General features: G+C 38.2%; 1 non-coding gene and 1 pseudogene across 1 annotated transcript; both read left to right on the top strand.

Annotated features, from left to right (window-relative positions):
* The first annotated feature begins 36,293 nt into the window (after nt 1–36,293).
* LOC120360286 (U2 spliceosomal RNA) lies at nt 36,294–36,472 on the top strand (annotated as a pseudogene).
* Nucleotides 36,473–36,871: 399 nt separating this feature from the next.
* Nucleotides 36,872–36,988, top strand: LOC120360309 (U5 spliceosomal RNA). Its single transcript, XR_005576862.1, has one exon. It is a non-coding gene; the product is annotated as a U5 spliceosomal RNA (small nuclear RNA).
* Nucleotides 36,989–72,089: the final 35,101 nt, after the last annotated feature.

Raw genomic sequence — 72,089 nt, 5'->3', positions numbered from 1 at the left:
TTGGAGCATCGAGAATACAGAAAATTTAAAAATATCGTTAATACAGAAAATTTAAAAATATCGTTAATACAGGTAGCAATGTTTAGTGTTGGCTAGGTACAGAACTACCATGCTTCTAGTTCATTCTTAGAATCTGGATTGCAGTGCAGGATTTTAAATTTTGTTAAGGCGCTGGGTGTGGGAGTCTTATCAGCTTCCCTGCAGGTGGGACTCCAGTCTGCTGTTTGTGACTACTTTACTTTCCAGGATAGGCTTAAGCCACAGAAAGGCACAACATTTGGGAAACAAAGGCAGACTGGGTTCTGGGGAAAAGTTTCGTTAAGATTTCAGGACAAGCAATGGGTCAAAGAGGAGTCAAGAACTGTCAATCAAGAGTACATTAATTGAGACAAGAGCAACTCCATTCCAGTTCCAAGAAGGCCTTCATATCCAGGAAAGTATCTTAGCTCAGAGAGTAGAAGAGCCTTCGCTTTCACCCCTTTAAGCCCTCTAAGTCCATGAAACTCTTACACGCCACTCAAATCAGTCAGTTAGGCAAGTACAGCACATCTCAGAGTTGTCTGCAACAATCACCCAGGCTCATTTGTAGGCTGTCTGCTCTTCCTCTGAACTTGCAACTGCCAAATGGTAAGCTCCTGATTCTATATGTTAACCTTGACTCTGCCTTTGCCCTTTGTACCTGGTGTCTGTACCCAGCATTTGATTTGAACTTTCTTTAAAGGGCCTCAGTGTTGGCTGGCACCCTGGGTTTCCACATTTAACCCACAGTTTCCCTCCTCTCCTCATAGGCTGTTCGGCAGTACCGTATCTCCACCTCCACTCACCTTATGACATACAGTTATTGAGAAGGGAAGTGGACATGCCAGGGTAAGATCTCAAGACTTTTGAATAGGAACAGAACACAGGTATCCAGAGAAATCTATCTAATATGCATTGAGGAAGACTTTAGTTAGGCCCAGTCTAGAAAAGCAATGCGGACAGCGCCCAAATATCCAGCTAGGTAAGAGAGAAGTCCTTCTCTACCAGGAATGGCAGTTATCAAACAGAAAAACCAAGTATCCTGCCAACCCGGACTAGAGGTGGACAGATAGTCAGATAGGGGTCTTATGAAGAATGGAATGAAGCAGCCATTCTTCATTACTGCCACTGAAAAACAAAGGAATCCGTTCATCATCCTCCCAAGGCCCACAGATAGAACACTGTAGAATGTAATCCCGTTAGTTAATATTTCTTGATTACTTGCTATACGCAAGGAGCTTAAACTTTTCCAAACTTTTTCAGATGAAGAAGGTAAGGATGAAAGAGGATGTGATCTGCTTGGGGTGCAATATATATAGTGTGGGCTGAGACCCTTTGAGAGTGAAAGCAGAGCTATCGATTATGCTAGCCAAATAGAAAATGACTGGAGAAAACCAGGAATATGACCATCCTGCATATAAAACAAGTACGGGATCTGGAATTCAAACCAGGCAAATCCTCTTCAGCCACTCTGCTTAGTGAGGCACGGGTGTTAATGTTATGTCCAGCTAGAGCCATAGGTAGAATGTGTCGGAGGAGAATGTGGCCAGCAGCCAACAGGAAGCAGAGTGTTACTTCATGATGAGACCTGAGCCAGAGATTGACAGTTTGAGCACGGTGAATTGCAAAAGAATTTTTTACATTTGCAGTATCCCAATAACATATGCCAAGATGTTTAATAAGAATTTATTTCTTATAATTACAGGAGCTGAAACAAAAACAGAGGTTGCAAGGAATTAGACAAAAGTCAGGCAGTTCAATGACTAGAATAGTTACACATACACTGAGGAGTTGCAGAATTGTTACACCCTGGCATCAAATTCGCTATCTACACACCTGACATATTTTTGCCTCAAAACACATAATTAAAATATACCTAGATAACATCTTTATTGTTATAGTGTGTTAAGACCCAATGACCCAATTAATCCAAGCAATAAAAATAGTGATAATGCCTTAGATTTATATGACATCTACTTTTTTTTTTCCCCAGTCAAAGCTCAAATTGCTTACCTGGTAATTATTCTCTCATGTATGTACATAGTCATGGAATGATCTGTAGAAAGAAAGGTAGGATATAACTCTTCCTAGTTTTTTGCCTGCTCCCTCTATTTTATAGATGGAGAAACGTGATTCTAGCATGCACAAATGGCTTTTCTGTGATTCAGGAGGGAAGAGAAAGAGAAATCTCATTATGTGCATCTGTTGATGATACAACCTCATGTCATGAGTCAATAATGGAGTAATCGGCCCCACTTGGAAATTCAGTGAGAGCCAGGACAGAAGGGGTTGCATAATGGTGCCTAGCTCCAATTCTACCACTGTTCTAAAAATTCCCTGATCGTTATTTCTGCTTCCATGGAATGGGGAACAAGGTATCTGTCTCTTTTTAAATGATAAATGAAATAAGGTACTTTACACAACTCTTAAGTGTTATAAATATATAACCAGACATCTTAAGAGTGTCTGGGTAACAAGAAGAGAAATAAAGCCCTTTCAGGACAACACTCCTGGACCAAGGAGTTGACATGTCATAAAGAAAAGAAGGAATACACCCTCTGAGGACTTCTTGCCCTCATTCTCGAATTAACATTTTCACAGCCCTTCAGAAAAAGTTTCCTCGCTGGATTTCAGACCCTGCTGTTCTCCTCTCCAGTTTTTGCATAGCTCCTTGTTACATCTCTCCTAATGCTGGTCTTCAAGGACTGTCTGCATGATTTCTAGTTCTTCTTCCCTTTGGAAATGAATGAAACATTCTATTCAAAAGGGCCCCATGGCCACAAAACAAACAAATGAAAAATCACAGGGCACTGGTACACTTCATGTTTTGAGCCAGTTATCTTCAGATGCCCCCAGGATTTTTCTTTTTTCTCATCAAGTAATGGGGATTGTTAAGTGTTTTTAGAATTGCAGTTCAGAAGATGCTGTGGTCCAATCTCACAAAGGGCCTGAGGTCTCTTCCAGGAAGCAGTGAATGCAGATCTCACAGAGTTCCTCTCTGCAGAAGTGCTGCTCCCTTGTGTTTCTGTCATTGTTGGTGTGTGAAAGTCAAGAGGGCTAGAGTTTTGTGCATAAAAGCCTAAAACCCTTATGCCAACTCTCCACAGTGATGGGATGCCTGGGACTTGTGCCTGTTTTGCTACCATATTAGTTGCATGCATTCCAAATCTGTGCTTATTTCCGGAAAAAAAGAGATACAGAAATTGTAAACAATCTTACGGTACCCCTGTTAGCCTCTCTGCTGAATTTTCTACCCTTATTTCGCTTTATGATGCAATTTCTACGAAGCCAAAATTAAGAAGGATTGTTTTTAGTCCATAAACTCTCCCAACCTTCTATTTAGTATTCCCAGATCCTGAACATACGCCCAGGAGAGGTTAATTTTACCAAAATATGGACAACCATTCTGAAAAACTGAGAACCCATCAATTATTTACACATGCTAGACATTATCTAAAACTATAATATTTTGCATTTTCAAAAGAGTTGAATATATTTTGATTGATGAGAAGTATTACCTGGATGCTCTCACTGTAAGAAATGACCTCATGAGTATAGACCCTACATGTTACAAATACAAATATTCTAGAAACATTGGCACAAGCTGACTGTCACATAGATTTGCCGATATTCAAGTCAATTCAAGAAACATTGGTTAAACATGTACTACATGCCAGCCTGGTTACTACTGCACGTTAGTATTACCACAGAAATGAAGAAAAGGGGAAAGGATTAATATTTTCTTGAGCATCTATTTTATGTCAAGCACCACGCTTTGTATTTTCCATACTTTAATTAACATAATCATTGTGATAAACATGAATGGTTAATTTTCTCTGCTTTATAGATGGGAAAACTGAAGCTCCAGTGGATTCAGCAACTTTGGTCTTACAACTACAAAATGACTGGACAGAGCTTCAAAGCCAGGTCTAATCCAAACTGAATGCCTCTTTCCACCTTTTCTGAAAAGCCTTCCTTGACCCTCCATATTCTGGGACAGACATTCCTCCTCTGTACTCCTACTGCATCCCAGTCTTCTCCTGCCCATGTACGTGTCGTATTTCACTACAATTGCTTAGTTTATGCCCACCTGATAAATTTTTCTATAGGGAAAGATCTGGGGAGTCTTGTTTGCCTTTGATATTAGTACGGTGACTGGCACACAGTAAGGCCTTAATAACGAACATTGACTGAATATATCACATTTCCTCAAAATAATAATTGAACAAGTCATACAGTTCTCTTTTTGACATGTAAGGAGAAAGCTCTACAGCGTCCTCTGCCTCCTGTGGGTCGAAATGATCCTACTGAATTGAGGTAAACGAGGCCCCCTACGCAGCAGCGTCATGGTGGCATCATCCTGTTGGCATCTGGTCTTGTCCATTCTAACTGACTACCACCTCTATACTACCTTTAGTCTGGCGTAAATGCTTTGAATGTAACCATTTAAGAACAGTTTGTTTACGACTTTGATTCTATCAGACACTATCCTAGGACAAAGGGTCCCTCGTATAAGAATCTGAGCCTACCGGACAGGCACATTAACTCAGGCCTGTAATCTCAGCACTTTGGAGGCCAAGGCAGGCAGATCACTTGAGGTCAGGAGTACAAGACCTGCCTGGCCAACATGGACAAACCTTGTGTCTACTAAAAATATAAAATTAGCCAGGCATGGTGGTGCATGCCTGTAATCCCAGCTATTGGAGAGGCTGAGGCAGGTCACTTGAACCCAGGAGGCAGAGGTTGCAGCGAGCCAAGATCACGCTGCTGCACTCCAGCCTGGGCGACAAGAGTGAGACTCCTCAAAAAAAAAAAAAAAAAAAAAAAAAAAAAAAAGAGAGAGAGAGAGAATTTGAGCCCCTCGTAGTCCAACCCAGGGGGATAAAGAGCCTTTGGTCAAAGAGGTTCTTGGAACATGTGATGTCATCTGGGTGATATTTGTGAGAATGCTCAGTGATTAGTAAGTTGGATTAACAGATAAAAATTGCTGGGGGACAACTACAGCATCTGTAAGTAAAGTCTTCATACTTCAAATGTGAAGATGGACCAGAATGTTGTTGAATTCCATTTGACTAATATTCTAAATTTTGGTCCTGAGCTGGCTAGCCACAGAGGGATAATTCCATAATCATCTAGCAAATTAAAACAACTGTTCATTTGTAGAATGAAAGTAATACCTACACAGAACGTTGAGTTTAAATTAGAGCTGAGATTTTCCACTTTTTGTGGTCATACCACCTAGGTTCACAATAGGAAGGTACATAAACTGGAGATTGCAATTGAATTCACTGAGAGAGGAATAACTATTTCTATCCAAGGTAAAGTCATCTGAAAAGGCAAATTAAAACTTTAGGGTATAATCTTAGCTGATGTTTCTCTATAACTACTACCAGGAAGATCACAAGAGAAATCTCCTATGGTAAGTACGTTATGAAATAGCACCAAGATCTCAAGATACAATCGAAAGGAAAAGAACTCAACTAGAGAGAACATGTTTTTCAGAGCTCTGTGTTGGGGTTAAATGCTGAGATACTTATACAAATGAATTAGCAAAACTGGTATTGAAACCTTCTAGAATACAAAGCTGATAGATACAGGAACTCATTCTTGAAGGCTGTGAATATAACAAACTCTCTCCTAAGTTGTTTGGTTCTTAGAGAAATACCCTTGCATTCTCAGGCCCACATAAAAGTCTTCCTTCTGTAACATCAAGAGAAATTCAACCTTGAAAAAGGATACTGGAACCTCACAGAACACTTCACAACTTAAAAAAAAAAAAAAAGCCAGATGAGGAATTTGGGGCTTCCAGATTTGCAGCTTTTCTCGTGGTGACTTTTCCATATGCAAAAGTCCTCCCATGGCACAGAGAGTGGTGATGGAGCTAATTACATTCAACCAGAGCAGTAGGTGATTTTGTGATGTTTGGGAAACAAACAAAATTTTAGAGCTAAAACATCTCTTAAAGATCTTGTAGTATACCTTTCTAATTTTAGAGTCAAACATTAAAGCCAAGTTTGATTAAATAGCTGGTTCAAGATCAAATTCAGTGGCAGAATTAAGAATAGGACCCAGATCTGCTAATTTCCCACTATTTTACATCACTATTCCTATTTTTCCTACTTCACACACACCACACACACACACACACACACACACACACGCACACACACGCACACACACTTTAAAAAAATGAGAGAGCACATTTATCCTACCTACCTCTCTTTTGAAAATGTCACATTTTTACCCTTTTGTCCACTCCTTCCCCATCCCTTGCCTTCTCTTTCCTTCACCCCTAAGCTATTTATGTAGTTAGAAAAAAATGTCTGAAAGCCTCAAGGAAACCAATATTTCTTGCGACATTCAAGCCCTCTCCTGTTCTGATGGCCAGGAATTCCACAGTCAGCATTTTTCTGCTGTTTCTGTTGAACCAGAAAGTAAGTGTAGGAAAAAGTTATCTGAAAATTTAAGAGCAGAAAGAAAAATAAAAAAGTTTAGTTCAAATTTCATTTTGGAAATGATGAACTTTTCTATAACAGGAGGTCTTTCATTACAGTAGCGATAGGCAGCAGCAAGCTGAGCTCACCAGACTGACTGTTGAACAGACAACTATTAATCAACATCACTCAACAATAAGGCTATCACCTCACTGTGCCATGTGGAGGTTAGCCACCTATCCACTCTACTGGTCAGCTTCCAGTCTGAGGAGAGCATTACTGTTCTATTTCCTAGAGCTCTGTAAAGCCATAAAAGCCCGCTATGCCCTGGAGAAGGGATCTATGTAAATATCAGTCAGCGTCTTGATGATTATACTTTGGATTTATACAACTTCCCTACTCCAAGGAGCCATGCATCCACAGAATCACTTATCTTGACAGGCTCTCTGCAGACAGAGATGGCAGGTACCATAAACTCCATTTCACAGACAGGAAAGGTGAGATTGAATATCTACCTTGCTGAGATCACCCAACCAACTTATGAGTCATAAATGATGGTGACACTTTTTAAAAACCAAGTGTTTTAGGCATTTTAAAACACAAAGAATGATTTTTATTTAACATGGGTTTGTCCATAGGAGTCATTGATTTTAATTTGTCATCATTGATTCCTTAGAGACTTTAATATTTTATTTTTCTGGCACCTTCTGGCACTAAAGCTGAGTATAAATATTGTGTACTTGACTTTGGTGTTGAATTTTTCATTTACTTCAGGGGGTGAAATAAGCTAAGAATCTCAACGAAACATTTTCAAGTTTCTTGCATTGGATGGTAAATTATGTCTGATACATCGGATGCATAATAGATTAGAAAGCACATAGAATTTGGAGCCAGAGAATTTTGGTTCAAGTTCTGGCTATGGCCATTATAGGTTATAGATTTATTGTTTATCTCATAAAATTTTATTTTTAAATTTATGAGAAATATATGTGAAAACATTTGGTAAATAGTAAGATAATTCAAATATTTGTCAGTTATTATAATTTAGATGCCATCATTTAAAAAATATATACTATACAGACAAACCACTAACCTGTCGTTTGAACAGTGCAATAGAAAATCAAAACCACCACACGAAAAAAGAGGTCCTACCGGCCACCTTGTAAAGGTTCCATGGAGAATTACTGAGGGAAAAAAACACCCTGGTTTGTGTGACAGGAAATTCCAAAGTTACAAAATTGGAAAGTTCAGGTTGAGATTAGTCTCAAACACTTCACAACTTTTTCAGTGTTAGAAGGTAAATTGAGTAGTTTTCTTATATTATGTGTTACAGCGTCGTCAGAAAGTCATGTGTTCTTGAGCAAGTGACTTACTCCAAATCACAGTCTTAGTAAAAGGGCCCAAATGCAGTACATTATCTCTCTCATATAGGCACTTAAAATGTTTTTCCAGGATTTTTTTTTACACTTTCTATAAGTATACAAGAGAAGTTTCCAAGCTATTCTATTCAAAGATTTACCATATTTCCAAAATATGATGGTAGCTATGAATTCCCTTCCTTGCGTCTCTGTCCCATTGTTTGTTTCTTCCAATAATTTGCTTTTTATCATTAGAAACTGATCCTTCTTTTGAAAATATTTTACTCTATGTGTAGTGACAACACTGCTTTTTATCTTTGACCACAAAGCAGATAACAATCATGAACATCATACAGACTACTAAACACAATCAAATAATTCTAAACCAAGTAATTCTCCAGTCTGGTGTCTTTCTAAATAGCATACCCTAATTATATTAATAGGTACATTCCTAAAAATTTCTGATTTTTTATATCTGTTAGTTGCCCCCCATCACGTGGCAGTAATTCATTTTAGTATCCTTTTACAATGCCCATAGGGCCTAGATTTTTCAACAGACACATGAAATCTCTATTATTTTATGTATGGTATTTACATTTAATATTTGGTGAATTAGAATAGCCACATGTCCACCAATAAGGAGCATGGAATCTGAGTACCAATCCCATTTTAAAGATAGGAAGATGCATGCAATATTGCTCAGGAAATTATATTTTGGCTACCCAGCTAAAGTCAGATGAACCAATTGGTTTTATGCCACGTGTCATTTCGTAGTGAGTGGAGTCAGCACAGTGTAAAGAAGTATTTTGTGGTCAGTTGCTGCGAAAGGATTGGAGAACAGGGTCTGTCATGGCTTAGAAATGAGATGGGGTTGGGGGGCGGGGCGGGGTGGGTAGTACACACCCTTGAAGAATTCTTGCCAAACTAAACTGGAACAAGTGGTAGATGTCACTGTTGGTTCATAAATTAGAGACTGTGTGAAAGTCACTTAAAAATTTAAAGTCAACCCTGGAAGCTTGTATGGATTTCTTATTATGGGCTGCCTCACTGCGTAATACTGAAACAATCCTTTTCTAAGGAGTTCAAATAAATTGCATTTTCCTTGGCCTGACTTTCAGCACTTTTCACTGTCTGACCCAAACTTGCCTTTTCAGTATTATCTTTAACAACTCACTTTATCAAAACTCCAGTAGAATAAGTGATTTATTCATTAGCATCCAAATGCACTTTACATTTTCTTGATTCAAAATCTCCCTCATACCTCTCTAAAGGCTTTTTCCCTTTCCTTTTTATATATTCAGATTATACATTCTTGCAGAGGTGGCCAAAATTTCTTCCTTCCTTATTTAGAGTTTTTTCTCCCACATCTACAGACTTATAGCATTTGTGGTATTCCTCACTTGGCAATTAATCTGGTGCTCATATTTTTAGTGTATATTTTATTGGCTTGTTTATATCTGGCATTATTATTTAACTTGGCATTTTATTTGACATTCAGCATTAACTAATGTGGACTTTCCTTGACACAGAAAGAAAGAGTATCATATTTTTCTTTGCATCTCAATGAAAAAATAATTTTGTTATGTGCTCTTCAAAGCTCTAGATTTTAGAAGGAAAAAAAAAAGGTGGGGTGGGGAGGCACAGTGAGCAGTACTCCAGGCCTCCATTCCAAATCCAGAGAGGTCAATGCCAAGTTCACTTAATCCGTATTTTGGGGTTCGTACTCCTTGAATGTCTTAAACAACACTGTATACTTCTTTCTGCCATAGCACTGATCTAGTGCTTTTTAAGCAAAAACAGAGGTAGCAGAGTAATACAAGAAATAGACCTGAAGTAAGCATAATGAGACATGAAATCTTGACCCAAATTCTAGCAATAAACACTTGCGTAATTATGTACATGTAACTCAGCCTCTCAGAGCCTCAGATTGCTTATTTGGGAAATAATGGATTTGGGTTAAATTACCCTGAGGATATCTGCCCTTTCTTCTCTCCTCACACTCATCTCCCCGAGCCACTCTAGCCCTTGAATACCCAGAATACAGAAAGTGCTCAGTAAATGTCAAAAGATAAATCCTGCTAACCTTGGCACAGTTGTCCAACTTAAAAAAAAAAAAAAGCATATGTACACACACACACACACACACCATACACACACACACACATATATGTATATGATTTTTGTACTTTGATTTTTCTACTTGGAGTCTAGTTTATGTTTAAAATCATTTATTTTAATAAATTCAAGATACACCAGTCAGACCAAGAAATGAAGAAAACAAAGTATTCGAAGTGCTCATCACCAATTTTTCATAAATCATAGCTAGTTATCAAGGGAAGGGGCAATGGCACCGCTAAAATTCTTCCCATCTGGGCTGAGCCAGGAGGAATGCCAACCAGATCAGTAATAACAGCCTCCTGAGTGGGGAAAAATGAAGGCTGTTCAATTTTGTATTCTGCTCATTTCTATTTTAGAAGAAAACAGTTGACACTGTCTCATTGAAAAGAAAATGCACTCAGATTTCATCATCAAATAGTATTTATTATTAATCCCCAGAGGGCGTATGGGGCTGTGCTAAGCATGCCAATTTGCCTGCCACCTGCTAGTGGCATTTTTGTGTGTCAGAACCTGGTCTCCTTGCTGTTGATGCTAAAGGTGAGAAAAGGCAGTGACAAAAAGATTTAAGGGATGAAAAATAGACTTTGGAGGAAAGGTCACAAGAATTGCAAAAGGTTAGTCAGAGAGGAGAAGGCAAGGGGTTGCTTGGTTACTGTTCTGCAGCTAGGGATGGTTTTCAGATGGTGCATTATCTATGAACAGGTAGCCTCTAACACTGCAGAATATCAAGCAAGAGGGAATGCATTAGATTAAGCGAGGGAAATGTTGATTTACCAAAAAAAATGGACCATTCAGAGAGACTGTAGAAGTTCTATCCCTGGAGATGTTTAAGAGAGAATGTCGATTCACATCTCTTGAGGAAGGGACCCAGTCTGTCTGAAGGCAGGACTGAGAGCTCTTAGGTCATGGTGTTGCAGTTATTCTAAAGTGATTGCCTTGATTTCTAGGTTCAGGGATCTCCGTGGTGTGGAGCCATCACTCTGGCAATACAAAATCAAGAAAGATTTCACAGTGAAATAAACGTCGGAACTGAGCCCAAGATGTGAGAAGTGGAAATACAGAGAAAGGCAATTCCAAACAAACGAATAAAGGCATGGAGACATTGTGTATATGGGATAAGTAACACTATGCCTTATAAGCAATGATAACTTGTAAGTTAAGAAATTTATTATTTGCATCTTAGCTCTACTGTGTATTAGCCTAGGATAAGTCCTTAGTTTCTAAACCTCAACTTACTCATCTGTATAACAGAAAAAATAAACTTACTTTTACAAAGCTATTGTCAGGATTAAATGAAAAGTGTAAAGAAGGCGTAGCACAGTGCCTGGAACTCAGCAGCTGCCTAATAGATGGTATAGTGATAACACTAATGGCAGTTGTTATTACTATAAAAATGAAAGCAGTTCAAGTGGGAAACTGAATGTATGCAAAAGGATAATGGAAAAATAAGGCTAATACTGGCCTTTATGCACCTCTGTATGTTGCATGTGCCTTACAATGTAATTCTCCTATTTCTTCATATCAATCAAAAAGAAATTCCATGAATCCCCCATATGAAGTTAGTTGCTTCATCCTCTGCAGCCAGAGCATGGTGAACATGCCTCTGTTAAAGAGCTTAACAGAGACTGTCATGTTTTTGCATGACTGTCAGCTACATGAGGACAGGCATGAGTCTTATTGAGACTCGTATCTTAGCACAATGCTCAGAAAATGTTTGTTACGTGAATGACCTTGCTCTTCACTTCCAACTTCCTTTAGTGCTTCCTTCATGTAAGAAGGCAAAAGAAGTGGTCATCTTCTGACTTTCTGCAGCACCACCCGGGAGGCCTGGGAGGAAGAAGGTCATCCACTGGGCTGGACTGGCTTGTGCTAGCCGTGAACTCTTATGCTTCTGGTGTCCTTGGTGTTCATAGTGACCTTGGGCTTACAGAGTTCAACGGGATGCTAACTCTGGCACTGTATCTGCTTAGTAAACAATTGAGTTACATTTAATGAATTTTAACTGGAAAAGGGACCCCTGGAATGAAGTGACCCGTTTCTATCTTTTCACTACCTGTGCATTATCCAGCATGGGCTAGTGCCAAATGCCATTGCTACTTGAGAGCACTACATAGTGAGCCACGTGGATTGTCTGCTCTAGTAACATGGAAGACCCGACCTCAGCATAAAAAGGTTTTCTATCATTTTAGAAATTTGATTCAAAGTATATCTATAATATACCTGCAGAAAGAACCCTATACCTGCATCTGAATATGGCTTTGTCTAATGTTAGTTCTTTGGCCATTCGAAGCCATTCATCTCTCAGATTGTCCTTAGCAGTCAAAGAATAATCATGCCTACCTTACAGGACTATCAGAAAGATAAAGACTTCTGTTTATCTGTGTTTTTTGTTTATTGGTTCATTCACTTTCTATCTGATTCATGAAGAAAAAGTAGCAATGCTTTTGTGATAGTTTGAAAATTATAAGATGCATATGTAAGACAGTCTGTTCAAGAGTCTTAAATGTCTTTCTATAAAGGTAATCATCTATTTTTATTAATAAAGCCTGAAGCAAGTGAGACTGTTAAAAAATCCAGTGCTCAATAAGTAACCAGCCTACTGAATCACAATGATAGGGTGTAATTCCCTGTCCTCACACAATTTAAAAGTGAACTACATCTTAAAAGAATAAAAATGTAAATCACTGTATCTATTATGATCTTATCCGCTTTCAATACTATGAAGGATTTTGCACTGTTGTGGGCTTTTTTTTCTATACAGTAGTCAATAACAGTACTTGACTGAGAGCAGTGGCAGCCTTCATATGATGATTTCTTAACCACCTAAATATTATCCAGAAATAAAATGAAAGAAAAAAATCCGAAAAAAAAAAAAGATTTTGAAAGGCAGATACAAATCAATCAGCAAACTGGAATGTGAATATCGGCAAAACTTGAGAGCAGCAATTTTCAACCATTGGTGTTTTAATAGTAATCAATCCTACTATTTCGTGATATACCTGAAGACTTCTTTATATACACACACTGCACAGTGCAGCATAATTTAGTGAAAAGGTAAGAGCATGTGGAGTAAGGTTAAAAAAAATCAATTCCCCCTTTTTTATTTGTGGGCCAAATTATTTAAGTCACTTAATTCTGACAGTTTCCTGTAAACTCTAAAATGAAGACACAATACTCATCTTGCCTACCCAGGTTATTGTGAAAATCAAATGAATATATGTAAAAATACTGGAATATTTTCATTTCTATATCTTTACAATAGCTATTTAAACATTCAAATTTAGATGATATGAAACTATGGGTTTGTTTTTTGTTTCGTTTTTTGTGGTTTTTTTTGGTTTTGGTTTTGGTTTTTTGAGACAGCTTCAGTCTTTTGCCCAGGCTGGAGTGAAGTGGCACGACCTCAGCTCACTTCAACCTCTATCCCACCCTGGGTCCAAGAGATTCTCCTGCCTCAGCTTCCTGAGTAGCTGGGATTATAAATGCCCACCACCATGCTAGGCTAATTTTTGTATTTTGAGTAGAAATAGAGTTTTGCCATGTTGGTCAGGCTGGTCTCAAACTCCTGACCTCAGGTGATCCACCCACCTCGGCCTCTCAAAGTGCTAGGTATACAGGTGTGAGCCACCGTGCACGGCTGGAAACTGTGTTTTGAAGTCACTAATAGACAGTATTAGCAGAACGACATTTTTGATCTACGTGGGAAAAGTGCAAATGAGAAAATGCATGATTAAGCAACAGTAACAACTTATGCAATAATTTCTAGAATCTTGACACTGACCATCAGACTTCTTCCCATCTTCCAGGTAAAGACTTGCTTTGGACCTTTTCGTATAGATGGCTCTTCTATTTATCATAGTAATTAAGCTAAGATTTCAACAAAATTAAAGCTAGAAGTCACCTCTCTGAGATATTTGAGTATTAATCTCCGTCATTCCATCTAGTGCAGTTTGCCATACTTGATTAAACATGGTTATTAGAAGGCCCTGCTAATTTTTTGCTTTTGTTTTAATTTGTATGACTTGAATAATAAAAATATCATATCCAAAATGATATGTATTTACATACTTTATATATGCACACCTATATATACACACATATAAAATACATGTATTTCCCCTCTAAGCTTATACAATCTCACATTGTTGCTTGAAGAGTACCTACATTTACCACAACACAAGCTTGGTACCTTTATGGCCTGTGTTCTCAGAGACTACTAGGAGTTACGGCAGCAGGTGTTCTGTGATATACATCAAATGTACAACGCTGGGACCTAAGTTTGTCCTATAAAATTGCACAGCAAAGCCATCACTTGTGGAGGGATGGGAAGGAACAGGAACAACAGATGGGCGGAAAATAACAAATCAGGGTTAGAGAGCAGACCCTTGAGCTAAAACCTCAGGATCTCCTGGCGCCCCTACTATTTTCTTGTGGTGGCTTTGGCAGGTCTCCTTCCTTCCTTCCTTCCAGGTTGAGGAGGGAGGACAGCAGAGAGTTCTGCATTGAAGGTGGGGGATTTGGGAGTCATTCACTGCTGCACTCAGATTAATTTTCCTCCAACTCTGTGCCTCTTAGGCGGCAGAACCAGGACATTGAAAGTTGCCTGCTGTTACTGGATTCTCTACCAAATGCAAAAACAAAAACCCCTCTGTTATCAAGAACTCCCTTTTCTCAATAGTATTTCTCTAATGATCACATATTGTTTCTCAGAAAGTGCTCCTAAATTATTTAAGAGGAACAGCCTGTCACCCCATGCATTAAGATTTGCCAATGCAGATACAATTCCTAAGGTATATGCGATCTCATCCCTTTGGCTTTGGGAGGGAAACCGACAACAAAGGGATTTTTTTTTTTTTTTTGGTCTGTTTGTTTGGAAGGGTTGCTTTTATTTTTGCACGAAGAGAAAATGATGAGGATTGTTTCCTAAGGTGAAATTATAAATTAGAGAAATCGCCTATTTCCTCTAGCCTAGACTTGAGCTATTATCACAATATAATCAGCACTAAGCAAACACAGGAATAAAGAAAACATTTCATAATCATTAGTTGTGGACATTTTTAAAAGTGAAATAATGCTCTGGCCTTTAATCAGGGCAATCGCCTGCGGGTGAATAAAAAGAACAGCAAAAAAAAAAAAAAAAAAAAAAAAAAAAAAAAAAAAAAAAATAGAATAGGGTGACATTTCAGAGAGCCAGAATAGTGAAGAGGGGAACGAAGTGCAGGGAAAGATCATGAGACAAGAATATGGGGGGAAACAGAAGATAGAATGGAATAGAAGGGAGGGGAAAAGGAAAATATGGGAGGTGCGGGAGGGGGTAAGGAGAGAGGCAAACAGGGAAGAGATTGCAGGTAAAAATAAAACAGAAAAAGCCCAGGTGGAATTCATGCAAACTGTTCTCATCAACACTGCTACTCCCTCCTGTCACTGGAACTGTCAAACAGGCTCCGCTCGTAATGAAAGGAAAAATATTTTATTCAGATTTATTAATTTGAAAATGAAGCCCGCCTGTCGAGAGGGGGACAGTTCTTCTCAATCTGTCATCGTTGAACCACACGCTCCTGACACTGGGATTCATTTGTCTTGTCGGCTCTGACAGTTGGATTCTCCCAGAGCTCTTCCTAGTGGATCGCCCTGGGATTTTAAACCGGATGAAACACATTCCGACAAGGAACAGCCTCTTTATTAATGCAAATTACATGAGGAGGAGAGAAAAAAAGAGAGAAAGAAGAGAGACGCCCGCAGCCGCGGTGGTGTTCTTATCCCTGTATCAGTCATTTGTTATTTACATTTATACACATTTTTCAGTTTTAATAAAAGGAGACTCGGATTTTCAGTGACATTTATGGACAGTTTGTTTCAAAAAAAATGATGCCATCACTATAATTGTATGCAAAAAAAAAAAAAAAAAAAAAAACCCTGCGCCGCGTTCCCCTCTGTTGTGTGCGCCGCGTCCGGGGAGCCGAGCCGGGGCCGCGCCTCCGTCTCCCAGCCACCCGCAGCCCGCGGGGCCGCCCAGCCGCCCGGGGATCGCGGAGCCCGGCCGCTCCCCTGCACGCCCCCGCCCCCAGCTCGCGGCCTCCGCAGGCACCCGGGCTGCTCCACCCGAGAACCGCGTCGGGCGGCGGCCTGGCGGTGGCGGCTGCCCCCAGAATCGGACCCAAAGGCCCTAGTCCTCAGTGCAAATCCCGGAGCTGAATCGCCCAGCGCCCGGGGCCCACTCACCCATGACGCACCGGTGGCCCCGCGCCTGGGACCTTGGGTACCTGGAGGAGCCCACGAAAACGTTTCCGTTTTAATTTACGTTAAAATCAGAAGACATAATAGTGGATATATAATCACGGAGCCAGCCTGGATTATGTGTGTGTTTCTGCCAACGCAGTCATAAAAGATCCTATTTATTACTTTGTTTTTATTTTTGAGATGGAGTCTCAACTGTCGCCCAGGCTGTGGTGCGGCGGCGCAATCTCAGCTCACTGCAACTGCGGCCTCCCCGGATCATGCAATTCTCCTGCCTCCGTTTCCCAAGTGGCTAGGACTGCAGGCACACACCACCCGTGACGCCTGGCTAACATGTTTGTTAATTTTTTTTTTTTTTTTTTTTTTTTTTTGAGATGGAGTCTTGCTCTGTCGCCTGGACTGGAGTGCGATGTGGAGACAGTGGCACGATCTCGGCTCACTGCAACCTCGATCTCCCAGGTTCAAGCAGTTCTCTGCCTCAGCCTCCCGAGTAGCTGGGATTACAGGTGTGCACCACCACACCTGTCTAATTTTTGTATTTTGAGTGGAGACTGGGTTTCACCATCTTGGCCAGGCTGGTCTTGAACTCCTGACCTCGTGATCCATCCGCCTCAGCCTCCCATGAAGGAAGGGGTCCACGAAGACAAAAGGCCCAAAAAGGCCATGAGGCAGCCTGGAAAGCTCCTTTATACTCTCTAGGTTTTGAAACGTAGATCTAGGCTATGGATCTGCTTGATGTCTTCCTTGAAAGTGGGCGATAATGGTCACCATTTTGTCAGTTGGTCCCAACATCTTCTACAAGAGGCTGACCATGGTTGCCTCAACTAGTGAGATGAAGGGTAGAGAAAGCCCACTCTGGGATTCTGGAGAGCTGGATTTTGATTCCATGTCAGTCACTGGATAGTGACGCAGCCCTGAACATGTCACATCTGAAGCTTGGTTATTGCCATGCAAGAGAGCAGTAAGACTGGGGGATACCTTAGATCCCCTCCCACTCTTCCACTGGTTCTCAGATTCCTCGGTAGAATGACTAAACCTGATAGAATAGCATGGTTAATGATCTTCCTGTAACATCTCTAAAATTCTCCACAGCGAAGTAGAAAAAGCATGGTGTAGGGCCCAGAGATGTACATTACAGTGGAGGATTAGCTGTTAGCTAAAGGGTAACCTTAGGCAAATTGCAGTAACTTCTCCAAGTCTGTTTCCTGATCTGTACAACGTGAGGGTTGGACTGGATCTGTGATTCTCATACTGGTCCCAAACCAGCAGCATCTGCACCACCTGGAAACTTGTTAGAAATACAGATTCTCGAGCCTCCACCCAGTCCTACTAAATCAGAAACTCTAGGGGTGGGGGGTGACAAACTGCACCTTAACAAAGATGTTTCGATGTCGCTAAAGTTTGAGAGCCACTGTACTAAATGCCAAGGCCCTTTGTAGTTCCGTGACTATGATTCCAAATGTGGGGCAGTTGTCCCTTCGCATCTATGGTATTTAAATTACATTCCTATTTTAGGAATAAACTGAATAGATAAGCTTTGCTAGTTTCTGTGGGTTAGAATTTTTTTCTTCCTTAAAATTTAGAATCTTTATTGAAGAGTCTTGAGGAGAAGTTGGAAAGAGGTATTAAACTGGCAAAGGTCACCCAGTGCTCGAATTTCTCTAAATACCCTGCGTGTAGCACTAGTTCTTTAAATCTAGATCACTAACTAAACATGAAACGTTTTTATCCACGCATGACAGCCTTAAAACAGGTAACTCCCTTCATTCTCCCTAAAAAATGTCTTTCCAATTAAATGAAAGGCAAAGACAAGACAAATAACCAAAAAGGCAACGAGAATTTCAGCGATGTGTAAGGTTACAATTAATGGAAGTAGGGAGAAAATTGTCTTCTGCCTGGTAAAGCAACACAAAAGACTACACCTAGCCAACAACCATGTGTAAAACAAATGCTGGGACCAGTGCACATTCAGCATCAGGGTGTATATGTTTGTTTAATGATGTCTCCACGGTCTACAGAATTAATATTTAATAGCACTTGTCAGCAAGATTCTATACAAGGGTTTGTCTGCCTTTTTTTTTTTTTTTTTTACTGCTTGTTAGTGATTGTGTCTTTCTGGGTTGTTGTTCTTTAATATTAGAATTACTCTTTGCATTGGCAGCGTTGTTATTCTACTTTCAGTTTTGCATTATTTGGCAGGGTGAGGGAGATAAGGCATAGATAAGAGGATTTAAAAGACCTTTAGTGCCGCTTCTCTTCTCAGTCATAATACACTGGGTGAAAGCAAGGTTTTTTATTTGTTGTTTTCACTAGTAGCACAAGACCTATTATATAGTGTGCACTCAAAAATGGGTGTTGTGTTATTACTACTATTATCACAGCTATCAATATTAGCAAAGAATTAGACTTGTAATAGTAGGCAGATGGTCGAGTCACATATATCACAAAGATACGATTTTGGTTTGACTTCCCATCTCAAAGTTATTTGTCCTAATTCTAAATGGAGTATCATACTGTGATGTTAAAGAAAACACAATTAGAAAATTGTAGAGTCTAAATCCCATGTTGATGATTGGGAATACTTTGAGATTTTGTTTGTTCCAGGATATCTCAAAGTGGAAAGTACCCAGGACTAGAAGTCAGCAATTCTGGCTTTACGATAGGAAAACTGGAGCAAGTCATTTTAATGCCCTGTCCTCTCAGCCTCCTTCAGTTTTGTCATAGCATATTTTACTATCAGAAATTATAGATGCTCACTTGCTCATCCTTGTGCATATTTGCTTGGTTACTTGCTTGTCTGCCTTCCCACTGGAATATGAGCTCCATTAAGGGAAGAACTTCATGTTGTCCAATAGGTGCACCACGTCTCTCCCTCCCTCTCTTTGCAAGTATATGTTAAACTCTTACAGATATTAGATGAATAACGGAATGAATGAATATACATATATATACATATATGTGTACATATATATATGTATATTTCCTGTGCCATTAGCACACATGAGCATACACACACACACACACACACACACACACAGGTGTATTCATATTCATATGTATATGTATGTGTGTGTGTACGTGTGTGTGTGTGTGTGTGTGTGTGTGTGTGTGTGTATGTAGGTATATTCATGTGTGCTAGTACCACAGACACAGGAAAAAATATGAGGGCTTTGGATCCAGGCCAACCTGGTATGGAACTTGATTTCCTCAATAAACAGCTATATAATCTTGGACAGGGTGACACAGGCAACACCACCTACCAAGGAGGGGGTTGTAAAGACCAGAGACAGGGGTTAAAAGTGTTTATCATTGTGCCTGACCCATAGTAGGCACAATGTTAACTCTTGTTTTATTTATGGTTTCAAATAAGCTGTACACTTAATTACACAGTCAGGTCTTCTACCTCTTTATGTATTTTAGAGTCTCTGGCACATCGAAGGACAAATAGTAGCAGCTTAAACACATGTTTGACTGTTGATTGATAAATTCAAGCTCTAAGCACAATGAAAAAAGTTTGTTATATTAAAACCCAAATCCACAAATATTTACCAAGTAAAGAGTATGATCAAGGAATTGTGCTATGGTTTTGTTAGTCAGACATTGGTAAAGAATTAAAAACAAAAAATCCCTAAAACTCTAGGAAATGAAAACCCTGCTTGTTGAGTCCATCTTCAATATTGAAAGCTTGGCTCCTGGGTATACAGTTTCTATAATTCAAGTTCAGGCTCATACTCAGGAACTTAACAAAACACTGGTAGTCTTAGCAACTGTCAGAAAATAAATGTGTCTTCTGCTCCATTTCTACGTGTAATTTGCACGTACTGATTATTTATCTGCTCAAGACTGCCTGTGTTGTGTCTTTTCATCCGTCCAGCACCACACTCCCTTCCACCCCATTCTAGACCTTTTCTATCTTTACAGGCTTAATTGTGTTCTGTTTTAAGAAAAGAAAATAAATTAGTTTCCCAGGAAATCTACATGAGCATTTTCTCCAGAGAGGGTACCCCACTGAGAGCTACACAAGCCATAGCCATTGTTTTGTTAAATAGTAATAATAACTTAAAATGTGATGACAGCAGCTGATGCCTAACTGCAGGGTAAAAACCAGTCTGGTTAGCGTTGCCTGGCAACCTATGGGTGACATCTTGGAGAATGTGAAGGGGTCCAGGGAGTAGGGAGGGGTCGTGGCATCAGAATCGAGGGAATGGAAGGGTCACTGAGGATCCACAATGGTCTCAACTGATCTTACTTTAATTGTTTCAAATGGACCTGATCCTCATCTGTCAGATGCAACTGAAGGATCTGTAGGTCCATACATTTCTAAGTGCTCTTCTCACCTTTTTACGTTTATTTTTAAGTCTAAGAGATAGAAGTACTTTGAAGAATACACAGACAATGTGAAGAACTGGTCAGGGAAGAGTTTTAGACGTGACGAAACCAAACAAACAAAAATCCCAAAATAAATTAATCCACCTTAATACTGAGGTTCAAACATTGAAATATCAGTGTGCTAGTCAAAATGTAGTTTGGCTTAGCCTAATCAGCCTGTTTTATTCATTTGTGCAACATGAATAAAATACTAAAATTTGTTAAAATTCTACTAACTATATTGGATAACTGTAATGTGCCATACACTATATTGCAGGCTGGAGATAGATGGAGGGGCATTATCTCTGCTCTCAAAGGGTTGTTACAGTTCTAAGGGGGAGTAAGAGACAAATATATATTTGCATGCATTTGCAATTACCATCCCAAATCAAAGTATATCATCTGACAAGGTTTCTGGCCATGGCATTGTCAATGAATACACCAACTATCCACCTGAAACTTTAACATTGTCTTTGTCCTTCTCTCTCTTTCTCCTCATAGCTAGACACTCACAGATCCTCTTGTATCTCAGCCTTGTCTATTCCTGCCCATCTCCTCTACTAACTTTTCAGATCAGTCTATACCACCTCTTAGACTTGAGGGATAGCGTTCCCGCTGGCTTGTTTCTCTTCTTACTATGCTTTCAAAACAGCAGAGAAAGGCAATCTTAAGTGGAAAGAACAAAACTGGAGGCATCACCTTACCCAACTTCAAACTGTACTACATGTGTACAGTAACCAAAACAACATAGTACTGGCGCAAAAACAGACACATAGATTAATGGAACAGAGTAGCCAGCTCAGAAATAAAACCACACACCTACTACCATCTGATATTTGACAAAGTTGACAAAAACAAGCAATGGGGAAGGGACTCCCTATTCAATAAATGGTCCTGGAATAACTGACTAGCCATATGAAGAAGGCTAAAGTTGCAACCTTTCCTTATACCATATACAAAAATCAACTCAAGGTGGATTAAAGACTTGAATGGAAAACTGTAATAACCCTGGAAGATAACCAAGGAAATACCATTCTGGACATAGGAACTAGCAATAACCTCATGATGAAAATGCCAAAAGCAATTGCAACAAAAACAAAAATTGGCCAGTGGGGCCTAACTAACCTGGAGAGCTTCTGCATGGCAAAAGATATTATCAACAGAGTAAAAGGACAATCTATGGAATGGGAGAAAATATTTGCAAACTATGCATTTGACAAAGGTCTAATATTCTGTAACTATAAAGAACTTCAACAAATTTACAAGAAAACAAACAAACCCATTAAAAAGTAGGTGAAGGACATGAACAGACACTTTTCGAAAAAAGACATACATGCAGCCAACAAGCACATGAAAAAATGCTCAACATCACTAATCATTAGAGAAATGCAAATCCAAACCACAGCGAGATACCATCTCACACCAGTCAGAATGGCTATTACTAAAAAGTCAAAAAATAACAGATGCTGGTAAGGTTGAGGAGGAAAGAAAATGTTTATATCCTAATGGGAGGTAAATTAGCCATTGTGGAAAGCAATGTGGCAATTTTTCAAAGAACTTAAAACAGAAGTACCATTTGACCCAGCAATCTCATTAGTGGGTAAATACCCAAAGGAATATAAATCATTCTACCATAAAGACACTTGCATAAATATATTTATCACAGCACTATTCAGAATAACAAATACTTGGAATCCACTCAAATGTCTATCAACAGTAGACTGGATAAAGAAAACTTGGAATATATACACCATGAAATACTACACAGCCATAAAAAAAGAATGGTATCATGATCTTTGTAGCAACCTGGATGGAGCTGGAGGCCATTATCCTAAGCAAACTAACACAGGAACAGAAAACCAAATACCACGTGTTTTCACTCGTAAATGGGAGCTAAACATTGAGTACACATGGACACGTGAGGGAACAACAGACACTGAGGCCTACTTGATGGGGAGGGTGGGAGGAGGGTGAGGATTCACCAAGTACCTATCAAGTACTAGGCTTATTACCTGGCTAATAAAAGAATCAGTACATTAAAGCCCCCCATGACTTTCAATTTACCTATATAACAGACTTGCACATGTGCCCCTGAAACGAAAATAAGAGTTAAAAATAAATAAAACAATTGAGAAGTCACACTCTGCGTTCAAATCCCAGGTTTGACTTTCCCAGCTGCACGACATTAGGTGATTAACATCTCTGTAACTTACTTTTGTCATCAGTAAAATGAGGATGATAATAATAATATCTAATAGCGTTGCTTTGTAGACTGTACTGTCCTTAGAACAACACTTGGCACATAGTAAGTACTCAATAAGAGTTAGCTATTTTTGGCCAGGCATGGTGGGTCATGCCTGTAATCCCACAACTTTGAGAGGCTGAGGTGGGTGGATCACCTGAGGTCAGGAGTTCAAGACCAGCCCAGCCAACATGGTGAAACCCCGTTTCTACTAAAAATACAAAAGTTAGCCAGCCATGGTAGCCCATGCCTGTAGTCCCAGCTACTTGGGAGGCTGAGGCAGGAAAATGGTTTGAACCCAGGAAGCAGAGGTTGCAGTGAGCCATGATCACACCATTGAACTCCAGCCTGGGAGACAAAGTGAGACTGTCTCAAAAAAATTTTAAAACAAGAACCTAAAAACCTGAAGTACATCCCATTCCTGTTATTCTATCCTGAATTTTTTTGCTTCCCCTCCAGCTTCTGCTACAGTGGAAATTAACTCTGCCACTAGGAGTTCACACACTTTCTGTAAAGGATCAGATGGCAGATATTTTAGGCCTTGTAGGCCACACAGTCTTTGTTGAACTACTCTATTTGACCCTTATAATATGAAAGCAGCTCTGTTAAAAATACAAAAATGAATGATCATTCTTACGGACACTTATGAGATTTGAATGCCATATAGTTTATGTGCATCAAAAAATAATTTTCCAGTTTTTTTAAACAATTATAAAAATGTAAAAATCACAACTAGTTCACTGGCCATACAAAACGAGGTGAATTTGGCCCTACACCAGAAAACAAGCTTCATGAGGGAAGAGATACATTTGTCATGGTCATTGTTATCTCCAGCATTCAATCCAGGGCTGGGTATATAATGGTACTTATTAATTACCTTTTTAGTGAACGAATGGCTCTCATTTCAAGTTGTCGCAATCACAGTTAGATCTACAAGCCCAAAGCATAATGAGAATTTGAACAGAAATTAGTAAAACTTAATTTTTATCCTAGGTTTTATAATTTACAAAGTATTACCATATATATTAACTCAGCTGATCTACCAAAGTCTTTGAGATAAGAAAGATGATAATTATTATAATTGTGAGTTTAAGAAACTAAATGACTTGCTAAGGTAATACAGCTAATAAATGTTGGTTTGGCTGTGTCCCCACCCACATCTCAACTTGAATTATAGTTCCTAAAATTCCCATGTGTTGTGGGAGGGACCAGGTGGGAGATAATTGAATCATGGGGGCAGTTTCCCCCATACTGTTCTCCTGGTAATGAATAAGTCCCAGGAGATCTGATGGTCTTATAAGGCAGTTTCCTGGCTATCATCTCTCCCTTGCCTGCCGCCATGTAAGACATGCCTTTTGCCTTCCACTGTGATTGTGAGGCTTCCCCAGACACATGCAACTGTGAGTCCATTAAACCTCCTTTTCTTTATAAATTACCCTATCTTGGGTATGTCTTTATCTGCATTGTGAGAACAGACTAATACAGGGTCAGAAAAAGAACCTTGTGCCATTTCTTCTAGTCAGTGGCTCTCAAAGCATAATCCCATGATCATCAATGCAAGCATCCCCTGGAGTTTATTAGAAATAAAATTTCTGGAGCCCAAACCAGAGCTACTGAATCAAAAACCACAGACATGAGGCCCAGCAATCTCAGTTTTAACAAGCCCTCCAGATGATTCTGATGAATGCTAATGTTTGTGAACCACTGCTACAGGCCAGAAACTCTCAGCACTGACTTCCTCTTAGAATTCACCTGGAGAGTTTATAAAAATCATCAATGCCTGGGCCCTGATTCAATTCATCTGGGGTTGAGTCAGGGGTATCAGTATTTTTAAAAGCTCTCCAAGTGACACTAAAGCATTTCTAGAGTCAAAAACCACTGCAGTAATGGCCACGCTTCCTCTTATAACAGGAAAGAAATGCTGCCCAAATAACTTAGGATCACTTGCCATAGATCCAAGCCAGTGTTAGGTCCTGAACTTATTCTCTTCACAGGACACCTAAAGATGGATTTTCCACAGCCTGAGACAACTTAATAGAGTTTCGCAGACACCACAGGTCCACAGACTAAGACCTGCCCCAATAATTGCTCGTGTTTCCATTTCTCTTCAGGCCTTTATTTCCATTGCCACAACTCCCTCCTTCCTTGCTTTCATCAGCTGATTGCACAGATTCCATTAGAACTAAGGGCAGGTGCAGCCTGGAATGAAGCAAGAACTCATCTGTTCCTTCACATTCTCACTCCTGATGTTTGCTAGTTTGTATGATTAATTTTATCAATTTTCCTGACCTGCTTTGCCACTGAAATAAATATGACAGCTGCTGTGCTGCCTCAATTCTTCCTCTTGCCAAGCGAGATGCTGAGATGTGTTTTCTCGTTGATCGCAGACATGGGTAAATATCAAGTAAACAGACAAAACAGGATTCATCCTGGTCATATTGACAAGGCAGGTGTGGAAACTAACATGAATGCTTCAACTGGATATAAAAAGTAGAAAGCTAATTTCCCACCTCCTACTTTTCCCAGGTACTCAGTCAAGAAAACGACATCACATCCCCCCATTTGCAAGTCTGCCTTATCCACTAGTTCTATTTTTTATTCTTTCAGAATAAACTACTTGATAGGTGACAATATGAAAATACTTAGCCTGTGACTACCGCTGATACTTACTTGTCCAGAAGGGTGAGGTGACACAGTAAAGAATATCTGGACCAGGCACAGTGGCTCATGCCTGTAATCCCAGCACTTTGGGAGGCTGAGGCAGGCAGATCACCTGAGGTCAGGAGTTTGAGACCAGCCTGGCCAATATGGTGAAACCCCATCTCTACTAAAAATACAAAAAAATTAGCTGGGCATGAGGGTGCATGCCTGTAGTCTCAGCTACTCTGGAGGCTGAGGCAGAAGAATCTCTTGAACCTAGGAGGCAGAGGTTGCAGTGAGCCGAGATCGCACCACTGCACTCCAGCCTGGACAACAGAGCAAGACTCTATCTCAAAAAAAAAAAAAAAAGAATATCTGAAAGTGTGTTGCAAAATATGACTGACGTGTCTCAGAAATACTAGCTGTTATTATCAGAAGAAGTACAATCTTATCCTTGCCCCAAAGAAGGGAAATCATTTGTATTGAGTACCTACTATTTGTCAGGTACTTTACTTCATTACCCATTACCATCAGTTTTAAGAAAGGTATATTAATCCCTATTTTACAGAGAATATTGAGGCTCAAGTGGTTGACTGCCTGTTCCTAGTTACATCACCTGTGAGTTCAAGACTAGGCTGCATCCCTGTCTTATCACACCACACCTGCTGTGAGTAGCACCTGGTCACTTTCAATCTTGATAACGAACTTAGGGCTGCACAGGTGTATTCAGAAGAGGAAGTAGACACCAGCCTGAAGTTTCATTCTGCAAATGAGGGTAACGTCAAATTTGTTTTAAAAAGAATGAAAAGATGGGCTGGGCATGCTGGCTCATGCCTGTAATCCCAGCACTCTGGGAGGCCAAGGTGGGTGGATCAACAGAGGTAAGGAGTTCGAGACCAGCCTGGACAACATGGTGAAACCCTGTCTCTACTAAAAATACAAAAATTAGCTGGGTGTGGTGGTGCACACCTGTAATTCCAGCTACTTGGGAGGCTGAGGCAGGAGAATCACTCAGGAGGCAGAGGTTGCAGTGAGCAGAGATCACACCACTGCACTTCATCCTGGGTGACAGATTGAGACTGTCTCAAAAAAAAAAAAAAAGAAAGAAAGAAAGAAAAGATGATGCAAAAATTATTTTCCTAAGTCCTTAAACTGGAAGGAGCTTTCAGATGCCATTGCCTCCAGTCTTCAGGAAGTAAATATTGCTGTTTTCTTCATATGAAACCAAAATTAGGACCAGAACACTTTGCCAGTGAGCAGATTAGAGAAGACCAGAAAGCAAGTCTCCTACGTCTATCCCTGGCAATATTAGGAAGGTTACAATGGGCTTTTCCAGCCTCTCTTCTAGTCACAAAACTTTGCCCTGGATCTGTTTCTGGAGAAAGCCATCCACCATGGCTGCAAGAACTGGAAAGGGGATGGTAATGGAAATAAGAATGAAGGGCAGCAGAGCCCTTTCAGAGGTAGTCTAGGCCAGCCTCACTATCCCTCATTCCCTTTTTTACTATTTCCTACATTTGACTTGCCCTTCAAAATAAATAAAGTCATCTAAGAATGATGACTCAAAATTGTTTGGGGATGTGATATGACATCAGCTGATTAAAGAGGCTAATGCATTTAGAGGAAGGAGTCATAGATATCCACTGCAGCTGGGTGTCCTAATGCTCTGTCTCATTGTTCTGCAGCAATGATAATGGCAATAAATCCTTATCAGCATTAGCTTAAACTTGACTTGGTGATGGTTTCTGGGAAATAAACTGCCAGCCCCTTCTCGAGTACGCTATGGTACCCTTGGCCAATGGATCACTTTCCTCCCCATATAAAACCTCCTCAGTATAGCTGTCTTGCCTCTGCCTGCTGGAGGAAGAATGGAAGTGAGTAGAATGGAAACATCTTTCGTGGTGGTCCCCTGGGCCTGTTGAATACTGAGGTATGAGACTGCTTAGCTCTTTCTCCACCATCTCATTTGTAAAACAGAAACAAGAAGGTGGAACAGAGGGAAGGATTCTCCTGTGGCTTTCTTTTGCATTGATCACTGTACACATCATCATCCCAATCACTGCAGTGGAGAGTTGGTGGAGACCCAAATCGGGGACCTGCCTTTGTGAGCAAAGGAATCAGGTATGAGACACAATGTCTAATTTCCAGCCTCCCAATTGCCTAGGTAGACTTCATCCTCTGAATTTAGCTCTTCCTAAATGAGAGGGGCAGGGAGGGGGTTCTCCTGCTGGCAGAGTGTTGAAAGCATGATCCATGACATAGGCCTGGGAGGAAGATTTTGCTGGGGAAATGTAAGAGCTTCAGGATTTTGCACACCAAGCTTGTCTTCTAATGACAGCCGTGGGAGCCAGACATTTCTAAGTACTAATTAGAGGTGTTGATTATCATGGTAGCCCTGTGGGGGCTCAACCCAAGCCCGAGAGCAAAGGCCACAGATAAAATAAAGATTGTTACAGTAGCTCCCAGTATCACACAAACATCAATACTGGATTGTCAATGCTCAGGCACGATCCAATCTGGGACTCCAGCTACTGCAATGTCGGAGTCCCAGGGTGATACACGGGGCTGTCACACTATTCACAATATGCAGTTCTGATCAAGGCACAGATACTCCATCCTAATCAATCAGGAAAAACTCACCAGGACTTGGATATAGAGATTGACTCATGACAGGACTTCACTAAAATGTGAGCAAAAGCCATGGAGATGGGACTTACAAAGAATCTCAACCTTACAGTTCTAAAACAAATGAATTGTTTAAGACACAGTGTGCTGTGTTTTCATTTCTGACCTTACACATGCACATATTTTGACATGCACACACGTGATTTCTGTCATAGAGAAGGTATTTGGGTTATTGATTTACTCTCACTTTACATCCATATCTTTTGACAGTTTATGACTATATTGGAAAGAGTATGAATCAGAAACAGAAGTCTTAAGGATGAGTCTTAATTTGGGAGGCAGGCAGGCAGTGGGTGACAACTGAGGCTCTAGAATCTGAAGAAGCCTGAAGCTTTTGAAACATCACTTTCCTTTTCTGTAAAACAGGGTTAATAACAGCTCATGAGATCATTGAGAATTAAATGAAACAGTAACTGCCAAATTGCTAGCACTGTATCCAGCACTGATGATGATCACATCTCTTAGTGCTCTTTTTTTTTGTCCCTATATTCCTTTTTCAAGATGAAACAGAAAGTAATAAAATTCTACTTTTAGAATGGTTAAGGATTAAATGGGAGGATTTTATTTATGAATTATTATGAATGTACAAATGATAGTCATGATTACATGATTATTATAAACACAACCAAAGTCATCCTCTGTTTTGAGACTGGATGTCTAGCCCAAGCTTAGATAGGGATCTTTTTCATTGAGCCTTTGACTTGCTTTGTGACCATGGATAAGTGGCAATCTCTTCTATTTTTATTTTAATCTTCAAGTTGATTTAATAAAACTGACCAGAATTCAAATGAAATAACCCACGTGGAACTTTTTGCCTCCTGTAAAGCACCATACCTGCATCTATCTTACAGGGCAGTGTGGTTTGGAATACAGCAGAACCAGATTCAAGTCCATTTTTACCATTCACTAGTTTCATAACCTAGAGTAAATTACTTACGTTAACTCTGGTTCTAAAACGACAAAAATAATAGCTGTCCCAAAAGTCACTGTATAAAATGCCTAGCACCCTAGCTGGCCCATGGAATATACTAAATGTCCATTCTCTCCCACACCTGTGCACTAGGTAATACTGATTAGGATAATGAGGATAGCTCTTTCCTCTGCAAAAAGGGAGACAAAGTCAGTTTAAACAAGTAATATGACCTCTTCTCTTAGGCCTGAGGGTGTGCAGTGAGAGGCATATGAAAGCGCAAAAAAAAAAAAAAAAAAAAAAGAAGAAGAAATCACTCTTAACCCTGCAAACAGGCAGCCCAGCTCTGGACATAGTGCTCTATCTCTGATCTAAATAGACCCAGGGGGAACATGGCAGGGATGGAGAAGGGCAGAGCCATGTAGTCATTTTTTTCTGCTGAGATATTCCCTCGCTGCTTAAACCCTCCCTTATCCCCAGAGCTTACATTTCTCAACACCAGCAATCTGTACATTGAAGTCACTTTACTCGGTTGGGAGGCATAAATCTGGCCTCCTCAGAGTCCACTGAAGCAAACTGCTAGCAACTTCTCAGACACAAAGGAGAAAATCAAGGTTGACTGCAAAATTCTTCTAGTTGCTTTGAGAAAGTCATTGTACTTGAATTCAATGGAAAGCATTCTTCAAGGTATGCTCTACAGAATGCTGGTTCTAAGAAATGCTTTTTTTTGGAAAAAGGACTACTTTATGGTCAAAAATTGGCTAAACATTACATGTTGTATCCCCCTTCTTGAGATTGACAATTAAGATAAACTTATTATTGGAGAGGGATTCTGGTAAAAATCACTACTATACTTTGATGAGTGTGTCTTAAACTGATTTGACAATAGAAACCATTTTTCTCAAAATACCTATAAAATTCTCTAAGACTGGCTTCAAGGAAAGCACTTCTGGCAACCCTGCAAATAATCTTGGTTCTCCCAAGTATCCAAAACTCTATTTTAAGTTTTAATGAACCCTTGACAGTTAGAAGATACTCAATAAGAACTTGCTAAATGAATGGATCGCATAATGATGAGCAATTTGGCAAACAATAGACAATCAGTCTATGTTGGTTAATGTGGCAACAAATACAGCAAACCAGCTAATCTATCAATCCACAAATATTTATTCAACACATATACAGTCTGCTGTGAACTGAATAATTTCATGCCAGAGAATTTGTTATTATAATGCAAAGAATCCAAAGCACTGAGCCTCAGCCTTGACTTGGTCCAACTCTGGAGAAATTTGTCAGTGTGTTTATTTCTAGGCCACTTTTCCCTGTGGCCTCATAGCAGGACAGTTAGCCTCCATTAAACATTTTTTGGAATTGTCCTGATTTTTATATATTTTCTCCCATTTGTCACATAAACCACTGAAATGTGCACAAAAATCTAATACTTCAGCACCCAAACCACATTTCTTAGATTTCTCCATTTACCTGTTATTATCACAACTATTCTTTATCACACATCATTTTCACATGTTTTTATGAGGAATTTATAAAGCACAGCCACAGTATTCACAAGCAACATGATAGAGATTTTCCATGCCAAAGGAGGCGAGAGAAATCTGATCTCTATCTCCAAGTGTGGTAACAAGGAAAGATGTAACATCTTTTGTCATTGTTTTTGTTTTTTAAAATAACATTTTGTAGGTTATATGTAGATCTCTGTGTATGAGTTTATGCATTCTGTAAAAGATGGTCTTAGTCTAAAGGGAAATGCACACCACAGGGTTCTTCTATCAATTCAAGCACCTTCTTTCCAAGGTCTTAGGAGAGCCAGCAATGGCAGTGGCTGTGACGATTTACATTCCACAGAAAGGGTTAACCTCATCTCATGGCCACTGTTGTCTCAGGACAACTTGTCAGCCCACAAGAACATCCCATAATGGATTTGAAGTGGATTGTGCAGCCCCTTGCAAGGTGGATGCTGTATTTATTGAATAGACATTAAAAAGAACATTTCTCAATTTCTCAGCACTGAACTCAGGGTCAATGGATCTTCTTGGCACTGACATGCTGAGTCAACTCCTAGCTCAAAGCTTTTAAAGGGACTGGGGTTAGATTAAAGGATTAGACTCCGTCTTGAATGTTTCCCTGGCAAAATTGTTGGGTCTTAAATCATTTATGTTGCCTTGCAGTGCTTTACTTGGCCTTTCACTGCTGGCTTTGATAGACACACCACACACACACACACACACACACACACACACACAACACAAAGAGCATAACGACTCTTTTGCAGATTTGACTAGGGATTTTTTGCCTCTGAGAGAAAACTATCCCAGGCTTATCATATAGATCCATTGTTGCGCCTTTAGCAATAATTTTAGGATATTAGGCCATACCCCTATACTCTGATTGAATCCCCACCCTCCAAATGGAAACCCAGCCTCCAACTGCTGTGCCCTCATATCCTGCCACACTGTTATCCTTAATGTAGACCCAATTGACTAATTGATTTTGGTCAAAGACAACCACATTCCCTCTCACACACCTTATGCACGCATCATTCCCATTTCAGCATTGATTGGAATACCCACCCACACAGTCAATCACTGTCACCTGTCACCTTGCTGAAAGTTTGTGTACACACAATGCCATTCACTCATTGATGACTTCTTACAAAAGAAAACAAGGCTTTATACACTTGTACAATTAAATGCAGGTCAAATAAACACACATTCCTTATGTACTTTTGTATATTCTAATGTAGAAAATACCTGGCATGGTGCTTGCGCACCCAAGAGCTCAGTACGTGGCATTTATGTGTGTGCATATATATTTACACACACACACACGCACGCACACACACACATGCACGCGCGCACACACACACACATATATGTGTGTGTGGAGATATATATATATGTATATATAAAACACCAAGACAGGTTCAAGGAATGGATATTTAGAGGGTCAGCATATATGGAGAGAATACAGGATTTAGAAAAGGCCACCTAGGTTCAAATGCCAACTTGATCTCTTATTAACTTATTGGTTGTACTACAAACCAAACAAACCCTTTTTTGTAGCACTAAAATTAAGAAATTTAAAAAATACCTTCAAGAATCAATACACCAAAATATTAGCTATTTATTGCCTAAAACCTCCTTATCCCATATAATTTCTAGTTGAAGTCAAAATGAAATAGAACAGTAACAGAAAAGTAGCTGTGACGGGATAAACATCCAACTGTAATAAAAGAGTCAAAAATAATGGTTTAAATTCAGAATATGAACTCCAAGTCTTTCTTCTGGCTTAAGCTACACTACTCCCCTACAAAAACCTTCCATGCCAGTCATAGTGGCATCTTCACTGGCATGTTAACACACCTCCACTTCCACGTTCTTTTCTGATGCCTTTCCTCCCGCTACGCATGTCCTCTCTCCTCCTCTTTACCTATCCAAATCCTACATTTCCAACTAAGTTCGGTTTCAGATATATCTCTCTGGTTAGTGCTTCTCTGAACACCACAGTCCCAGTGATCTTGACCTTCTTTTCACTTATTCAATCACAATGTTTAGTTTTTTATATGAATGTTTATTATGACTTATTTTCTCAACTAGATTTAGAGCTAAACAAAAGCTGTACCAAGTTTTATATGTATTATTTTTGCATCTTATCCCTCACCTCCCAGGTAAATTTGTGTGCGCACACACATGCACATACACACACAAATGTACATGCATATACACACATACATGCACACAAAGACACACATTTACATAGCTGATTTTTTTAGTAATTTTTTCTTTGTGTATAGTGGTACTCAACGATTATTTGTTTCCCATTTGATTATGATTCTTGTACAAACTGTTCTGAACTGTCTGGCACGTTCCACTATACATTGCTGGGAATGCCTCTGTCCAATTATACCCCAGGTCTTGGAATCTATTCTAGTCCACGTGAAGACTTAATGAACTTTAGTAAGTAATGAATTTGTATTTGAAATTATTACTTTGGTTTTGGTATCCAGAATACTGTGATTTTTGTGAAAATGTTTCTGCTTTTCAAGAACACAAGTTTGAAAAGAAAAAAAGTTTCCGCCTGTATCCAAGATTTGAACTTCCATAATTTCACTGTGATTGAAACCCTACTCCAGCATCCTATTTCCCTCATTTACTCCAAAGAAAAAACTATACCTAGCTCCCAGAAATTCTCTTCAAAAACTGAAGGCCTGCTCCTGAAGACAGAACCCAAGCTTGAGGCAATAATATCTGCTCACAAATTACTCTTCATCCACTGCCCTCAAATTCCTTAACCTTTAATCCAGCTTCTAGCAGAGCAATGGTGGAGTGACTCCTAGTCTTCCTGGATGTTAACTATAAGTTTCTCATGCTCCACTCCATTTTTCTTATTTTGCTCTTGCTGAACCTCTCCCTCAAACTCTGAACTCCCACTTCCATATCCCAAACAATATTTTTACTCTTGCTTTTAAGACCTGGTAATCTTTCTGACTTCCTCAGCACTCATACACCCATCATTCTGCATTCTCAGTCTCAGACAATGACACTCAACATCCCGTAAAGTAGTACCAGGTGCCCCTGTACTTCCAATAGGAGGGACAAGATTCAGAAATCATCTATCACTGTGCTTTTTGGACACCATAATTTACTTGTCTGCCTGTTTTTTCTGCCATTAGTAGCTGCATTCAGCTTCAAGTACTTGCCCCAAATTTTCATATCCAGGTTCTGCCCATTGAGCTCCGATAATTTCAGCCTTGGGGTATATCATGGACTAGATCTGTGGCAGCCATATTGACTTGAGCTGTTTTATTTACTGAACAAGAGAATAGTCTGTAGGCATCAGTTAATAATGTCTTGTTGTTGTTGTTGTTGTTGTTGTTTTTGCTTTGCTAAATTTTCTGGTGGGCACATAGACAAAAAGGCCAATGAATTGCTCAGATTTGCCTTAATGCTTGGTGCCACTCAGACAGTGCCTGTCAACTCAGTGAACAGGAAAAAAAAAACTGCTTAGAGTTTTTAATGCAAAGCAACAGGGTCATGAGTTTGCCATGGGGGTTATGAAAAGGAAAACAAAAAATAATTAGCCAACAGGAAGAATAAATACAAGATGGCTCCACAGTGGCAACAGCTTTCATTCTTCCACCGAGCCTTGTCTAATTCCCATTTCTCAAGGTTACCATGAGCTAGCCAAAGGGTCTTCTTGCTCACAAACCTAGACACAGAGATGACAATAATGCTAATTCTGTGTGTGCCAAACCACTCTCATATCTCACAACACAGGGAAATTACAAGTCATTATTAAAACCAAAGCACAAGTGACTCAGTAAAAGAAATTCATTGCTAGGCTGGATGCAGTGGCTCACACCTGTAAACCTAGCACTTTGGGAGGCTGATGCAGGTGGATCACCTGAGATCAAGAGTTTGAGACCAGCCTGGCCAACATAGTGAAACTTCATCTGTACTAAAAATACGAAAATTAGGCAGGTATGGTGGCACCTCGTCTCTACTAAAAATACAAAAATTAGCTGGTTGTGGTGGCAGGTGCCTGTAATCCCAGTTACTCAGGAGGCTGAGGCAAGACAATTGCTTGAACCCAGGAGTTGGAGGTTGCACTGAGCTGGTATCACACCATTGCACTCCAGCCTGGAAAATAGAGAGAAACTCCATCTCGAAATGAATGAATGAATGAATGAATGAATCCGTTGCTGCAGGCCTAGAAAGCTTCATGCTTAATATTTTATTATACAGCTCAAATAATAGCAGGCTTTGATGACCATTAAACTGAGTTTCTCCTGACCTCAGGTGATCCACCCACCTCAGCCTCCCAAAATGTTGGGATTATAGGTGTGAGCCACCACTTCAAGCCTTCACAGAGATTTTTAAAATCCTTATAAACTATTATAAGCACCTCTAAGCACACAAACTAGAAAATCTAGAAGAAATTGATAAATTCCTTGAAACATACAACCTCCCAAGATTGAACTAGGAAAAATATGGGAACCCTGAGCAGATTAATAGTGAATTCTGAAATTAAATGAGTAATAAAAAGCCTACCAACCGAAAAAAGTTCAGGACTGAACAGATGCACAGCTGAATTCTAGCAGATGTAAAAAAAAGAGCTAGTACCAATTCTACTGAAACTATTCCAAAAAATTGTGGCAGAGGGACTCCTGCCTAACTCATTCTATGAAGCTGGCATCATTCTGATACCAAAACCTTGCAAAGACACAACAAAAAAGAAAACTTCAGGTCAATATCCTTAACAAAGATACATGCTAAAAATCCTCAACAAAATACTAGCAAATCAAATCCAGCAACATATCAAAAACCCACCATGATCAAGTAAGCTTTAGCCCTGGGATGCAAGGTTGGTTCAACATATGCAAATCAATACATGTGATTCATCACATAAACAGAACTAAAGACAAAAACCACATGATTATCTCAATAGACAAAGAACAGGCTTTCAATAAAATCCAATATCCCTTCATGGTAAAAACCTTCAAAAATTAGGTTTCAAAGGAATATACTTCAAAATAATAGGAGTCATCTATGAAAAACCTACAACCAATGTCATATTGAGCAGGCAAAAGCTAAAAGCAGTTCCCTTGAAAACCAGAACAAGACAAGGATACCTCCTCTCACCACTCCCATTCAGTATAATACTGGAAGTTCTAGCAAGAATAATCAGGCAAGAAAAAGAAATTTAAAAATTCAAATAGGAAGAGAGGAATTCAAATTATCTCTATTTACAAATGATATGATTTTATACTTAGTAAACTCCACATTGTCTGCCCAAAAGCTTCTAGATCTGATAAACAACTTCAACAAAGTTGGAAGATATAAAAGCAATGTACAAAAATCAGTAGTATTTTTACACACCAATAATGTTCAAGCTTAGAGCAAAATAAAGAATACAATCTTATTCATATTAGTCACAAAAGAAAAAAAAATACCTAGAAATACAACTAACCAGGGAGATGAAAGATCTTTACAATAAGAATTACAAAACACTGCTGAAAGAAATCAGAGATAACACAAACAAATGGAAAAACATTTCATGCTCATGGATAGAAGAAGCAATATTGATAATATGGTCATAATGTTTAAGGCAACTTACAGATCCAATGCTATTTTTGTAACACTAACCAATGTTATTTTTCACAGCATTAGAAAAAAACTCTTCTAAAATATATACAGAACGTAGAAAGAGTTTAAATACTCAAAACAATCCTTAGCAGGAAAGAAAAGCCAGAAGCATTACACTATCCAACTTCAAACTATACTACATGGCTCTGTTCTTATCAGTTTAATATCTGATACGTCCTCTATCCGAGGACAATATATTAAATGGATTTTTGGAGCAGGGAGTTGGAATAGGAGCTTGCTCCGTCCACTCCACGCATCGACCTGGTATTGCAGTATACTACATGGCTATAGTAACCAAAACATCATGGTACTGGTACAAAAACAAACACATAGGCCAATGGAATAAGTCAGCACAGAAGTAAAGCTGCAGGCCTACAACCATCTGATCTTTAACAAAGTTGACAAAAACAAACAATGGGGGAAGGATTCCCTATTCAATAAATAATCCTGGAATAAGATATGCAGAAAATTAAAACTGGACCCCTTTATTTCACTATGTAAAAAAATCAACTCAAGATAGATTAAAGACTCAAATGTAAAACTTAAATCTATAAAAACCCTTGAAGAAAACATAGGAGATACCATTCTGGACATAGAACTGGCAAAGATTTCATAACAAAGACTCCAAAAGTGATTGCAACAAAAACAAAAATTTACAAGTGAGACCTAATTAAACTTACGCATGGCATAAGAAACTATTATTTTGGTTTCTCCTCAGAGTGAATAAATCTGTTGCCTTTTATTAAAGATTTCCATGAACAGGCATAGATGGAGTTAGTTAGCAAATTTTTTTGAAGTCTTACTTGAGCAGGGCCAAGTAAATAAAAATTTTAAAAAAAAACTATTAACAGAGTAAACAGACTATGTAAAGAATGGGAGAAAATATTCCCAAACTATGCATCTGACAGAGGTCTCTTATCTAGAATCTACAAGGAACTTAAACAAATCAACAACAACAAAAAATAAATAAATAAATTAATTAATTAAATTAAAAAAATAAAAAGTGGGCAAAGAACATGAGCACGAACACACACTTCTCAAAAGAAATATAAGCACAGCCAACCAGACATATGAAAAATGTTTAACATCAGCAATAATTAGAGAAATGCAAATCAAAACCACAATGAGATAACTTCTTACACCAACCAGAATGACTATTATTAAAAAGTCAAAAAGCAACAGATGCTAGCAAGCTTGCAAAGAAAATTATCTGTGTACAAAATCCCCATGACATGCAACTTACTCATGTAACAAAAATGCACATGTACCCACTGAACCTAAAATAAATGTTGGACATTAATAAATAAAACTCATTGTAAAGTTAAGAATAGAATCACATTAAGAATGTTCTAATTCTGTATTGGACACGTGTAGCTTACTTTTAACTTGTATAAAAGTTAAACAAAAATGTTAAGAAGTATAGCTACAATAATTTGTTAATGGATACATAATATAAAAAGATATAAATTATGACATTCAATGACATGAAATGTGGGGAGAAGAAAATATAAAGTGTAGAGGTTTTAAATGCAGTTGAAAATAGCTTAAAATAGACTATAATAACTATAAAATGTTTTATATAAACCCCACAGCAGCTACAAAAAGAAAACCTGTAGAAAGCACACTCAAAGAAAAAGGAATCAAAGCATGCAATTGCAAAAATAAAAAGTTAAATCACAAAAAGAGGCCAATAAGGGAAGACAGGAACAGAGAAATGGCTATCAGAAAAAAAAAGAACAAAACAGCAATAGTAATTTATCAATAATCACTTTAAATGCAAATCCATTTACATTTACATTTCAAGAAATTATTGAAAAATTACTATTGTTACTTACTGATAAATTACTATTTAATCACTTTAAATGTAACCATCAATAATTACCTTAAATGTAAATGGATTATTTTTCTAATCAAAAGGCATAAACTGGCTGAATAGGTGAAAAAGCAATATTCAACTATGTATGTTGCCTACAAGAAATACTTTAGCTTTAAGAATACACACAAGCTGGCCGGGTGCGGTGGCTCAAGCCTGTAATCCCAGCACTTTGGGAGGCCAAGGCAGGTGGATCACAAGGTCAAGAGATCGAGACCAACCTGGTCAACATGGTGAAACCCCGTCTCTACTAAAAATACAAAAAATTAGCTGGGCATGGTGGCGCATGCCTGTAATCCCAGCTACTCAGGAGGCTGAGGCAGGAGAATTGGCTGAACCCAGGAGGCGGAGGTTGTGGTGAGCCAAGATCGCGCCATTGCACTCCAGCCTGGGTAACAAGAGCAAAACTCCGTCTCAAAAAAAAAAAAAAAAAAAAAAAGAATACACACAAGCTGAAAGTGAAGGGATGGGAAAAGACATCTTATTCTAAAAGAGAGCAAGCATGTCACTATACTTAGACAAAATAGACTTTAAGTCAAAAGCATTCACTTGATACAAAGGAGGCATTATATAATGGTAAAGGAGTCACTTTTTCAAGAGGATATAACAGCTGTAAATATGTATGCACCCAACATTGTAGCACCTAAATATGTTCAGCAAATATTAGCAAAATGTAAGGGGAAAGTTGACAGCAATAATAGTAGAGAACTTCAGTACCCACTGTCAGGACCAGATAAATCATCCAAAGAAAAAAAATCATTAAGGAAACAGAAGATTTGAACAAAACTATAAACCAAATGGACCTAACAGACATATATAGAGTTTTCCTTTAAACAACAGTAGACTACACCTTTTTTTCCAGACCTTGTGTTAGGTCACAAAACAAGTATGAACAAATTTGTTAAAATGAAAATCACATCAAATACATTTTCTGACCACAATAATGTGAACTAAAAAAAATCAATGATGGAAGAAAAATTGGAACATTCACAAATCTTTGAATATTTGGAAATTAAAACAACACACTCATAAATGACCAATAATTCAAAGAAATCAAGAAGGCAATCAGAAAATATTTTGGGAAAAATAAAATTGGAAAGACAACATAAACTTTAGGGGATGCAGTAAAGGCAGTTTAAAAAGGAAAGTTTACATAAATAGTGCCTACAATAAGGGAAAAGAAAGAGTTCAAATAAGAAAACCTAAAATTACATTTCACAACATGAAAAAGAACAAAGTAAGCCTAGAGTTATTAGAAAAAATGAAAATAATGAAGATCAAACAGAAATAACTAATGGAAAAACAATAGAAATGAAACTAAGTCTTGTTTTCTTGAAAAAGTAAACAAAATTGACATTTAGCAAGATAAAGAAAAAAGATGTAAGACTCAAGTAAATAAAATTATAAATGAAAGAGAAGACATCACAACTGATGCCACCTAAATACAACAGATACAAGAGACCACTATGAACAATTACACATCACCAAATTGGATAACCTGGAGAAACAGACAGATTCCTTGAAACATACAACCCACCAAGACTGAATCATGAGAAAATATAAAATCTAAACAGATCAATAATGAGTAAGAATACTGAATCAGTAGTTAAAATCCTCCCCAAAATGAAAATTCAGAAACTGATTGTGTCACTCATGAATTCTCCCAAGCATTTAAAGAAGAATTAATGCCAATCTTTCTCAAACTCTTCCAAAAACTTAAGGCAAAGAAATTCTTCCATGCTCATTTTACAAGCCCAGCATTACCCTGATACCGAATGACACTATAATAAAAGACAATTACAGGCCAATAACTCTGATGAACATAGATCCAAAAAATGGTCAACAAAATACTACCAAACTGAAATTATCAGAACATTTAAGGGTTCATACACCATGATTGAGTGGTATTTATTCTTGAGATGTTAAGAATAGTTCAACATACACGAATCTATAAATGTGATACACCACACTAACAGAAGGAAGAATAAAAATTATATGATCATTTCTATAGATGCAGAAAAAGTATTTAACAAAATTCAACATCCTTCCATGATAAGAACTCCCAACAAATTAGGTATACCAGGAAAGCACTTTAACACAACAAAAACTGCATGTGACAAGCCCACAAACTGTGTATTACAAGCCCACAGCCGATATCTTAGTCAATGGTGAAAAGTTAAATATTTTCCCTCTAAGATCAGAAACAAGACAAGGACATACATTCTCACCACTTCTATTCAATATAGTACTGGAAATCCTAGTTGGAAGAATCAGGAAAAAAAAAAAGAAAAGAATAGAAAGGCATCCTCTTTCTTGGATGCCTTTGGGAAAGGAAGAAGTAAAATTATCTCTGTGCACAGATGACCAGATTTTATAAATAGAAAACCCCACCAAAAAAGAAAAACTGTTAAAACTTATAAACAAATTCAGTAAAGGTGCAGGATACAAAGTCAACATGCAAAAACCAGTAGTATTTTTATATGCTCACAATGAACTGTTCTAGAAATTAACCAAATAATCCATTTACAACAGCATTACAAAAAGTAAAATATTTAGATATAAAGATGATCAAGTAGGTGAAAGCTATAAGACATTGATGAAAAAAGATAACAAAGACACAAATAAATGAAAAGATCGCCCATATTCACAGACAGGAAGCATTAATTCAAATGTTCATAATACCCAAGGTGATTTAATGCAACCTCTATTAAAGTTAAAAGTGACATTTTTATAGAAATTTTAAAAAAGTAATATTCCTATGAAACCACAATAAAACTGTTATAGCCAAAGCAATCTTAAGTAAAAAGAAAACAGCTGAAGGCATCACACTACCTAATTTCAAAATATAGTACAAAGCTATCGTAAACAAAACACTATGCTGCTGACATAAAAACAGACATATATAGGCCTTCATGGAGAAACATACTGTTGGGAAAAAAAAAAAAAAAAAGACATATAGATCAATGGAACAGAATAGAGATCCCAAAATAAATCCACATATTAACAGTCAATTGACCTTCAAAAAGAGGTGCCATGATTACATAAAACAGAAAGGAAAGTCTCTTCAATAAATGTTTTTGGGAAAACTAGATATACACATATAGAAGAATGAAAGTAAACACTTAAACCATGTACAAAAATAAACTCAAAGTAGATTAAAAATTTCAATGTTTAAGACCTGAAACTATAATATTCCTAGAAAAAAAAAAACATAAAAGAAAAGCTTCTTGATATTGATCTGGGAAATTGTTTTTTAAAAATATATAACCCTAAAAGCACAGGTGACAAAAGCAAAACTCTACAAATATGATTGCATCAAATTTAGAAGTTTCTTCACAGGAAAGAAAAAAACTGATTAAAGAGACAATCTATGGAAGAGGGAAACAATATTTCAAACCATACATTTGATAAAGAGTTAATATCCAAAATATATTAGGAACTCAACCAGCTCAATAGCAAAAAGACAAATAACATAATTAAAGAATGAGCAAAGGACCTGATAGATATTTCTCAAAAGAAGACATATAAATGGTCATTTACAGGTATATGAAAAAATGTTCCATATCACTACTCAACAGGGAAATGCAAATCAAAAGTGCAATAAGGTAGCACCTTACATCTGTTAGAATGGTTATTATCAAAAAGACAAAAACTAAGTGTTGGCCGGGATGTGAACAAAGGGGAGCTTTTATACACTGTAGGTGGGAATGTATAATAAATTGGTGCAGCCATTTTGGGAAACAGTATAGAAGTTCTTCAAAAAACTAAAAATAAAACTACCCTATGGTCCACCAATCCTACTTCTGGGTATATATTCAAAGGAAATAAAATCAGTGCATTCAAGAAATAGCCACAGAATCTTGTTCATTGTAGCATTATCCACAATACCTAAGATATAGAATCAACCTGGAAGTTTTATCAATGGATGAATAAAGAAAATGTGGCAAATATACATATATAGATATATACACCACAGAATATTATTCAGCCTTAGCAAAGAAGATAATCTGTCATTTGTGATCACATGGATGAACCTGGAGGATATTGTGCTAAATGAAATAAGCCGGGGACAAAGATAAATCCTAGGTGATCATACTCCTGTATGGAACCTAAAAGAGTCAATCTCAGAAGCAAAGAATAATATGGTGGTTGCCAGGGGCTGGGAGTAGGGAAAATGTGGAGATAGTGGTCAAAGGGAACAAGGTTTCAGCTTTGCAGAATAAGTTCTAGAAATCTAATGTACAGCATGGAGATTACAGTTAATAACACCATATTACAAAATTGAAATTTCCTAGGACAGTAAATCTTAAATGCTCTCATCACAAAAATAAGTAACTATGTGAGGAGACAGATACGTTCATTAGTCTGATTGTGGCAATCCTTTCACATGTATATGTATGTCAAAACATCGTATTATAGATCTTCAATACATTAGTTGAAACTTTTTTATCGTGGTAAAATATCCATATAAAATTTATTATCTTCACTATTTATTTAAATATATACGATTTTTATTTGTCAACTATACCTCAGTAAAGCTGGATATAACTAAATAAATAAGATTTTAACCTTGTGATTTTCTTTCTCTAAGTTCTGCAGTTCAGGAAGAACCAGTCATCGCATCCACACTACTCTCTATGTACCATGACGTTCTATTAGTACGAGAACTTGGTGATTTCAAGCCTCACCTACTGCAGACACTTGACTTCAGGCAAAGGTGATACTTTAAGCAACTACTTTGTCATTGCATGACAGGGACAATCTTGACTGAAAGCTAATCAGATCAAATAACTAATTGGAGATTCCCACTTTAAATGTTCTGTTCCCTTGGGGACGCTTCTAGTACAGAAACCTGTTTCAATCAGACTTCCGTCAGAAAAACAGAAGCCATTTTATGAACCTGGGATATAAAAAGTTTAATATCAGAATTATGGGTTTGCATGGAAACCCATAATTTGGAAAAGCTACAGAAGCAAAGGTCAGGGGAGCCAGCACTGGTGATTTTAGACTCAAGCATCCATGTGGGTGACTCTTAAACCTTGCCAGGAAACTGCTAAGAAGTTTGCACTGTCAGCCTCCAGCAGTGATGAGAATGATTCTTAAGAGCTCACTGGAAAGCCACTGTGAATCTCACCTTTGCCCTTGCATCTGGCACAATTGTGTCCTGAGAATAATGGCTTCTCCTTTTTCACCTTCTAAATGACATGTGAGTTATTCTTACTGGGGGGAAGAAAAAAATCTAACTTAGAATTACAAAGAGAAAGGATTCCGGGACCTGTAATTTCTGGCTGTTTCTGCAATGCACCTAAAGCTTAGAAGGGCATGACGATGACATCTAGTTGACAACAGATAATATATAGCAATTATCAAAAGGAATAAATCATTAATGATAGTGTTTCCGACATTGGTTTGCAGATTACGAGTATCATATTTGGGGATAGAATTTCTTTAGAAATGTCTAACTTACAACATGTAGACAAATGATTATCCTGCCTAATTCAACACTTACTCTGGTTCTGCCTTATGAGAAATTAAAAAAAAAATTCTCAATGTAAATTTCTGTAGATATTCTGAGGTAGCTCTTCAATAAGTCCATATGTTTCCATCTCTACTGCAACAACTCTAAGCCAGGTAGCTGTCATCTCTCCCTCAAAAACTGTTTTACCTCCTTTCAGTTATTTGTTTCCAATCTGATTTTTGCAAAGTAAAATTAGATAATGACACTTCCCTCCTTAAAATCTTCCACCTGCTTCTGCACGCTCCCCTGATTTTCATCCATACTAAAGTAAACTTCCTTCGGTATTTTTAGTTGTGCCATATTTTCCCTTCTCAGACATCCTTTTGTTCAGTATTCCCTTTCCTCTTCCCCACTCTTTACCCAAGTTTCTTCTGTTCTTCCTCTGGACAAGTTTTAACTTAAATGCCATTGCAGGGGTAGCCTTTCCCAGTCTTCAGTATGCTCTGCTATCCTTCTTTGTTCCTTTGGCTTAAGGCTTATTCTAGAGCCTGAGCAAATGGCTGCTATTAGTCCAGCCCTTTGCATTGCTTACCTTATTTATCTCGACACTGAAAGCAGGAAATGAGCTAGAATAACAAGAAACAAACAGCCCTCCCTAATGGCTTAGGCCACACCAGCCATAGTTAACAAGGCTTCACCTGAGCTTTTGATTGGGGAGTGAGATACTTTCAAGACATCTCACTGAACATCCTCATGGGAGGAAAACCGGGAGGAGAGAGAAATTTATACTGACTAAAAAGAAGCTTGAGGACAACAGACCTTTAAAGAATTGTTCTCTTCCTCTTGATAGTGTGCCTAATTGCATGTCCACCACCCAGTAGAAACAGTGAAATCAGTATGGTATCTCACATACTGTAGGCTATCAAAGACACTTGTTGAATAAGTGAATAAGTGAGGAAATGGATGAATAATTGAATGTGAGAGGACCTTTTCCTCTTGAATTCCTGTTAGAGTTTACAATGTTCAGCCAGCAGTCTTTTGCCGAAATGATCAGTGTCTGCTGATGTCTCCTGAGATTCATACCCTGGGTGGTGTGTGTATGTGTGTGTGTCAGTCTTTGTACTTGCAGCACATCCCTGCCTCCTTTTATGGTACCTTTTCTATAACCATTTGAACACATATTTCTATTAAGCTTCTTAAGATCAGTACTTTGTCTCTAGTGCTTTACAAAGAGGTACACAGTAAGTATTCATAAAGCCTTGTTGAATAAAAGACAGTTATTATAAAAAGATGCAACATTTTTTACATATTCTCTACTAAATATGTAATTCATGTGGACATAATTATAAACCCCAGGCATTTTTACAATCTTCCAAAGAAAAGAATTAGAATTATTAGCACTATAATTTTAGGTGTATCTATTTATGAAACAGGTTTGTTTTTATAATTGTTCTTTATTACTGTAATGGGAAAGTCTGTATCAAATCAGCCTTTTTTAAAAGATGGTTTTCAAAGGTAGAGATAATGTTTATGCAGCTCCTTTTGTTTCAGAAAAGAGAGTTGCCAAATGTGATGTCTAAAGCTAGCCATAGGCCTAACGTAACATTCCTATGCCACCACAGAGAAATCCTTTACAGTGATGAGAAAGTTGATGTCTTTCATGGTGTGTTTCTCTCCTTTACACAATCCCAGGCAAATGCTGCCAATTTATGGCTCTGGGATTCTGTGCTTATGCCTTAAGTCTGGTTGCTGTCTTATGTTTTTCCAGATTGACAACAATAAAGTGGATTAGGCCTTCCCTTACCAGCTGTAATTACATTCAGGCCTGCCTCCTTTAAATGATTCCTGGGAGCTTTGATTAGAATTTGGGGCATCCCAAATGTTACCATCACATATTTTCTGACAATCTTTAGGTTTATAAGCACAGATGACTCCTCTCATTGATGATGTGTGTTTTGGATAACTAAGGGTAAATGAAATTTCCCGGCTGGCAGATTCTTGGTGAGCATGGTGCTTACAGGGTGCCACAGGCATGGACAACATCCTTTAATAGAAGCACACGCACAGCTATCATGTAGGCATGCAATCTCCATTTAGAAGATTGCAAAGGGAGAATCTCCCTGTTTACTTTTAGAATGGCAAAATGAAGGCAGATATTTTTTGGAAGTGCAGAATCTAAAGTATCAAAGCCAAAACAATGATATTTTAATATCCAAAGGATTTTGATTCTCTTTCTCAAATTAGCAGCATAGCACATAATAGCAAAACGTAATGTTTGGTGTGTTAGGCATTTCTTGTCACCCAAGATAAAGTGTCACAACAGATACAGGCTATTTGGCATTTTGGTAAAAATTGACTATAAGCAGACTACTTATCATGGCTATGATTTGCCTCAATTTTTATAACTTCTCTGAAATTCTTGATAGCCTTGAATGAGTCAGTCGGGCATGATCTGGGATCTCCCAAACAATAATTTCAGACTGTCAAGGAAGATCATATTTGGAAAGAGTTAAACACAACTCTCTGCAACATTAATTCCATTTGAGAAGTAAATGTTCCAAAGGGCACATGAGGACATGTCCTACACAGTCTGGCCTTCTGTGGTCTCACAGGGCACAGCTCTGTCTTGGCATGTGGGCCCCACACGCTCCTGCAGAAGCAGTGAGAAGCAGCCACCTCAGGGAGATCTACAGAGCAGAAGTAGTGGAATCTTTGAAGATTACAGCTGTGTGGTTTGTGACAATATTGTCTCTTAACACTAAATGTAGAAACAAACTTTGTAATTGGGAAATTGAACTTTGAAATGATTCTTCTATTAATTATTCTTCCGGATTATATGTGTGTGAGTTTTTAAGTAATCAATGGGCACTTAAGCATAGAGTCATTATTTTTAGTAAGACCATTAGTGTATTTTTTCACAAAATGGTGCTTATTGAATCTATTGCCTATGAATAAAAATGTCAGATTTTATTATGACTATTCTCTAGTAAAGTTTAATGAGTACATTGTATTCCATAGTGTGTGTAGCAATATTATTTTATAAATCATGCCAGTATTTTATAAATCATGCCAGTATTGCTCTCTCCCATTTATATATATATATATATATATTTCATATATTTTTTGTATACATGTGGTTAACACACTTTTCAAATATTTCTGATTCAATGAGTATTAAACTTATCTCAATTTATTCATACAATTTGGCCTTTCAAACCACACATTTTTACATTTAATGTTGAAAATATTAGCCTCATTATATATTAACTTTGACTTTATCCTTTTCATCTATATTCCAGTCATCTCAATTGATTTTTTTGAAAATGCACAACAAAAAGTCAGTTTTTTTTTTTTGTTTTTTGCAAGCAACTCATTACCAGATGCTGGGGGTATAGTGATGTTCTGCAAAATAGCACAAATAAAGACCAACTACAAACTACAGACACACCAAATGTGATACTAATGAATTCCAAATACGTACAGATCACTACATGTGAATGCTAATCATCTAATACAAAGCTAGTGTTATGAGAGTCCCACAAAGTACTAGGAGTGACTCAAAGAAGTTACAGGAAAGAATTTATTGGTCTACTTTACATATTTTCTCATTTCTTCCATGAAAAGGATATTATGCTATTCTTATCCCATTGGATAAAAGGCAAAACTTGAAGACAAAAGGTTTAATTAGCCTGTGACCAACTAAAAGAATTATAAGGTGAAGGAGGGAGTTTGACAGTTTCAGATTGTGTCTAAACTATGCTCACTCTGGACTTTGTGCATATCATGGTCTGCCCATAGGATTGGGTATTTCTAGAATTTGTATGCTGTGCATGAGCTCCCAAAAAATCAAAATTATTTTTTAATACATGAACTCAACCTTTTTGAGTTCTAGTTTTTTTTATCTGTACAATGATGAAATTAATACTGTTATTATTATCAGTATAATACGGGTAATATTACCAGTTATTATAATACTGTCATTACAAAAATAAGATATCTGTGTGTGTGTGTGTGAAGTGCTCAGCGCAATGCCCGTGACATTCAAAATAGTTTTCCTGTACTCTCTTTACCATATTTGGAGAGAACATGAAATGGGTTGTCAATTTTGAAATAAATGATGTAAGGAGCTACTACCGGGAGCAGTTTAGTTGTGCTGAAGGATATCAGAAAAAATAAAGACAAAATGAATAGCTTCAAAATGTTAAAAATCCAAAGGGAGCCTTCTGAAGTTTTAGGACAGGGCAAGAGAATCAAGTGAAACTCTCCAGGGACTCCTGACCTCACATGGAATATTGGCAGCAGCTGCTGTAGAAGAGCATACAGAGCCTACTGAAGCCTGAGAGCGAAGCGTTTTTTTTTGTTTGTTTGTTTCTGATTTTGTTTTTTCCCTAAAATCTCTGGGCCTTACACTGAATGTGAAGTAGCAGCCACCTGTAGCTGGAGGAAAGCCAGGAGAGCTGAAAGGGACCCCTCATCTCCCCAGAGGCACAAGTGTAATAAAGGCAGAGCAGAACAATGGAGACAAGACTTACAGGAACTCAGATTGCATTCCCTGATTCCCTGTTAAAGGAAAGATTCTGTTCCAGCCCTCAAATTCTTTTCTATCTGTGGTGAAATGAATCTAACTAAAGCCACCACAAACTGCATACTCAAGTCAACCACATACTAGAGGGACTAACTCCCACCCGACACCCACAAGTCTGACAAAGGTGCATGCCCTTTCTAAGCTTAAATGTTATTTACCTTAGTTTCTGTGGTTCTTTCACATAATGTCTGGCATTTAATCATAAATTGCTAGATATGTAAAGAAACAAGAAAATGTGGCAAATTGTCAAGAATAGAACCAGACCATAACACTGGTCAATAGAACTAGATCCAGAAATTGACCAGTGTTGAAATTATCAGACACAAATTTTAATATAGCTATGCTAAATATTTTCAAGGATCTAGTGAAAAAAGTTGCATGAACAGATGAAGAATTTCAGTAGAAAGATATCAGTTATGAAAGTAGTCCAAAAGATTCTAGAAATACACAAAATGTATTTCTAGCATAACAGTTAAAGACAAGAAAGGTAAGTACAGAATATGTTTACAAAATGGCAAAAGGGTTATGAAAGTCATACTGAGAAAACATATGCCCAAGTGAGACGGCTCTACTTAAGAGAGTTTATACTATTCACTTCTGATATTTTCCTTTTAATTTGCTCATAATAATTAATACTGTGCTGTATGGAAAGTAGGTACTAAATAAATATTTATGTTAAAAGAAACATGTGAGGGAGTGAGGGAATGAATGAATGAATGAATGAATGAATAATGAAAGCGGTTGCCAGCACGTTTTGAAGAGCTGCTAACAGTGGTGTCTCAATCTATGTGGTAACATACTCTGGGGTATCTTAAATCAGGAGTTCTAGCTACAGAAAGAGAGAGATGCAAGGAGAAATTACAAATGAAATAGGGATAGTTTAAGTCAGAACCTTAAGACATCACAACAAGAGAATTAACCAAGAGCAAAATGGCGCCTCCCTTTCCCTTGCCTTCTGAAGCAGTGACTCTGCCTCTCATCAAACATGGAAATGACTGCCCACTAGAGCCATCAACATCAAACATGACCCTGTTCTTGAATTTTTTCAACAACCATCATTTCAGACTCATGAATTTCAACATACATCAGGCATAGATCTAGGTACCACTGCATATACTTGTAAATGGGGCGAGCCTTGATTCTACCTCCAGGAAGTTTACAAAAAAGGAGATTTTAAATGCTGTGCAATGCAGACTAGAGTTTGCCTTGATTCTGAGATTGAGGGTTTCATTCTTCATTATTTTCAAGGGTTCTACTAACTAACCTTGGTTTTTAGAACCTTAACCTATATCTTTCTCCTCACTGACAAGCTATAAAGCGTATTTATCAAATAGAAAATAATTTGAATCCTAAGTGTGGGTTATACATGTAATTTTAATCATCTGATAGTCACATTTTCTAAACAAATTTTTTTTTTTACTTTTAAAGCTCATGGGTACACGTGCAGCTTTGTTACATAGGTAAACTTGTACCATGGGGGTCTGTTGTACAGATTATTTCATCATCCAAGTATTAAGCTAGTAATCATCAATTATTTTTCCTGATCCTCTCCCTTCTCCCACCCTCCACCTTCTGAAAGGCCCCAGTGTGTGTTGCTCCCATCTCTATGTCCATGTGTTGGCATCATTTAGCTTTCACATATAAGTGAGAACATGTGGTAATTGGTTTTCTGTTCCTTGTTGGTATACTAAGGATAATGGCCTCCAGCTCTGACCATCATTTCAGACTCATGAATTTCATCCTCTGTAAAGGAGATGATCTCATTCTTTTTTATAGCTGCATAGTATTCCATAGTGTATATGTACCACCTTTTCTTCATCCATTTTATCATCGATGGCATTTAGGTTGATTACATGTCTTTGCTATTATGAATAGTGCTGTGATTAACACAGGCATACATGTGTCTTTATGATAGAATGATTTCTATTCCTTTGGGTATATGCCTAGCAATGAGATTGATGGGTTGAATGGCACTTCTCTTGGTGGGAGTGTAAATTGGTTCAGCCATTGGGGAAGACACTGCAGTGATTCCTCAAAGACCTAATTATGACAGTCACATTTTAAAAAGTAAAGTGAAACAGTCCCAATTAATTTAAATAATATATTTAGCCCAGTATATCCAAAACATGATCATTTCCACATGTAATCAATATAACAATGATTGCAATATCTTATAGTTAGCCTTTGAAATCCAAGGTATTTTACATTTAATGCTCATCTCAATTCTCACTGGCCACACTTCAATACTCAGCAGCCACATGTGGCTATAGTATGGAGTCTATCCTGTTTCATGAGTAGGAATGTATGCCTTGTGACAGAGTGCGTACTACAGGAAAAAACTTTGAAAAAAGCAGAAATAAAAGTAGAAAACAAGCCCTAAAAATAAGAAAAACAATGATGGACGAAGAATTGAATCTATCCAATATCTGTAGGAAAGAAGACACCTGGAGATTTGAAACTCCAGCCGGTGAACACGGCTCAGGAACAAATATTGCCTACCACAGAATTTGGTGTTGGAGATTCTGAGTCGTGGTCCTGTTTTACCACCTTCCCATGACTGGCCCTCAAAAAAGTAATTTGCCCTGATTGTGCCTCAACTTTTTTACTTTAAAATGAGTTCACACAGGTGTCTTAACAGATGAATAAATACTGAAAAAAGAATCACATGCATAGGAACAATGCAAACCGTTCTGATTCTGAACTCCTCCTCAAATGCAAGACCTGCAGCCTTTCTATGCTGGTGTATTCCATCCCCCACAAAATATTTTTACGAGTCTCCAAGAGACACCTTTAAATGTACTTGGAAAGAAGTCCAAATTGCCGTGTGCTGGGACTTGTCTGCCAGGCAACTGCTACCTCCTGCAGGATGCTACTGCACTCAGACTGAATTTCATGGATTATTTAAAAAGGTGCACTTCTCCTTGCTGGAAAATAGAACTCAGTCAGATAAAAGGTAGTAAATTCGCTCTCAAAGCAGTAAGAAACAAATTAATGGAGTGTTTTAAGTTCTGTATAAAATAAACATATGACTAGTGATACAGCTGTGGTCACCCCAGGAACGAGTTTGCTCTTTTCCATGAAGGCCTAATATAACTGAAAATGGGTGAAACCCTGTTGGGATGAAGTCAGAGGTCAGATAGCTAAATATAAGCACATTTTTCTAAAACCTACTGTGAAAGGCAGTAGAGCAGTCTAACATGAATATGTTTTTGGCATTTTTATTTCAAGCTGTGATCTCTTCAAAAAAATGTTACTGGGATTTATTATTATTTAGATGATAAAAGCTGGTCAAGAACCCAGAATGAAGACTAAATAAGTTAGTTCAAGGTCCTGCCTTGGTTAAAAAAAATGTAACAAAATTATTCAATGCAAAAGTACCTTATCAGGGGTCACTAATGTCTAAAAATGTATATGAAAAGTCAATCCTTTGAATATAGAATTTTTTCCACCATTAAACTGCAAGTATTCTGAGCAATGTAACATCAAAACACTGTGAGATATTTATGCCTCAGGCAGAATAAATATTAAATCTTTTTTAACTTAGCATGTGTTTCCCCAAATACCAAGGCTGAGAAAAAGGCTGACACGCAGGTAATTTATTTGGGAAGTGATGCCCTGGAGAGAAAATAAGTTACAGAGGGAGAGAGAGAGTGTGAGTGAGTGAGTGAGTGAGTGAGTGTGAGAGAGAGAGAGAGAGAGAGAGAGAGAGAGAGAGAGAGAGGGAGGGAGGGAGGGAGGGAGGGGGAGGGAGGGGGAGGAAAAGCCAATACAGCAAATTAATTTGGCCATAGGTATGGGCACCTGGGATTCAATCTCATGGAACTTTCTGAAGGGTTTTATGAAGCGAGTCACAAAGCTGTACACTTTGGGTATGGTTGGGAGACAAATTCACCCATTGTCTCTTGTCCCTTTGCCAAGACTGGCCTCAGGGACAAAAATGTCAAGTCAACTTCAGCAAGTGTCCTGGGCTGTAGCATCAGCAAAACCTTAAGAAAGGAAGCAAGAGGTATTCAGTGTAGTCCCAACTGGAAGGGTTATCAGGCTTCTCCAGCGTAAAGCTAGTCAAACATTATATGGAACATGCCACTGCAGCGAAGTTTAGAATTACAGATAGAACTAAGTGGGTTTGAATGGCATGCAAAAGGTGTCTAACACAGTCCACCCCTTTTTTTGCTTTTATCTTTATTAAGTCCAAACTTTTAGTCCTATTTAGGGTTGTGAATGGCCGCAATCTCTGCATGTAATAAACGCAAGAGAATTAGTGGAACAAACAGGTCTTGAAGTAAAAATTGATGTTTATCATCTCCCACCAGCATGATCAATCCTGTATTTTCCTCACTATCAGACGGCACTTGAGGTGTTCTAGGTTGCTTTCCTAAGAGGGTAAACCAGGCTTTCCCTAATAGCATAAACAAGGATATGCATTCCTAATTGCCTTGCCCTTGTTAGGCTTTGCTTGTAACAGTTACTTGTTCAGCATTATCAGTGGATGGAGAAAAACCAATTAATGCCATAGTGACTCCTTACATTCCAGGTATGCTTCTTTCTGATCTGTTTCATCAGTTGTAACTCCTCCTGATAATCAAGATCAATTATCCCACCAATATCATGCATCTTTTCTTTGCCTATTGGTACTCTGGCATGAAGCATCTGAAAAGAACAAGTTGTAAACTGTAGCTTTAAGTTTAAAATTGTAGCTTTAAAGCGGAACTAGTATGTCCCCTGATGGGACGTGCACCCCACTACATCCTCCTCACCCCAGAAACCAAGATCTCTAATGTGGTACAACCTTAAGCTGTTGGGACAGGAGATGTAAATTCCACAAGTGAATTAGTGGAGGATGATAGGTCCTACTTTCATCTTTTGGTTCAGAGATTCATGCATTGCATCTATTGGGGGAATATATTAGTTCCCTAGAAATGGCATAACAAATCACCACAAACTGGGTGACTTAAGATAACAGGGATCTTGTTTTACAGTTCTAGTGGCTAGAAGTTTAAAATCTCAAAAGACTCCAGTGATGAACCATTCCTTGCCGCTTCCTAGCTTCTGGTGGTTGCCGTCAATCTTCGATGGTCCTTGGCTTACAGTTTCATCACTCTAATCTCTGCTTTCTTCATCACATGGCTTTCTTCCCTATGTCTCTCTGAAAGCCAGTGTTCAAATTTTCCTCTTCTTATAGGGCGGCCAAGTCATTGGATTTAAGTCCTACCCTAATCTAACATGACCTCATCTTAAGTTGATTACATCTGCAAAGACCCTATCTTCAAATAAGGTCACATTTACAGGTTCCAGGTGGACAGGAATGAGTGAGGGGGAGGGAAGCATTTCAATACAGTATAGGGACATACAATGTGTATCAGCACAGATATGGCACCCCAGAGGACAGTACTGCCATCCCTCAGGATTGTTCACAAGCTAGTGCTTTATCTGAGCCTATCGCAGGCCTTTCCAACAGTCCATTATCTATTCTGTGCATAGATAAGAAATATGACCCAAAGATATTAAAGTCTTACTCTAGTTCACACAGCTAGAGTGGATCACAGAGTTTGGAGTCATGCCCCAGTCTTCCATCTCTAAGTTAAATACAGTCTTTTTTACAGACTATTTTCTCTAATTATTGCTTTCCCAAATGTTTTGTCAACTCAGAAGATTGTGTGCTATTATTTCTAGATTTCTGGCCTATCTGAAAAAGCTACTGGGTGTTCTGTCTCACCATCTTTAGAGTTAGGGAAAACTGGTTTTGAGTCCTAATTTGATCAATTCCTGCTTTTGGATCATGTAACCTTTCCAGTCTCCAATGACCAAGGCATAAAGTGGGGGCAGTAGTATTTATCTCACATAGTGAGTGGGTGGAGCAGATAAGATAATATTTGTAAAGCACTAAGCACAATTCTTGGCACATAGTGCTACATAATGTTTGTCTCTAGACCAAGGGCTATGGAAGAACTACAGTCTTCTCGGGGGCTTTTAGAAGAGCCACTTTGTCCATTCCTCTTACTTCTTCCTCCTCCCAGGAATGCTGAATTGATGGCTGGAAATGTGGTAGTCATCTTGAATAATAAAGCAATGCTGAGAATAGACGTCATATATTAAGGATGGTAGAGCAAAAGAATGAGAGGAATCTGAGTCCTTGGAGACAGGGGAGCTGTCACACCACCCCAAAACTACAAGCTCCAGGTTTCTTTTACATTAGCAAGTAATAAACCACTATCCTGTTAAACCAACTTATTTAGCTTTATTGTTTTAAACTGCAAAGCTTAATGCTAACTGAAGTAAGTAAAACTGAGATACCATTCTCCCAAATTTGTCATGGTCCTGAGAAGACAAGGGAAATGCATATATTCAAAGAGAGAAAAAGAGAGAGAAAAAGGTTACGTTCTAAACTGTGGTTCAGCCAAGAAGCGCAAGAGATTATCAGAGAAGGCAAAAATCTCTGCAGGTTGAATGAGCCAGAGGTTTTCGGCAGAAGAGTAAATCAGATCCAAGCCTTGAAAGAAGCAGAGAATTCGGAGAGGGGATGAAGAGAGGTGGAACTCTCAACATGTCAGCCAAATAACAGGTAAAGCAAAAGGAAAGAAGGAAACAATTAGCAAGGCAAATTCGAGAACACACATGAAAGCTTGTCCTGTAAAGACAAAAAGGTGTGCGTTTTCAAGTATGACAAAAGAACCAGCTCTCCAGTTAATGTGATGAAAAGAATAACAAAGAATGAAAGGGAATTTATAGTTCTTTTTAAAGAAATGTTTAGTCTGGTCACAGCAGTAGAAATGGTTAATCTTTCATGTACTCAAATTTCTGATAATTATTAATAACTTGTCAAGATGGGAGAGGAATGCTATGGAAAAAAGTGACAAAATCTCAGAAATATGGGCAAAATAAGCATAAGAGAAAAGAATGTAAACAGAATAGTTTTATGGACATTTGAAAAACATATTTGTGTGAAAGGAATTAGTTATGGATTAGTTATGGGCATAAGGGGCTTTATTTCCATTTGTGTTCTAATTTTTTTCTTTTTCTTTTTTTTAACTCTTAGAACATTTTAGCTCCTCCTCCAAAATAAAGAATCAAATCTGAAAAAGCAATTCTTAGCTGAGACTGACTCATATAGATGACTTGATTTTAGTTAACTTGCTTCGTGGAATGTCAAACTCACAGAAATTATGTGTGTATCGATTAACGGTTTTTTAGTTACAAGTAATAAAATTCAATTCAAGTTAACTTAAGCAAGAAAGGTGAATTGACTAAATGAATCCAGCTCATTCATGCAATTTAAAGGAAGGATTAGAGCAGGGACTTATGGAAGGCAACGGAACAATGAAGCTAAAAGCAATCAGGGACTTTTCCCCCTATCTGCCTCACCTCAGCTTCTTTCTACACATCTGCTTCTTCTCTTTCTCTTTGCACTTTCTCTGCTTCTCATTTCATGGACCAGGCAGATTAGCCCTCCCCTTCCCACCCCACTCCAGCTCCCCAGGTAATATTCCTACCTCTCAAGAGATCATTCTAAACTGAAATACCTTCTGGTATTCCCTATTCCAAATTCCCAGAGAATAAAGTATGAATGTTCAAAAGGGTCCCAGAGCCAACAAGACCCATGAGGCCCCAGACGAATAGCCCTTCCTATTTCTCTTTGTGTTGTACCACTCTCCCATTTGTCCACTGGACTGCTGACTCACTGGTCTTTGCAGTTCTTAGAAGATGACAAGCATTTTCCCTTCAGAGACTTGGCACTCACTGTTCCCTTTAACAAAATCCTTCCTCCTCCATATGTGGCCACATGGGCTCATCCTCTCAGCTGCATCTCCCCTTAGGTGCCATTGCCTCCAAGAAGCCTACCTTGAGCATTCTATCTTAAATGGAAATTCCTTGCCCATCCATCCCATTTATTCTGTATCAGAGGGCATTGCTTAAAATCTATGTTAATACTGCAATTGGATTGATTCCTTTCCCATTTGTGTATTTACCTGAGTAATATCCATCTTTCCTAATTGACTTTAAGGAGCATACTATAACACTATGGGTTTTCTACTCTTCCATTTTCCTGTCTGACTTATTAATAATTTTCTAATTTTTTTTCAAATATCTAGCCCTCTCCCAAATTACACTGTATCTCACTGGAAGCTAAAAGTAAAATAAGTTATCTTCCACCTCTGAGTATAACTCTGACTTGTTGCAATGCTTGTAACTGCAACAGCCATCTTTGCTTATAGTGGAAAGATGCAGTCAGGTGAAAATGGCAAAACAGAGAGATGGAAAAAAATCTGAGACCTTGATGACACTTTTGAACCTCAGAATTTGTCAACTCTGAAGTCTGCATACCATAGAATCCCAGTTGTATGAGATTACATATATCCTTAGTTCTTAACCAGTTACTTCGAGATAAAATTTCAGTTGCTTAGACCTAACTAGTCCACTTTGGGTATAGGAACCATGACTCTGCTGCTTTCCATTGTATTTTTGGGGAGTAGCACAGCGCCTGGTTGAGAATAGAGGTCTGGGATTATTAACAAAATGAATGAATTTGTTCTATCATCAGAAGCCATAAAGATAAAATCATGTAATACAAACATGACTGCCAGAGGCACCAAATAAATTCACTGGAAAAAGAAAAGGCATTTTAACAAATGGTGCCGAACCACTGGAAATCCATCAGAGAAAAAATTAAAATAAATCTCAACCTCTATCTCACTGCATAAACACAAATTGATTTGAGATAGAAAACAAACGTGAATGTAAAAGATAGAACAATAAAGTTTTTAGGTGAAAGTATATAAAGATATTTTCAGGATCATTGGGTACGCAAAGATTTCATAGATAGGACATAAAAACAATACAGGTTGAGCACCTCTAATCTGAAATCCAAAATCTGAAATGCTCTAAAATGAAAATTTTTGAGTGCCAACACGATGTCAGAAGTGGAAAATTTCACATGATTTTCCACCAGAAGTGGAAAACTCCACATGGTAAGTCACACTGAAGACACAGGCACACAAAATACAGATTATTCAGCAACCCCAAAGAAAAAAAGATTTTTCTCAGAAAAACACAAAGAAATGGTTTTTTCCCAGCATGCTTACCTTCATCTCAAAAACAAGCTGACGAAGCTCCAAGGTAGCTGCCAACAAAGAATGCATTCGAAATGGGTCAAGCCACAAATGGCTGAGATAATGACACTTTTGCTTTCTGATAGTTCAGCATATGCAAACTTTGTTTCATGCACAAAATTATTAAAAGTATTAAGCACAATTACCTTCAGCCTATGAGTATACAGTCTACGTAAGACATAAGTGATTTCTGTGTTTAGATTTGGGTCTCATCCCTGGAATATATTGCATATACACAAATATCCCAAAAGCTGAAAATACCCTAAATCCAAAACATGTTTGGTCCCATGCATTTCAGATAAGGAATATTTAATCTGTACCACAGAGGACACATTGATAAACTGGATTTCACTGAAATCGAAATTTCTCTTCATCAAAATATACCCTTAAGGAAATGAACAGGCAAGCCACAGCCTGAGAGGAAATATTTATGGTGCATATTCTGTCAAAGAATTTTTTTACAGAAAATAGAAAGAACACCTATAAATCTACAGTCAAAACAGCAACAACCTGATAAAACTGAGCAAAAGACCTAAACAGACACTTCACAAAAGAAAACACAGGAATAATCAATAAGCACATGAGAAAGGTCTCACTGTTAATTATTAAGGAAATGCAAACAAAAATCACAATGTGATGTCACTTCTATTTACTAAAATGGCCAAAATGTAAAAGAATGATGATAAAAATGTTAGCAAATATGTAAAACACGTTGAGACTCTCATACATTGTTGGTGAGTGTAAAATGATAAAAACTACTTTGAAAACTATTTGGTAAAGATACAGCTATCCTATGAGCCAAAAATTCCACTCTTAGATATTTATCTAGGAGAAATGGCCAACAAACACTCATTCAAGACCGTCTATGGCAATCTTAGTCATAAAACCTAAACTCTTTAAACAGTCCAAATGCTCTTCAACAGGATAATAGTTAAACAAAACGTGATGTAAATCTAAAATGGAACATAATGTAACAATACAAAGGAACAAACAACTGATGCATGTGACAACATGGCTTCATCTCAAAAACTAGCTGCACGAAGCATCTGTGTAGCTGGAAACAATATACTTGAAATAGTTCGGTTTATAAGGAGGACAAAAATAGTGCAACAAATCTGTGGTGACAGAAATCAGAAAGCAGTTGCCTCATTTTGGAGTGTGGGCAGGATTGATTCGGTAGGTGCATGTGGAAACTTCCTGGGGTGATGAAAATATTTTGTCCATTTTGGGTTGTATGTATAATTAGCAAATCCCATTGAATGGCACAGTTAATGTCTGTGCATTTTGCGTCATGTATGTGATTACTAAATTAAAATGCGTGTGTGTGTGTGTGTGTGTGTGTGTGTGTGTGGAAAATGACTACTGCCAAGAAGAGTCAACTCTTGTGGATAAAGAGGGCCATATAAATACAGCCCTTGTGAAAAGCTACATCAAAGAGTACTTATCGGAATAGGGCATATATTCATATTGCATTTCCCAAAGCCTAGAATTAACAGTATTCTCAAGCTAAACTACATAGTGTAATTGATTGGAGAGCTCTTTCTTATGATATTGAGTTGAAATACAGATAGTTATGTTAAAGAAGGAAGAAAGCAACATGTTGGGGATTAAGAGTAGACATTTAAGAAACTGCTAATTATGAACAATTTCCCAAATTACATTTTGCAAAAAATCTAATGTGCCTCAAGAAATTAATCCATGTTAAATGCAAAAAGATCACCTGATCAAATAAACATAGGAAGTGTTGTATATTATGTCCCTTTCTTCAATATTCACAGTATATATAACCAAATTAAAACTCTCAGAACTTGTAATACAAAGAATCACTGATTTTATTTAACTCAGATTTTCCCCAAAGCACGCCAATACCATTTTCAAAAACAGCAGACTTAACTATTATTTAAATTCTAAGTTTTACATTCCTCCTATAATTTGTCATAATGGAGGAGGACTATTTTTAAGTGTAAGCAAGCCTGTTAAATAATTAATCTGTGATAAAGTATTTCTCATTTAATAATAGAACTCAAAGGTAATATAATATTCTAAACAGGTATCTGCTTTCTAGACATCTTTACCCCAAACATACCTATGCTATAAGTGAAAAAATGTATTCTCCAAATATTATTGTAATTGCCTCTTAGCTAGTCTACTTACTTCCTTTGTCCTCTACTGATTACCATGCTTCCCACAAGTTTCTTTACTTTTCAATGTTTCATTTTCCCTCTCTATAAAATGAGTACAGCTGAATATTTCTTTAAATTGATTGGGGTTTAAATATCTCAGCATTTTTGTGAAACTTCTGAGCCATATAGGGAAAATTATTCACTATTTATGGCTTGAAATATAGTATTTTCTGAATTTCATGAATATTAGTTGAGCATCTACTATACGCAGCAGAACCTACTGAATTAATGTAGGACATTTCAGAATGCAGTTCTTTCATTTATTTAAAGCATTCCTTAAAGCAATTTCCAAAAGAAGAGAACGAGATTAAAAATAGACCTGTATTTACTTATCCATCCATCCATCTGCCATTCATCTTTTCTTTCTTTCATTTAAACATGTCAGATTCAAGATATATTTCATATATGAAGTCAACAGTGTTTGCTAATGGCAGGAATTTTTGGTGAGACCAAAAGAAGAATCTCTTCTGGTCTTTAGCCCAAGACACTGTAAGGAAAATTGTATCATTTATTATGGGAAAAACCAAATAGGGGGCATAGAGTTAGGGTTAAAAATCCAAATCTGTCTTTTCTATATATTAGGTTTGAGACACCTTATAGATATTCCGCAGGATAGACAAGCCTGGATCCCAGGGCTGCAGCCATAAACTTTAGAGGTATCAAGACATATAGATAATATTTAAAGCCATGGGAATAGAAAACAAGAGAACAGAAAATATCTCAAATAAAATCCCTAGGGTATCACAGCATCTGGATGGTAGGAAAAGCGAAAGGATGCAGCAATAGAAACTGATTTGACATAGCCAGCGATATAGGTAGTAAACCTAAACAATATGTATTTCAAAAGCTAACATTTAGAAAAGATGGGGTGGGGGACGGTGGGACAGAGGGATGGTCAATTGAGTCAACTGTTGCTGACACATAAAGCAAGACGGAAATCAGAGACTAACCACCACTGGGTATAACACTACAGGACATGTCAATGACCCCAACCAGTTGAGATTTCATATCAGGTAGGGCCTTGTAGACCACTGTCGAGACTTGAACTTTACTCTGAGCAAGGTAAAACCCATTGGATGGTATTAGGAAAATGACTGAGATGGTCTGACGTCCACTTAAAGAGGCCACTCCAGCCATTCTGTTAGGCTAGACGGTGAGTAGACAAAGGTTGAAGCAAGGAACTCTGTTAGGAACTGACTGCAATCATCCAGAAAAGAGAATGTGATGATTTGGACCAGGGAGACAGCAATCAAGATGATAAGAAACCAGATTTTATATACATTTTAAGGATGGAACAAACAGGATTCACAGATGGATTAGGTGTCGGACATGAAAGAAAGAAAGGAATCACAAGTAACTCCAAAACACATGGCCTCAAAAACTGGGAGATACAGTTATTGTGTTTGTTAATGGCACTCCTAAGTGTGTGAGGAAATGAGAAGGAACACGTAAAGAGATTAAGGAATGACCGCTGAGGCTGGAGAAAATTCAAGAGCCACAGAAGTAAAGTGAAGAAGAAAGTGTTCCCAGGAATAGGAACGGCCAGCTGTACCAAACGCTGCTGATAAGGTCAGTTAAGTCAAGAACTACAAAACACCTACTAGATTTAATAACACAGAGCTCACTGGTGACCATGACGAGAGTTGCTTTGATGCCATGATAGAGAGAGAGAGAGAGGGAGGAAGGCAGGGAGGGAAGAAAAAACCCCGAAACAGTAAGGACGAGACAAAAATTTAATTGAATTTTTCAGGCAAGAAGTAGGCCACCAGCTGAGGGAGAAATTGAGTGAAAGACAGTTTTTGTTTTTTAGATAAGACAAATAAAAGCATATTCATGTTGGCAAAGGTGCAACAGAGAGAGAAAATTTGTTATTGCATGAGAAAGAGGGGAGGCTCATTGGGAATTGATGAGTAGGGATGGAAGTTTATGCTCAAGGAGAGGGATGACTGCTGACACAGTGAAGAATTTATCTACAAAGCAAAAAAAAAAAAAAAAAAAAAAAAAAAAAGGTCGAGTCTATGAGCCCAGGAACGGGTGGAAGCATAGATGCAGTGGTGGGGGCTTGTGGAGGTTGTCTTCTGAGTGCTTCAATTTCTCCAGTGGAAGAAGAAGGTGATCATTAGCTGACAATGCTATTGGAGAGGAGATGTTAAAGTTTTGAGAAGAGAAGAAAATTGTAATTTGCAAATTGTGATTGTTGTGGAGAAAAACAGAAGAGTGAATGTACTGAGGTTGCTGGCAGCCTCGTGCTTGCTTGCACTGAAGTCCTGCTGCAAGGTTTTGTGCTATCCTGCAGGGGTGCAGCTGTGTGGGTGCAGCAGAGTGGGTAGAGGATTGGATTTAACCAGGGATATGTTTCTGCCTCAACAAACAGTTGCAGCAATTAAAGTTTTAGAACTCAGCTGTGCCAAGGGGTATGACACCTATGGATAAGGAAAGAATGACATAGCAAAAGGAAAATAATCTTTACTGGATGGAGTGCTACTCAGTGTTTTAGGAGCTTTAAACTTCATGTTTCTCACAACAATCTTGTGAAGTATGTATTTTCTACACATGACATATGAAGAAAGTGAGGCTAAGAGAGATTAAATTTTTTTTTACCCAAAATAATACAGCTAGAAAGCAGAGGAATAGGGAGAAGAAAAAGCCCACATTTTTCTGAGACCCTCATAGGTTGGACGGGAGAGAAGATGTAGTACATTCTTCTGGGGAATATCATTGGCTAGAGGTCCAGGTTGTGGCTGAGTCAGCTGGCCAGACACCAGAACACAGCTTCCTGCCATCAAAACCCCAGGTGGCAGACACAGTCACCAGTTTGGCCAGGAATACATGGCGCCACCACTCACAAAACCACTCATTTGCTCCTATAAAACAATCATCACCTAGCAGGATGCCAAGAAAATCAATCATGACTAAACTCCCAATTTGGTTTGATTCACTGACCACATGTAGACATGATCATAATGTGTGGTTATCATTCTTCATAATAATCATCTGCGGGTCTGCAGTAACTACGGTCCTGAACAAACCAGTGATTTTTCAGGTGTCTCTGCCTTGAAACAAATTTCTGTCTGAGGACTCAGTTGTTAAGTTCATGAGTCACAATAGAGGGTTTGCTAGTATCTTAAAGCTGAAAGAGGTTTTAGAGATAATTGTTTCTATCCTCCTCATTTTATAGTCTTAGATGAATATTACATTAAAATATAGGCATGTTGTTCTATCTTGAATACTAACTGTAATAAGACACACATGGGAGAAATTCTTAAGTCTAAATATGTATTTTTTAAACATGTACATCTTCTGAGTCACTAGTTCCTCTTGTGCCCTTATTTGGACACTGGGCTTTGCAAATAACATGTGCTTGATAAATGTGTATTAAATATTAAACAGACCGGTCAAAGGAAATGAAGCCATAGCACCTAGAAAAATTGTCAGGAGAGTTTCACAGCCCTGGCAGTCTTACTCCCAGACCAGGGCTTCATGTCCCTAAATTGGGACAGGGTGAAGGAAAATGAGGGCAGGTAGTAGATTTCATGAAAAAATAAAAAGCCTGTCAAGGTCATTCTAGCTATGAGTCCGTCTTACTGAATCCCCAACCCCGAGTCAGCTGAGGTACCCGCAGTGTCGATTCTGACTGTTAAAAGGCTATTGTTGGATGGCTAAGTCAGAGACATGCAAGGGAAGCCCGGTTCTACACAGCAGGGGAGTAAGGTCAGAAATGCGTACTTTAATCTACCTAAATATTTTAAAACAATCCTCCCAATAAGGAGAAAAAAAAATGATATTAAAATGGAACATCAAGGATGGTTTAAGGACAGAAAATTTTTTCTTTGTTTAAAAACTTTACGATCTTTTACCTGCTTATCGTACATTATTTTCAAGGTTCATGATAAAGATAAATTAGGTGTACTCCTTCGTAGGTTAGATTCAAACAGGAAACAGAAAAGATCTATACAAATTATCCTGCCACAAGTGGGGTATGGTGAATGTCACACCTGGAAGTATGCAAACCAAATGGTGAAAGAACTCAGAAGCACTGTCACAGTTTAAGCTAATTTTTACAGTGGCTCCTCAGGACAGTATTATGATCCTTATTACACAGATGAGGATACCGGAGATCAAAAGGTTTAAGTGACTTGCCTAATATCCTGTGACTAGAATAAATGCTGGGTCTGACAGAGTGAAAGACTGGCTTCAGTGACAGTCTGTGACATAGAAGGGAAAAGCCATGTGAGGTGAGGGAGAATTCCAATTGCAAAGACTCTGGTAAGGAGAGAATTCTGAGTGACGACACGGCAGGCCTGCAGGGAGACCTGCTGATGGATGTTTCAAGTGGAGTGGTGATGCTATTTCCTGGTGATGAGAGGCTTAGAAACTGTGAGGTGAGGCTGTCAAGTGGGTCTTCAACATGGACAGTGAAAGTGACTAGGGCAGGAGGTGGAAGTGAAAATGATGAAAAGTGATGATGAAAAGTGAAAATGCACTATGGTGAACAGCAGACAGTGAAAAGGATGTAGAGAAATCTAACTCACCAGGATTGTCAACTGCATCCTAAAATCTGAGTATCCCCTGCGGCACAATCAACTTTAGCTGGCGTGACCATTAGTGGTCCCTTAAAATTGTCCCACCAGGCTGACTTACTGGATTCTCAACACACTAGAAATTAGGGAAAGGTTCTGGAGGATGTGATTTGGTGGGGATTCTACTGCCCTGGTTTGAGCTTTCCCCTGCTGATAGCATAGAGCTTCATGATGGTGAGAGACTCACCGGGCGGTAGTGTGGAGCCCTGCAGTCTCTCATCTTCCTGGCCTTTGCCATTATCACAGTGCTATTGGTTTAATTGTCTGTCCTGGCTGCTAGAGGAGGGGATTTGAAGTTAAGGTAAAGAACTGGCTGGGGGGTTGGATCTCTGGTTAACTCAGGTCATCAGAAATGGGAGGCTTTCTGAGGTAGGCAGAGGTGCGAGACTAGTTCTGGTGCTGTGATCCTGAATGCTTTCCCCGATGCTATAGCGGTGTCCAGGAGCAGAATGCTTCTGTTGCTTTTTTGTGACCAGAAACTGTCTTTCTACTTATTGTTTTCCCTCAACATTAGCGGAATTTCTAGCATAAATTTAGTGGTCCATAAATGGTGTTGAATAAATGAAGTAATATTTGAGTCGAGTCATTGAACATAACTATTTATCAAGCCTTGGGAAGTGGGGTACAAGGAGGTGGGAACCATTTCACCCAGAGTGATCCGGGAAAAACTGGAAAAAGTGACGTATGACAGTGATCAGAAGCACTGCATAACATATTGGCTGGGAACACTGACTTTGGAGGCAGAGGCCTGTGTTCAAATCATAGCTCTATTTCTTAACAGCTAAATGATCTTGGGCTAAAGTTCAAAAGAAAAATAAAATAAAAACTACCAGAGCATCACTACTATTCTAGGGAAGAAGGCAAAGGGAAGAAACCAAGAGTGTCTATATTATCCATTCCTTATTCCAGTGCCTCCATGAGAGAGGTCAGATAGACATATTTGCTTACTGACAAGTAGTTTATTTCCTAAAATGTATTTGTTGGCACTCATTTGAAAACTACATTTTATTTGGTATTGAACAGAGACAGGTAGGCTTCTAAAATAATCTAACATTATAGCACAAGGATCAGCAGTCATTTCTGAATAAATCCTAAAAAACTTTTATAAGAATTTTAGTATAGAACAAAATTTGATTATATGACACCAGGAGACTTGAATTCAATAATATGCATAAAAGTCATTTGTAAACTGTTACTTGCTATACAAAAATCATTTGAGAGACCCAGTGGCGTGGTGGAAATCATACATAATATTGAAAGACTTGGGCAAAATTGCCAGCTCTTTCACTTACTAGCTATGTGGCCTACAAAAGGTTATAAAAACTCTGAGCTTCACTTTTTGGGTTGACAGTAATATTTATCATGTGTGCTTTTGGTGGCAATGAATAGAAATAATGACCATGACAGTAATTTTTTATGATGATTTGATAAATGTTTTGGCAAAGAGAAAATTTTTTATTTCTCTGACAAAAAGAGGAGTGAGGAAATACTAATAGTGTCCTGAACGTGCTAAACAGGTGACAGGAATTTGTGTGGTTGGAGAGTCAATACGATATTGAGACAGTCCTATATCTGGATGCTGATTCAGCCAGTTACAAGTTATGTGACTGGGAGTTAGTTTCTATTACCTCATTGAGCCTTAGGTCCTCCATCTGAAAAATAGTTATCACACAACCCATTTTGCAAGGTTTTTGTGAAAAGGACGAAAAATTAATATACAGAATCTGGCACAAAAGAAAGCTTCAAGAAAGACAGCTGCTGTTACCATTATGTTTTCTATCTCACTATCAGTTTGCATGTTTTGCTTCTGAAAACTTCAACCAGATCAGTGGTAGGGAAAGAGAACTGTTCGCAACTGGCAGTATGGGTGGAGGCTTTGAGTTTCTCACAAAGCTCCTTTTTTTTTTTCTCTTTCTCTCTCTGTTTCTGAAACAAAGTCTCACTCTGTCACCCAGGCTGGAGTGCAGTGGTACAAACAGAGCTCACTGAAGCCTTGACTTCTTGGGCTCAACCTAGGCTCCTGCCTCAGCTTCTCAAGTACCTGGGACCACAGATGCATGCCACCACTTCTGGCTAAATTTTGTATTTTTATCATAGAGATGGGGTCTTGCCATGCTGCTCAGGCTAGTCTTGAACTCCTGGGCTCAAGCAGTCCTTCTGCCTCAACCTCCCAACGTGCTGGGATTATAGGCATGAGTCATTACACCCAGCCCTTACAAAGCTCTTGATCTACTAAGAGGATGCCACACATTAAGAATATAGTAGATTTGCCCATTTCTCCACTCTGCTCTTAAAAATCTTCATAGTATCTATAGATTCAATTTCTTTGTCTTAAAAATGGAAGTGATTAAAAACCAAAATTTTGTCAATGCAGAGGTGATCTCACTCAATACGATAAGTAGAGTACAATAATCAATGCAGAAATTCACTCAGAGATCTCAAGGTCAGTGTTTATCTCTATAAAAGATTCAACATTTGATTTACTTATTTGAGCCACTGCATAGAAGGTGCTAAATAAATAGTAACTATCATTCTGGCAGTCTTAACGACTGCTACTTAAATGTTTGAACACTGAATGATATTTAGAGAGTAAGTGATTTGATAAACTAGCAATTGCTCATGCAAGGGCAATCACCCCCATTTCAGTTTAATTACTAAGATGGAATTTTTTTTAATATTCCCAACTTTAGCAAGCAATCTTGTAATGAAAAAGAAATTATAAAATGTTACATGATATTATGATATAAAATGCTCATTTCATTAACTATTACGAGCACCTAGGAATATTCAGCTGATAATGTATCTTGAGGTCCTAAAATTCTGTCTTTATCCAAAGGGAAGACCAGAACTGGAAAAGTCCAATTAATACATAGTTAAGTTACCTTAAAAGGCACCAGAGGCTCTATGATCACATATGTTTTTTCAAATACTTGTAAGAATTTTGGTTTTTTTCTTTTCCAGTAAGCTTTTCGCACTCCTAGATTTGTATGATTTTTAAAGTTTCATTGTTAAAGACAATTTGTGCAAGAAATAAAACATTCCTAAACCATTGAGTGTTATATGAGAGGGTGAAGCCTGCAGGAGTTCTGTTATGGGAAACTGGAAGCAGTACTATCTGTATGTTGGAGTGTGAGGTGGAAACAGACCAAAAGGCCAAGCGGAAAACCTTAAAACTTTCTAAATAAAATGGTATAAGGCATCCTTAAAAACAGACTAGGGTGGGAAGAAGCTTTTGTCCTGGATGCCGCTATAGTATCAGAGAAAGCATTTGGGACCAAAATACCAGAACTAGTCTCTCACCATAACTACCCCAGAAAGCCTCCCATTTCTGATGACCTCGGTCATAACCAATAATCCAAACCCCCTAGCTTATTCTTCACCTTAACTCCAAATGGCATATTCTCTGCATATCTGCTCTTCTTCTTCTTTTTCCTTTTTTTTTTTTTTTTCCTGAGACAGAGTCTTACTCTGTCACCCAGGCTGGAGTGCAGTGGTGCTATCTCAGATCACTGCAACATCCACCTCCCAGATTCAAGTGACTCCTGTCTCAGCCTCCTGAGTAGCTGGGATTACAGGCATGTACCATGACGCCTGGCTAATTTTTGTATTTTTAGTAGAGACAAGGTTTCACCATGTTGACCAAGCTGATCTCAAACTCCTGACCTCAGGTGATCCACCTGCCTTGGCCTCCCAAAATGCTGGGATTACAGGTGTGAACCACCATGCCAGGCCCACTCTTCTTGTCTCCTGAATTCTTCTTTTCTGCCTTCTGGAACTCCCAGTCTATAATCAACCAACTCTTTCACACGATCCAATATCATTTCACATTCTCTTCATAAAATTGCATTTACTGAAAAATACTTACAGTCCAAAGTTCCTGCTTCCTCTTCAATCTATTCCAATGAAAGCTTACATGTCTTGCACTAGCAGACTAAGAGGTAGAATCAGTTCTTATTCCTTGTAACCGACTTTGTTTCTGTTTCTCTTCTAAAAATTTCTCCTCAAAGATGAGTACAATACTTCATGGCTGTAATCCCAGTTACTTGTAAAGCCGAGGCAGGAGAGTTGCTACAGTCCAGGAGTTTAAGACCAGCCTGGGCAACATATCAAGACTGTCACTAAAGAAAAGAAAAATCCCTCCTCCTCTAAGAAATCATCTTATTTTACTTCTTATTTGTATGAATGCCCTGTTAATGTGCCCTCATTCATTGAAATCTTGAACTCCTGGCTCACGCTTTTTCTTTCCAATCAAATCCCAATCATTTGTATTTGTCTGTTTCAATATTAATGTGGATGACCCTGTCCTCTTGAAATCTTGGCCTCTCGGGTCCTTGAGCTCCTCATCTCCAGAGATAATTTCCTCTACTCCACATCAGCCATTCTATCTGTATCATTCATTTTTTATTTATGCAATAGAGACAAACCACCCCAATATCTCAGTGCCTTATAATAAAGACATATTTTGCTCATGTAAACTGTCAGTTGCTGGTAATCTATAGTTTTGCCTGTCATGAAGGAGGCAGAAACATTTGTTATCATAAGTCTAGAATCTAGGCTAAAGGGGCAGCCCCTATCTGCAACATGTTGGCAATACAATACAACACAAAAATGATGGGAGTCAAGGTGGAGGTGGAGGGGGTAATGACAGAGCCACGCTTAGTTCTTAAAGCTACTTCTCAATAATGGCTGGTGTCACCTCTGTTCACATTCCATTGACTAAACCAAGCCATATGGCCAAACCTGACTTAATAAAGCAGAGAAGTATGTTTCTTTCACAGGGAAGCACCTCTAGGCACACACAGGAGAAAGTAACGTATAACAAAGGTACAGGGAAGACATTACGTAATTAAGAACAATAGTACAATCTGCCACACTATCCCTTTTTCAAAACATATTTTACCATCAGAAAAATTATCTTCACCCCTGTAATCCTGAATGGTCATCTCCAGCTCTCATACAACAGTCTCTTGTTCCATCAACTTTTATGTTTTATTATTATTACTGGAACAAGTTGACATTTTCATTACCTACATACCATGATTCAACTACTCTCTCACTATCTACCAGCCTGCTTTTGAATTTATTTCCCTTCTTGTTCTGTTCAGAAGCCATTGCCCACAATAAAAACAACATTAAGGAAATAGTAGGAAGAGACATATACTGAGCATTTATACATGAGCACTGTCCAAGAATTTTATACATAGTCACACATTTAATACTTACAACAATCACAAAATTTAGGAGCTCTTATTATCTTGATGTTCCTGATGAGGATACCAAGGTACATACATCTTACTAACATCTAATAAAAGTGCAGATACCACACTTTCAGGACAGATACATGGCAGAAGATACCACACTTTCAGATGCTATGCAATTTTGTACAAACACTTCCTTGCATAAATACTCCTTTGTTCCCAGTGAGGGCAAAACTGGCTTGGAGGAAAGTTAAAGAATTTTCATTTACTCATCTCCTAACTACCCAAGTAAGTAAGTAAGTAATAAGTATTACTACCCAAGTAATAAGTAAGCTAAGTGAAAACATGCAGATGAGGCCTCAAAATATTTTCCAGGCCGGGCGTGGTGGCTCACGCCTATAATCCCAGCACTTTGGGAGGCAGAGGTGGGTGGATCACAAGGTCAAGAGATCGAGACCATCCTGGTCAATATGGTGAAACCCTGTGTTACTAAAAATACAAAAATTAGCTGGGCATGGTGGCATGTGCCTGTAGTCCCAGCTACTGGGGAGGCTGAGGCAGGAGAATTGCTTGAACCCAGGAGGTGGAGGTTGAGGTGAGCTGAGATCGCACCATTGCACTCTAGCCTGGGTAACAAGAGCGAAACTCCATCTCAAAAATATATGTATATTTCTTCTATGACTCCAAACCACTTGTAATATCCATATCTGCATTCCATTCTTCCAATCTATAAGCCACAGCCAAGTCCCTCTTAGGTAAACATTGTGGAGCTAGCTGCCACTACTTGCCCCTCTCCCTTGTCATCTCTCTTCTAAAAACAAAACATAAATCAATCTTGTGTTAAATATCCATGTGATTTATACTATACATAAGAAACTTAACTCTAATGAAGAAAAATTATACAAGGAGGCTAAAACATTTTATGTTAAATTATTATCTTAAATGCAGTTATACTCTCAACACTGCCTGGGAAATCTACTAATGTTTTCTGGATTACCAGGAAGATGATTTCTTACCTTCTCCTCTCTTCTCTATTCTCATAAGTCATACTTCTCTTTACTACTTGAGAATGAGAACACCCCTCATTCTCTGCCAACAACTTCAACTCATACCATATTTAGATATTTTAATGGTCATTCAGATCCTGTTGGCTCATCTCGCTGCATGTACAAAGCCACCTGCATCTACACTTTTTTTTTTCTTTCTTCCTGCCAGTAAGAGTGGAATTTTTTTTCCCCTTTTCAGTCTTGTCCTTCTACAAAGGTCCTAATCCCTTCCTCCTTTATTTTCCCAAATATTCCATCCCTTTAGGCACCCTCTCTTTTTCTGCATCATAAAATTATCTCTCTTTAGTGGAATAATTCAGCATATAGAAGTGCTCTATTTTCTGTCATCCTAAAATGTAACTCTCCCTTGATATATCTCTTGTCTACTCTTCTTCACAGACAAAGTGCTCTCTGGAGCTTTATATATTTTTCTCTACTACCTCACCACCCATTAAGTCTTCAAATAACTCATAGCTAGCTTCTGCCTCTTTCATGACACAAAAACTGTGGTTGCAAAGCTTACTAAAGGCTGAAATAGATAGCAACTGTTTCTTCCTTGTCGTGTTTCCTTTCTTTATAAAATGTTCTCTTGGTGTTGGGTTAATCTCACTCTTAGAGCTTTCTTTGTGCCTCTACTGTTGTTCCTATTCTGTGTCTTTTGAAAGCAGCTTGACCTTTGCTTGACCTCTAAAAACCCAGGATTACCAGCCCTAGATCCTGAACATCACAGCCTTCTCATTTCTTTCACATGATCCAGCTGAGAGCATTCATTCACATAGTTTTAAATAACATCTGTGTGAACAGTTCCTCCGTTACGTTCTCAACCAGTAATGCTCCTCTATTTCTTTCAAAACCAATGGTTTATCTGACATTTCCACTTGAAGATCTCTTGGTTACCTAAAACTCAACATATTCCAATTTGAATTCTTCAATCTCCTTATCCTTCACCCAAGTCTGTTTCTCTCTCAATCTTTCTCATCTCGCTATATATCACAACCAACCATTCAGTTGCTCAAAATAGAAACTTGGTTTCATCCTTGATTTAGCCTTCACTATTATCCCAGGCTCCAGACTATCACTAACATCACTAACCCCTGTAGTTTCTCTTTTCAAATATACCTGAAATCTACTTACTTTTCTCCATCTTCATGGACTTAGAGTAAGCTACCGAAATCTCCTACTTAGATTACTAAAATAATTTCTTTGTGACTCTTGTAGATTTCCCAAGTGTCTTCCTAAATACAGCATCTCACACAGTAGATAAACTAACAAAATACAACTTGTATTTACATTTTCCAAATAATTTAGCAAACTCTTTTCTACTTGCAAACCCTGCATGATGAGGTTCCTACCTAGCTCTCCATCTTCATTTGAGGTAACTCTCTCCATTATTCAATATTCTTTAGCATCTTTGTTTCTTTTTGCTTCTTTAACCACACAAAGTTCTTTCCTACATCAAAGACTATAATACCCTCTGCCTGAAATAGTTTTCCCTACTCTTCATGTACGGTTAGCTCCCTAGACTCCTTCAGAAGTCTATTTAAATATCCCTTACACGTGAAACATAATTTTCCACCTTACCCACCTAAGTTCCGACATTTCTTTCAAAGTCCCTACCAGGGTTGTTCCATGGCTTATTTATGTCTTTCACGGCTCTTATTATAATATATACATGTATATTTCCTTTTATACTTGCTTGCTTACTATCAGACTTCTCTCCAAACCAAAACCTTCACAAGATAAGATGCATAGTTCTTTGGCTTATTGATGTATAACAGCTACCTTCAAAAGACTAAAACATAGTAGACGTTCAGTAAATAATGTTCATTGAATGAATGTATGAATTTGTTTTCAGGTTTTGTAAACTGTCAAAATCTTCATTTCTT

Source organism: Saimiri boliviensis, chromosome 19 (genome assembly GCF_048565385.1).
Source record: "Saimiri boliviensis isolate mSaiBol1 chromosome 19, mSaiBol1.pri, whole genome shotgun sequence".
NCBI classification, from domain to species: domain Eukaryota; kingdom Metazoa; phylum Chordata; class Mammalia; order Primates; family Cebidae; genus Saimiri; species Saimiri boliviensis.
Note: the sequence above shows the minus strand (reverse complement) of the source record. Positions and strands in the feature narration are given on the sequence as shown.